Genomic DNA, 72,089 nt, shown 5'->3' with positions numbered 1-72,089 from the left:
TCTCACATATTCCTCATTACCTTGACCCCTTTACTGTCACTTTCTGACAGGGATGCTCTTTCAGTAGCTCTTTTACATAAGGAGTCAGAATTTCCTTTAGTGGGAATGAAAACAGTTTAATTTAAGTTGTCAAAATACAACACAATTCAAAAGATGAATTCTTGTGTTCCTCAACTAACATTCACCTCCTGAGTGCCTTATAATTACATCGGCAGTGAACCCTGGGAAAGGATGAAATTTAATGATATGAAGGGTGTGGGGGAAATGAGCATCAATTTATTAAATACTGCATTTTCTCTCTGGATTTTAACCTTTGGAGAGTACAAAGCACATTTGAAATGTGATTGCAAAGAGAATAGTGAATAGGAAAGCCTATCATAGCTGTATTTAAAATTCCTGAAGCGCTCCAGAGTTCTGGCTGCAGGATGTTTTCCCCAAAGTACCTAATGTAAACATAAGCCTGTTTATATTTCAGTAGGTGTGAATAAACTCAGCCAATACTCAGTGCCAAGAAAATGAAGCACTTTTTTTTTTCCCCATCACAACAATTGATGTAAGTAATCAACTTGCTGTGTGTTGTGAATGAGGCCTTCATTCTGCTGTCTCCAATAAACAGTATTAATGCGCAAGTGTTTGAGAAGCTCGGAGCGGGTAATTTTCTACAAAGAAAAATCGTCATTTCTCGGTGCTTTTGTGGTAAAAGAAACCCAACACAATGTTTTACAAGATCAACTCCCTGATGTTGTGATGACATAGAACAGATTTTAATGGTTAATTCTTAATCGTGCCCATGCTATGAAAAGAGCCATTGTGCCAGAGGTGGCAGGAGGACCAGAGACAGGGGAGTGATGGCTCATAGCAAAGAAAATAGTTTTTAGTAGCCTGTGGAGCCAGTGGCCTTTTCTTTCTCTTGGGACACAGCAGAGACAAGTCAGCCACAAAAACTCGATTGAGCTTTTGATGGCACTGAGGGGAGAAGCCTGAGTGGGGATGCAGGGCAAAGGCAGGGTTTTTCCAATGTGTGAGGAGGCAATAGCATCAGGTGGAACAGAGTTCCCTGGGCTTGCAACAGCTTTTTTTAAATGAGATGTTTCTGGGGAATGGAAACATTTAATCTGTAGCCAAGAGCACAGAAGGGAGGTGGCTTTGTATTTTGTAAAAATAATGAAGCCATAGATCCAGAGCCAAATTTTGAAGAGGATTCTAAATGCTGTTTTGGGGAAAAGATTATGGAAAGAATTACCAGTAGCTGTTGTCACCTCCCAAAGCACCACTCCTGAAAGAAAGTACTGAATAGCTTTTCTAATCTTTTCTCTCATCCCTTTCTTTCGGATGAAGTCAAGCAGAATGTAGTTAAAGGCTCTATTTCCACTGAAATCTTCTGTGATAAATTAGACCTTCTGAATCCAACCTTTCCCAGCAGACACTCTTTTTCTTTCCTTTTCTTTTTTTTTTTTACAGTAAGTAATCAGTGTTTAATTACTTGACTTTTACATGGTGCAACCTTTGAGACCTTCCCAACTTGCTGAGTATTCAAAGTGCACTGTTCAGAGTGTTCACAACTCCGATTGCCTTGTTAACACTTACAATACAGGGGAGGAAAGAGAAAAGGTTCCAGGAGCTGTAAGTCACACAGGTTTGTTACATGTCTTGAAATCAGGGGCTGCACTGAAATCAAACATGAACTGACAAAGGCCTTTATGGTTTTTAGCTCTGATCTAGCTGCGTATGCATACATATTCATGCATACCCGCTTCTACTTTGCATTAGGACTTTGCACAACTTTCTGGCTTTGTGCAAGCAGACAGCTATGTTTCAACCTGTGTGGGCTCACACCCACTTCCCACCCTCAAATTTGACTATGAGGTTTTGAGTTCAAGCAAATTTAAAATTGCAAAGTGAAACACCATCAAAACCAATGAGTTTTCTCTGGCTTGGTGTCAAAAGTGAGAGAAACTGCACATTTTGCACGTTTTTGGAATATGGCTTCATGGGAACATTTAAAAAACATTAATCATCCTTTTAGGAGATTTCAGGGCTCATGTCTTACATTCACTAACACATAAATCATAAATCTAGAACATCAGTTCTGATCTCAATTATACTTGACACAATTCTCTTGTCATCAGTTGGGTTAAATATGTTTTACACTGGGTCCTGATCCTATAAACAGTTTAATGATACAGCTTTAAGCATATACATAAATGCTTGTGAGACCGCAGTCTCAGTTTCAGGCTATGAAACTTCAGTTTTCAGAAGGTAAAATTGTTGTATTATGTGATCATTTTTCCAATTTTCTTCTTATTATCTTCCCCACCTATTTTTAGTTTATAAGAATTTCAGGTAATGTCACACTGAACTTCAGCGGAAGCTTGAAACATTGCATTGTTTAACTAATTAAGACTAAAAAGTTTCTCTTGAACAAAATGTCATTTCCCTCAATTATATCTAATGAGGAAAAACATAATTCTGAATAGGCCTCTTGTAAATTAAATAGCTCCTTTTGAAAATAAGTGAGAAGTGTTAATTATTTGATAGAAACATGAGCTAAAACCTATTGAAATTTATACATTAATAAAAGATTACTTTCTAAGGAAAAATGTAATTGATAATTGCTTAAAAAAAAGGAAAAGTTGTTTCAGTTCAAAAAAGTTAACATTTTTCTGTGGTTCCTTATAGAAACACAGCAATAGAAGATACTGACATAGCACTTTTCTTAAGTATAGAAAAAATTAAAATACTGTGTTGCTGCTGCTTCCCAAAAGAAAGTTTACAAAGCTGTGCAGAGTTTAACCAAAGGCAAGCTGGTTTAGCTATGACATAGGTAACTCTTACTTTACCGACATTATTTGAAACAATCAATGAACTTATCAGAAAAAGTAGTAATTCAGTGCAGTTTTTCATTTCAAATTTGATTTTAACACTAACTCAAGAAATTTTTGCCTGTCTTCTCTTTCTCCTAAGCTACTGGAATTTGCAGAGGTTGTGTAAATGTATTATTATTGTTGTTGTTGTTGCATTTTTTATCTGTATATGCTCACAAAATCTTTGAAATAAAGTCTTTAAGCTGAAGACCTGAATGTCACACTAGAGTATCCATGAAATGTGTTCCACTCATGCTGTTACATAAAAGCTTCTGGGACTGGTCAAAGTTCCCTAAATCTCAAAATAATTTCCTCTGCAATAAGCTGGAAAAAATTTTCAAGAGTTTCTTCATCCACTGAAGAAATTACTTAGTTCTCCTCCCCCTCCCCACCCATAAGCAATACCTTCCAGGTTACTTTGCTATCTGCTCATGATGGATAACAGCAAGAGCAATTTAGCTACTCAAACAAGTCTGATTTGTAGTCTGAAAGTAGAAGTCATTAGCAAAATGCTATTTGGCTAGTGGCAGCTTAAACAGTGATATATGATTTTCACTCATTTTAAGTCTATTCTGCACAATTCTTAGCTCCTATTTAAGTGAATCTAGGAAATTTTCTCTGTGAAATGGAAAGATTTGTGCATGTTAAATGGGAGATTATAAAACATTGTTTTTGCAGCTGTCTGATCTCTTGTTAGTTAACACATTTTTCATTTACTTTCTCTTCTCTGAATTCTGGTGTACTTCAGGCACAAAACTGGAAAAGACTAACACAGTTTCTCAGTTTAGTCTGGTTTGGACCTTGAAATAACTTTTAGGAGTAAACAACTGACCTAATTGCATATACAGTGAAGGCATTAAAATGCAATATGGTCTGCAAAATGCAGTATGGTCAGTAAAACACTACAGTCTTCAAAAAAAGCTGCAAAACTTACTTGTAAAATTTGCTTTACTACAAAAGGACACAGTCAGGTTAGTAATAACAGTGTGGACTTGAAAACTAAAGGCAGCTATGTTTCAATTCAAGATTTTGAAGAAAAAGAGAACGGTAGAAGGAAACCCGTGAAAAATGCACCTTCCCACAAGAGGCAACTTTGTTTTCTGAAGGGACCTTAGTTATAACACCCTGGATGCTGTAGTGAAATGCTTACTAAACAGGAATGAATACTGTACTTTAAAAGTAAATCTAACAAACAATCAGCATATTTTTTTTACGGTCACCCTTTTATAGTCTCCCTAAGAGATTTACAGTCTCTATAGCTGTAAACGGTGTGACTGAGTGATCTCTCAGTGAGAACTGCCATGGTACTGTTGCTTCCCAGCAGGCAGTCCAGTCAGATGATGTAGAGTAGGCGTAGGGAGACAGATCCCATTTGAATGCATGAAAAAAACATGATGCTGAAATTTGATAGCTGTTGTAGAGTATATTCTAGATGCCCGATCCTCCTTTTTTGCATGCTTGGAGCTTCCATTCAAATATAATGCTGGATTCATGCAAAACTGCACTCTGTCACTTGTTTGAATTTATCAGCATTTAATTTATGCCAACTCTGCACTGCAGGGCAGCACAGAAATCACAGGAACTACACGTGGCTGATGACCGTGTTGCTTTTGTTCCTGTATCAGCTGGGGCCGCAAAGCTACGCACCCTGACCTTTTGGAAAGGTGGAGGCAGCAGAGGAAGCGCTCCTGAAATTTCTTACCACAGATGCCTCATCTGTAAATTGGGACTAATAGCACTTCACTATTTTCAGCAGTCCTTAATATAGAGTTCAGACCTTTCTAATAGATTCCACTCTGAGTCTCAAGTGGTTTCTCCTGTGTCCAACAACGGCTTCTGCAAAAGTTGCTGACTAGCTTGATAAGGAGATGGGTTAAGCTATTTGTTATCTGCCTGTATTGTACCCCAGATACTTATCTATCTAAGGTACTTATATCAGCACCTTTACACCTAAGTACTTCCCAGTCTGTAACAGAAACTATTTTCTTTATCATAGTCCTGGAAATAGTATTTTATTCAATTTATAGATGGGGAACCGAAGAAGAGAGAGTAAATGACTTTCCTGCAGTTTTAATGAGAATCCTGAGACAGAGGAAAGACCTGCCCCATGCCTGGCTGTGTGTCAGGCTGCGGCAACAACTGCTGGGCAGGGGAAACCAGTGCAAGTCAGGGGAGAGGGAGGAAAAGATGTTTTAACAAAATGTATTATTTTGGTTATTTGTCAGCTATATATCCAATTCTCTAAATTGCTCTGATCAAGAGGGATGAGAGAAGCTCAAATACTTAAAAGCAAATTATTATTTTTGCTTATTTTATGTTTTGGATCATACAATATCCATAACTGTGTAATTTAAAAATCCTTATGAAGTATGAGAGCATCTTTTAGAAACACCTTTTTGTTGCAACCTCTAAATATCCCCTTGTTGGGGAAAAAAAAAACCAACCAAACAAAACAAACCACACGTCTAACTAAAGTAAGGCTTAACTAATTATTTTTCAATCGTGTTCTTATGAATCCTCATAGAATTACTTTAAGTTCACAATATAGAATTATAGATCATAGAATAGTTTACGTTGGAAGGGACCTTTAAAGGTCATCTAGTCCAACCCGCCTGCAATGAGCAGGGACATCTTCAACTAGACCACGTTGCTCATAGCCCCGTCCAACCTGACCTTGAATGTTTCCAGGGATGGGGCATCTCCCACCTCTCTGGGCAACCTGTGCCAGTGCTTCACCACCCTCATTGTCAAAAATTTCTTCCTTCTATCTAGTCTACATCTCCCCTCTTTTACTTTAAAACTGTTACCCCTTGTCCTGTCACTACAGGCCCTGCTAAAAAGTCTGTCCCCATCTTTCTTATAAGCTCCCTTTAAGTACTGGAAGGCTACAATAAGGTCTCCCTGGAGCCCTCTCTTCTCCAGCCTGAACAACCCCAATTTTCTCAGCCTGTCCTCACAGCAGAGGTGTTCCATCCCTCTGATCATTTTTGTGGCCTCCTCTGGACCCTCTCCAACAGGTCCATGTCTCCATATCCTTCCTGTGCTAAAAGCTATAGTCTTTATTGTTTCTTAAGACAGAATAAATGTACCTGTTAGGGAAATTAACCCTAGAGCAAGAAACCCCATCTCTTCTTACCAGAAACACTCGCAGTTGAAGAGATAAATATTGCTGTTTTGAAATATATTCTGATAGAACAGGATTTTGAATTACAATGAGAATAAAACAAACTATTTTGAAGGAATTGGTCAAAAGCAATTAACAATTAACCAAACATTAATGCCTTTTGTTCTAGCTGGCAATTAGCAATTAGCCACTAGTTAGGACCACATGTCGCATATCTGTTATGGAAATTAAAATGACTGACAAAGGAAATTAGAGTGACTGGGGTCAGTGATTATATTGAGTCAGCTGAGTATGGGCCAGGTTAGTGTATATGTATTGCATATTATGTTTTGTATAAAGTGTGCCTGGAGCTAAGGGAGAAAGGTCTTGTGAGGGATGAGAGGAAAAAAGGAGAAGGCTCCTTCCCTAAAGGCACCAGTTTATGTGCAGAGGGGGCTCTCCTAGAGCGTAGCAGGGAAGCTACTGTATGAGAATCAGGGATAAGATACATGGCCAAGTCTACAAGGTAATAGCAAGGGAGAGATTTTTCTAGGGACTTAGCAAATACTGTGGAGAGTTTGGGCAACCTTTAAAGCCACTGAAAGAGTGAAGGATTGGTCCCATGAGGACAGGCTGACAGGGAAAAGATTGGTTTCCTGTCTGTCTTATTTAGTCTTTCCCTTGTGGCATGTCTGAGATTTCTTTATCTGAAGTGTTTTTCTATTTTATAGTTTTGTTGCCTCTTCTTAGTGGCCTTTTGTTTTATAGCCTGGAAGCCATCTAGGTGTTTTATGTGCTTATTTTAAGGAAAAAGGACAAGCAGTCCCATGTAGAGCTCTGGCACCTGTGTGGTCCTACCACTAAGTTTTTTCTGTATTGGTTCATCTCCTATAGTTAAGCAGTGAGATAGTATTCCATGAGAAGCTACTACCTAATGAACCACGAAGGTGAAAGTTTTTTCTTGGGAGTGGGGCAGTAACTCTCTTCTGAGAGGTGATACTGCAAGGATCAGAAAAAAGGATCCTGATGGTGGTCAGGGAGGCTTAATACACGTAGGTGATTCAGTAAGATGCAAGAATCTCCTAAGAAAAGTAATTCAGTTCTGTTACAAAATACTTATTTTTTTTTTAAAGGATAGAATGGGCTACGAACTGTGAGCCATTCAGCAGAAATTTTAGTTTGATTCCTGCCAAAACTGGTTTTAAATATAGAAAATTGTCAAGTTATTCCTTACTGTAAATAGAAAACACAGTGCAAAAAAAACCCATGGCAAAGTATATTTGTTTCATAACTATTTAAATCATTGGCATAAATTATATACCAGACATTTGTTGTCTGAACTAACAGCAAGTGACTGATCTAAAGAAAAAGGAGTTTCTCTTCTATATCATTTCCGTCACTCCATATTAAATGTCCCTGCCTCGCTATATTGTGGGGGAGAGCACTGGCTAGTGTTACGTTGCTGCATAGTTTATGTAAAAGGACAATTGCAAAAAATGGTATAAAGATAAATCAGCCCTTAGTACAAGGGCTGTTTAGCAGGATTATAAAAGGAAAACTGTTTCTTCAATTACAGTGAACTGTAGTCTATCTTCTGACTTCTCTGGGTGAAGGTGCAAAGAGAAGCATTTGCACAGGCTTTGTTCTACAGAGAGATTCCTCTGAAGGTGACCCTTGCACACAAACCAGTCCCTGGACACTTTCTCACTTATTGCAGTTAATATTAGCTGGAGAGTCTCAGCTTAACGGCTTATTCTTTCGAAAGCGCTCAGGCTCTGTCAAGAGCTAAGGTGCCTGAGAGAAACTTCAGGTAGGAGTAATGATGCTTCCTTGAAGTGAAGCAGCCCCTGAGGAGAGAAGCTCCTTCTCACAGAGGATTACATAGTCCGTGCTCCTCTGTGCATCCAGCCAGCTGCGCTACCTGGTGCTTAAGGTGGCACTAGGCATAACCCAGATTATTTTGGCAAGTACATGGATTGGCTTTGTGTCAACAACCATCTCTGATATCTAGTTGATACACTGAGAGTATCAAAGGTAAGTCTCACAGCTAGACATCTTCAAAAGAACAGTGAGATTACTGTTGGCCTTGATGGTATGTGGAGAGAAAAGCAGGTCAGATGAGCGGGAAGCCCTATGGGGGGGGAAGTCCTCTAAAGAAATGTGCTGGAGAGCTCAGAAAGCTGCCTGGATATGCCAGACCTCATTTGTATGATGGATATGAAGTATTTGTGACATTTTTGTTAAAACACTGCTCTAGGTAACCCTGGAGTGAGCATGATGTTTGTATGCATGTTTGGAAATGTCTGTACAATATTTCTGAGAGAGAGGGGTCATCAGAAGCTCCATCAAACTCTTCAGTGATTGCAGAAATGAAATAGTGAGAAAAGGGCAATGGAAGACTTTTATTTTGGGTCTTCTGTGTTTTATAGTGAGAACTAAGAGTGGGTCTGGAGTGTTGCTGATGTCTCCTTGAAATACCTATAGACTTGATGTATGGATTGTTAAGAGAAAAGGAGGAACAGTTGTGGTGAAGCTCACAGGAGCAAGGAAACCAAAAGTGAGATGGAAAGCAAGTGAGATCCCTTGGGCTGATTTCAGCAGTGGAGAGAAGGAATGCTGGAGGGGTCCCCAGCAGCCCTGCTGAGCTCTGATCACTGCAGCAGCTCCAGGTAGATCCTGATTAACAATTCCAAGTCCTTAACAGACATGAGAACCACAGGCCCAGTCAGCTATATGCAAGTTTAATCAGAGGAGGAAGGCCATATCATCTGATACAGCAGCATCTCTGTCCTGCTGGAATGGCCTGGAGCAGGTAGACATGCTAATCTTAATTATTCATGTTTTCCAAGTTACTCTTTTCTTGTATCTCCCTCTCGTTTGTACACCTTCCTTTTGATTAGTTCTGCTTAATAATCCCCTGGTTTGGGGGGTTGTTTTGTTATTAGTCAGAAGATTAAGAAAGACTGCTCATTCTTGAGCACAAAAATAGTCTAGTCTCATTTTCTTCCTGGAGTGTGGCTTGCTCTGTTATTCAAATTTTGTTAGGAACACAAAATATAAACCCCTTCCCTCTCTATTGTTTCATACAAGGTACCAGTGGATCCAGCATTCTTCCACTGCTGAGGAAGCTGTCTTAGGGCTTATGATTTTTTAATAAAAATGTGTAAATAGTTACTCATGTAAATATCCTACTTCAATTATAGACGGGATTTCCATCCTCCTAATGTTATACCTAAGGCATCTTTCTCAGTTCTTTTGTATTTATCACTCTGTATAATATACAGAGAGAATATACATATTTCTCACTGTCATTTTCCATCTGTATGAAACAACACATCAAGTGTTGGTCAGCAAGGGAATAGAGACAAAAAAGCATTGGTGTCTGTTGGCAAGGTCTTGCTTTCCTAGCAGGAACCTTTGCTTGGTTTATGCTTTATTATTTCAATTAATGGGGCAGCCATATAACCCAAATACTGGTTAGCTTACAATAATGTTGAGTTTGTAAAAGTCCCCAATTTTGACTTAAAAAGTGGAGTATTCTGTCAGTGATTTTACAAGAGTAGACAAGCATGAAATTAATTTTATATATTAGCACCAAGTAAGCTTGCAGCTTGCTAACACTGGTAGGAAATTTTACTAGAACTGTAATATAAGGCTGTGGGGATTTTCCCCCCTTCAGCTAGGTGAATTTCAGCAATTCAAACCTCTAATAGCTTTTTTAAATAGGGTATCTAACTTTCTATACTGGGACTTTCTAATCTAATTCTGCTCTGCTGCCTCGTGTGTGTGTAGCTGTGATATGGCATATATTTTTGTACACATAATATTATTGTGGCACTATACAGTTAGATTGGTGCCATGTTGGGAAGTTTAGACTCACTGAATTAGAGAAAGTTTGTTTTACACATCAGTTTAGACTGTGAACATAGGGTTGAATAAATATGGAGAAGTTTGTCCGCTATCCTACTATATGGGCTCCTGTTTTAAAGCAAACTGCCAAACAGTAGAGCTCAGGATATTCTTCAGAAACAGTTGTTCCCCTCTTGGTCAGGCATTGGAACAGGCTGCCCAGGGAGGTGGTGGAGTCACCATCTCTGGAAGTATTCAAAAACGTGTGGATGTGGCACTGTAGGACATGGTTTAGGGGGCATGGTGGTGGTGGGTTGACAGTTGGACTTGATGATCTTGAAGGTCCTTTCCAACCTTAACAATTCTGTGATTCTGCAATTCCCATGGATACTCAAGGGAGAGGTTTGTAGTCTGTGACTGATTTCTACCCACTGGACGGCTGGGTTCATCCTGACATGTGTGCATCTACACTACACTATCCTACACTACAGGTATAGCTGATCCAGATTCTTGCATAAACTATTCAGTCAGCTGCAGTTGGAAACAGCTCTACCTGAGAAGTACCATGTCTTTATTGTATCCTCCTTCCCCAGTCATTCTTTTTTTATAGGATTGCCTATTTGCATGCATTCCAGCACAACATTCTCGAAATTTGTGCTGGCAGTTGAAAGTCAGATAGTGCTTTTATAACAGTGCATTTCTACAATGAAGTATTTTGATAACTCCCACCTTTCAGCAATAAAGCAAGCAGGCTTAAGTTTAACAGTAGACGTAAGTATCCAGAAAAGTCCGGACCTCTAGCGTTCGGTATGATCACCCCGGTCAATACCAACAAGGTTACATGTCGGCTGAGAAGGCTTCACTGGTGAAGAAAGGAGTGAGAGCAAGAGAGAGGAATAAGATGAGGCAAAGACAGACGTTAAGCAGATGACAGGAACCATCGTGGAGCCAAGCGCCGCCGCGCAGCCTCCCCTCGATGGGGGCGGAATTCCGCCCAGCCCCGGCGATCACCGCCTTTCAGACCTTTCAGTCCCGCCTTTTTACTCCGGTTGCCCGGGGAAACGGCACGTCTCACACGCCCCTCAGGGCCCGCGCGACGGTTGCCGGGTGCTCCGGGTAGCACGCGCCTGGCCCCTCCTGCCACACGGGGATGGCGGCGGGAAGCGCTGGGTGACACAGGAGGTGGGCGAGAACGTGTGTCCCACGGGTGACGTGTGAGACAGCGCGTCCGCACAGGTCTGCCTCAGTCTACCGCAGTAGGTCAAGAAGTGCTTGTAACGTTCTACCACAGTGTGCCTTTGCATATTTAATTACAGCACATCAGGGCTCGTGATAGGACTAGGCATGGTACCAGGTGGCTTCTAATGCAGGTGTACAATCTCATCTTTTTCTTTTCTCTTGACAAGATAAAGTAAAATAAGCTTTTTTCGGCCTTTCATTGTAAATTAGAGTTTTAAATGATGTGGCTGTCATTTGAATATGCTAATTATGCTATATTATTTTACAGACCATTAGACACGCCTATGAAAATGTGTCTTAAGTTCTAAGTCTTTTGATTAACTTGTTGAGACTCACTATTCCCCAGTACTTGCTTAAGACTGGTAATTGGCATTCAGAGAGGTAGCAGAATGCACCTGCCATTCTGACCACTGGTGACCTTCACTATGAATTAACTGCAAAATCCATGTCAGGCAGTTAATTAAATGAAGCTGTGAACTTGTAAGTGGTAATGGTTATGATTAGTGTATAACATGCCATAACAGTAATGATGTAATCTTAGTCTCAAGAGACTTAGGGTTAAAGTCTTGGGGGTTTTATATGCCGAATTAAAGAAGGGATCAATGACAAGTGGGAAGCTTGAAGGGGGAGAGAGGGAAAGGAATCCCTCTTCTTCCCAAAGACTCTAAAGATAAAAATATTTAATTGGATTTGAGAGGTTGGTGAACTTTTTATTCCCATCAAAGTGTTTCATCTGTCTTTAAGGTAGAAAGAACTGTCAGCAGCCCTTTCATCTGGGCTAGGAGAGGTATTTGTCACTTGCGGCTGTATGTGAGGAGTGACATTAAAATGACTGGGTTTTGCCGTTGTTTGCGGGAGCCAGAGAACATCCATGGCTCACTGGGGCACATGCTGTGCATAGTATGTACATGTGGACTGGCTTATATGCGACTGTTTTGTTGGATACTTTCATAGCCATTACAGTAACGAGATTAGTGATGCAAAGCCACTCATGCTTTCTTTAGACTTTACATTTTTGTGTACTGGTGACAAATATGAACTGAGCAGCCAGAAAAAGACATTTGGTAAGGATGATGTGGGTATATCTAAGCACACAGTGCATGCAAGGAAGAAGAGCTTTTGTAAACTGGATGGATCCTGCTGGGCTTTTAGCTTTAGAGCCCACAGATAAAAAGGAACTCGTCTTTCATGAAACTTGCTTCTGACTCCATGCCCTGTTTATATGGTTGTTAGAATATGACATCTTGCAAATACACTCTACAAGGCACGTTGCTGAACCAAAAAATGAGAGAAATGAAGCCTTTCATGGCTGTTGTATCAGGCCAGTAACCAGCCTGCCTGTGAGTTGAAATGGAGCGTATGTCCAGAAATGCAAAGGAAGGCTTTGCAAAGTGCTGCCAGTCTAGTTTAAGCATAACGTTCTCAGTTTAACAATAGTTGTACTATTGAATCACAAAAAGTGTATTTCAGAAATCTGCATACTTACACTAACAGATTATTTATGTAAATTATATTTAATATGAAGGAATGATGGGAACCAAATTTAACTAGAGTTTAGGAAGAGTAATGGAGTAATAATCTAGCTATTAAAATGGTCAAAGATCTGCATTGCAGGAGTTACATTAACCTTACTAGTAATTTAGTGCATTGTAATGGAGTTAGGCTTTCTCTTGTCAGTACCTTTGCGACCTAGCTATAATAAAACTCATATTCTGGCAAGAGAGTCTAAGACAGAAGCATATGCCACCTTTGTGTAGTCCACATGAAAGCTTCGTTGTGGTTGTTTCAATGCGTACAAATGCATGCCTTGAGTAACCTGTATGTTTACACCAAAAATGAAGTACTAACTAACATGATGAATCCACTCTCATGTATTATAGGAACACATACAGGCTATGTTATTTCTACTTCTTATCACCAGAGTGAGGGTGGAACTATGCATCTCTGGGTATGTTACTCTGAGCTTTTTCATTTTGTTGTTTATTGCGCGGTTTTTTTTAAGAATCCATCCTTTACATGTATCATATCATCATTTATATGATTCTGAATACAGTTTTTAGAGGTTTGTAATTTGCCTCCAATCTAGCACGCCAAGCCTAATTGTATCAAATGTTTTCATTTTTTCCCCAAACACCTTTCTTGTCCATTATTTGATACAAAAAGTATAAGGCAGTATGTGGTTTTCTATGCTCCCACACTTAACTCCAGCTTTGTTCCTTTTTGCTGAAGTTATTGCAGTTCCATGAGGTCTTGGTAGATCTTGTAATGCAAGATCCTGAATAAACATTTCAATAAACTCTTTGGTCATGTTTCTGAGTAAAATGAGTTTAGTTCAGTTATACTACATGTCTTTTTGAAACCTTCCTGGCGGATGTGATTGAAACTGACACGTTTTCACAAATTATGGAGGGAAAAAGTCAGTTAATACAAGTCTTGTGATGGTAAGAGGCCAGGTAGGAGAGAGGGTCTATTAACAACTCCATGGAGGGTAGGATCACATGGTGCTTATATTAGACCTCAGAGAGGCCTAATCCATAAAGAGAAGACATGTAGAGATGTCCAGACATGGGCAATGCTTCAGCCAGGTTTCATGTTGTCTTGGACATCCCAATCAACTAACCTGTAGGAATCCAGGCTGCCTTATTCGTAGGTCCCAGAGCACCACTTTCTTCGGTGAGTGTGCACATCCTGTGAGGATTTTGGGGCCTTCAGTCCTAGAAGTGTGAAATTATGGCAAAGCAGAAGCTGAACATGGTAGGAGCTTGGAAAGCTGAGCACTATTCAAGATTGGGGCTAGAAGGCCACAACCAGAGATAAAAAGATATTTAAAAGAAAACGAATGCATCAGGCCAAACCTGAAAGCTTGAAGAAACTTTTTGGCTCTTTAAAGTATGGGATTCTTTCAAAAAAGATTCTGAGACAGAAGTGCAAACCTATGTATCGGTGTCCAGGAGTCCCATCATTTTTGGCCTGTGTAATGCATGCACACATGTAGATGTTCCACTTTTACACTCTAGCGAAATCAAAGTCTGTTACTTTTGTACATTCAGACAAACCTTTTGGCTGCTCTGCTTTGTCAACAGATGTGGTATGGTTAGTTATTATGTGTTTGATAATTGTTCTAATATTTAAATTGGACATCATTTAGGTATCTGTATAATAGCAAATATCATAACTGTCAAATGCAGTGAGCTGAACTCTGGAGAATCTAGATCTCAGTGCTGATTGTACCACTAATGAAAGATTTTTCAGAGCCAATGTCTTTGTCCTTAGGACAAATGTCTGTATTTCACAAAGTTAATTTTTGGTTTAATTTCCAGCTCTGTGCTAGAGTTTGAATCCTGATTCTGCCAAGCGCTGAACTCACCATGGGAAGTTCTGCTGCTGTTGTCATCAGTGAGAGCTGAGGGCACTCAGCACCTGGCAGAAACTGGCACTTCGATGGCAAGCAGGGATATTGCAAAGCAGGATTAAAGTGCACTTGCTGACAGAGCTGTTTGAAGAAGCTTTCAGAGCACCTGCCCATGCTGTGCCTGACTCTAGACTTCGCTATCGGCCCCTCAACCTCATTAGCACCAAATTCGTTCTCAAAATTAAATAAATAAGAGACTGTGACAGCACTATTTATTTCCTGTGGCATGCCTAAGATAGTCCCAAGTAATAAAACATAACATCTTATTGTTCTTTCTCCCATGGGGCAACTTAAGAACATAGTTGTTCTGGACACCCTGCCCCAGAACAAAAAGAGGAAAGGTAAAACAATAAAAATGCCTGAAGTTTCTTTAGTTTTCATTAAAACACAGTTTGCTTTTTTTTTTCCCCCCAAACCAAGAAAGCAGACAGAAAACAAAGTAAAATTCATGGTTTGAGGGTTTTGCTAATCTGAGAGTTTTTTGTTTTCACTACATTTTGGTGGTGACCATTATCATATTAAATCAAAAGGGGCAAGAGAACAATACATCCTGTATAGTTGGAATTGCTCCCTACCCTTTGGACTTATCTTTGAATAAAAAATTATTTCTTTGAACTGATGGGTGAATTCAAATTTCTAGAGGCAAAGAACATTGACGAGGTAATTGGTTTTCTATAAAAACTTTCAAGATGAGAAGAAACCTTGCCATAATAAATGAAAACATTTGGGCCGAAAGGAAAAGAAAAGGGAAGTAAAGAAACATGAAAAACTGAAAACCAAATACTTTGAGAAAGTTGCTACTTTCCTGTAATGATGAATCTGTAGTTTAGGAATTCATTTTTAATGAAAATTTCATATGCACAGTATTTTTTGTAAAAGGCTACTGGAGACATCTATTTTTCTATAGAAATGGGAGTCTGTTCCACTGAGGACACAGAAACAGAGCAGTACCTTGGTATGTTTTAGTGGTCATCATTGACCTTGGGCAAGAAAATAGGTTACTTCCCAAATTAACTTTAATAATCACTAGCAGCTCTTCCATCCTAGCAAGAACGTCACCCTCTTCACCTTAACACATCACACAGCCATTTGCCATAAAACTATCCCATCTGAGACTCCTACCCCAAATTCCAAAGATTTGGTGAATTTATAACCGATTTGCTGCTCTTACCTGAATATCTTCCATGTAACTTTGATACTGTGACAATGGAGAACAGAATAAACTAGATAGATCAGGGAGGGGTGCATGAGGAAAGCTCTGGACTTATATTTAATTAAGTTTCTTACATAAAGGGCCTTAATAGACAGATTTGTTTTTTTTATGGCACCTATAAAGCTATATGTAGAAAGAGGTCATTGTTTGTTTCATGCCATTTGTGAAGTTGCCGGTGCATGTGTGTCCACTGACTGGCTCGACAGCTTCTGCAGCATCACTGGATAACTGCTAGAATCAATTTAAATCAAATTACATGCATAAATCTAATTATCCGCTATTGTTTATAGAAGCGAGCCCTGAGGGATTTAACAGACAGGAAAGCAAAATGTGAAAAAAAGCTTTGAAGTGGGTGGTTCTGTTCCACTGCCCCTCAGCTTTCAGGTGTTCAAAACTACAGGAAATTAAAAAAAAAAAAAAAACACCACTGTGAATCACTCAGTAAATCATTACATCAGGCTTCTGATTGGTTCTTTTTATTTATTTTGTGCTACAATGCCACTCAGACTAAAAGTTACTCATTCTTGACTGGACCATATTTAATATTTGAATCAGAAAAATAACATATAGTTTTAGCCTTCCCCTTCCATCTCTCCTCCACTAAAAATATTAGGAAATAAAAATGAAATTTTAGGTTTTATTTCATTAGTTACTCTTTTAAAGATATTTCTGTCATGATTTTGTCCATTTTGAGCCTTTCACAATGTTATTCTTTTTCTCATTGATGTATATTATTTCAGATTCTTCAATAATTTAAGAACATCTTGGGGATTGTCTTCTAATAGTGTAAATCGGGAGTAAATCAACTGGAGTTAATTTAAAACAGATGCAATGGGCTTGAAAATCAAATCTCTTTCTCTACTGTATTATCTTTTAAACAAAGTTGGTGTTCTTGTTTTTAACTACATATGTTTATTTCATGTTTTCTCTGTGTTGATTAGATCTCTCTGGATGGCTAAGACAAGCCTGTTCAGGTTATAGCAGGAGCAGTGCCTGTGAGCTCAACTGATAGGAAATGCTTTCCAGTCTTGCTGATGATGGCAAGTCTTTTACCAACACTTTGTTGTCTGCTGCAAGACACAACAGTTTTAGACAAAATTGCATTTCCAATTGATAATATCTAATTAATAAATTCAGACCTTAGACTACTAAAAACTTATGCAATTTATATGCTATTCTTTTGTTTTCTCTGAAGTTTTTGTGTTCTGGAACACGTACCATGAATGTTTTCATGAACTTTCCTGTAAATTACGCTGCTTGCTATTCAGAGATTGCTTTGTTCCTTAACAACCTTTGAACTTTTTTCTTCCTCAGCAGGCTGGTGTATGGTGCTATAAATTACAGTTCTTATAAGCTGTGCTATTCATCTTTTTTAGAGAATACTTGACATAGAACTCTAACACATGAATCTTAAAAGGAATATAGTATTTGCATTATTTTCTCTCTTGCTGCTTAGCAGAGTAGGTGTGAAACAACACAGAGTAGACAAGAAAGGTGGTCAGCTGCTCTGGGTATGGTTTCTGATTTTGAGAGTTCTCTGAACTTTGCCATTCACTCTTCCAGGCTATAAACAAACTTTTATTGTTCTTAAATACTTAGGTAGCTGTTAACAAAAATGAAATAAGTCATTGCTCAAAAAATGTCTGTAATGCTTCTAGCAAGGCTTTATCTTTATGACACTAACGATAATCCCTTGTGTAATTAACTGTAGAGTGGTTATGTATGCAGTATGCAGTCCATGACAAGCCTCATAGAAAATACATCAGTATTAGCCACAGGTGAATTCATTTAGAAAGATTAATGACTGCACCTGAATTTTAATGTCTGAAAAGGGATGGAACACTGAATCCTTAATTAAAAAGCTGAATGACTGGAATGGTTTGTTTAACATCACAAATTTCAACGGGAGATTTTTGTATTCAAATGAAGTCTGCAAAGGAAAACTTTCGTTAGAAGGTGGTGAAGTAAGGGTGAAAAGCAAAAATGTTTTATGTGCTTTACTTTATGTAAATCGATACATGGATCAGTAGCTTTGATATGGATCAAATGAAGTATAATTATGGCTTCTCTCTGTTTACAGTGAATATGGGGCAAAGAATCCTTAAGAAATGCAAGGCATTTCTACGCTCCTACCGATACTAAGTTAGATGAGAAGAGCAGTAAAATTGACGAGTGATCTTATTCTTTCCTTAATGAGATGGTTTCCTCTTCATTATTATTTTACAAAGTTTTTAATGAAGAGAAAGTAACCTTGAAAAACACTGTTACAATCCCATTCCCAGAAGATGCTTAACTCACTTTTTTCAAATTCAGCTTTCAATTAGTAAGTTAGTTGAAAGTAATTCAGAGAACCACCATTACCAATGCAAACAGTGTCTTTCAAAAATTTCTTACATTTTAATATTTAATAAAGAGAGAGGCTAGATTTTGAGAGGAATAAATAATTGAAGTAGAACTCTCATACCTGTTCAGAAATGCTAACTTAGGGGACATCTGAACGTACTGTTGCTACACTGCCTAAAATACATCTTTAAAAAACCTCTGCTGACTGCCTTCAGTTAGTCTTAATCATGGGAGAGGTATTCCAAAAACTGGAGCCCTGTTAAAGCTTATTTGAACAGCAAAATGGATCAGTGTTTTCAAAAGCAAGTCTGTGACGTTTATCTACTGACCTGAATAGGTACCGGAGGTCAGTTGTTTTGCTGTCTTATTCCTAACAAAGGAGAGTCACCCAAACTTTATTTTTAAGGAGATCTCCTTCTCTTTAACTGCAATACCAGACGCTAGGAAAACAAGTTTCCAAGCAAAAACAAGAAAACTAGTTCAATCGAAGATTGTCTTCCTAATAACCTAATTATATTTCCCATTGCTCCACTTTTATCCACTCAGAAAAGGAACATAGACTGAAAACTTTGAAACAAGAGAGGGAAGAAAGAAATGGGAAATCAAAAGTCAAGGAAGGAGTGACAGTGATTTATCCTGGAAAGGGCCTGTGACTGCTACTCGCAGCTGTAGTTAAAGCAGATTGTGATGCTCTTTAGCTGCAGCACAGTGCCTGCTGTTCTGCTTTTACTGCCAAGCAGAAGCATGGCTTTATTTTGACCACTTTCCAAGGAAGCATATTTATAATGAAATGTCATTAAAAAAATGTGTATCTTCTTGTAAAGCTTCAAGGAAGGGAGGAGGCATTTGAAAAGCTGCGTGGGAGGTGTGTGTATATGTGTGTGTTTGTGTGCGTGTATAAACACTTTTTCAGTTACTCATGTAAACTACCTGCGATAATTGCCAAGACACAGAAAACTAGAACATTATACATAAATACACATATCGCATATATATGTGTGTGTGTGTATATATATATAAAAATAAAAAAAATGTTTTAGTTTTCAGGTATATCAGCTATTTGAATGCTCAGATGAAGAGGAATGTGTATAATAAACAGCTAACATCTCCAGTTTAGTGTTCAGCTTGTTTATTGCTCTGTATTTCCATAGTTTCTGCTGCAAAACAATCACTGGCATATGAACTGTAAATATTTTTGATACTCAAAGTTTAATTTCCTGGAATTAACCACTGATGTCAGAGGATAAAAATAAAGTTGGAAAGACATGTTGAAACTTCAGGATCTTTGTCATGATGAACTTGATTAATCCACTCGGCAAAAGTCAATCACAGGATACACCTTTGAGGGACTTAAAGCAATGATTTTGTTAATACAAGCTAAAATCAGTTGCAAAATGTGTTATTAAACTTATGACAAGGAAATGCTGACTGACGGAAGCAGGTTAAGTCCTTAGCTATCCAAATATTTTGCATAAAATGTTATCTGGACGAACTTCAAAAATCGCAGCAGTTGTATTGAGCTCAGATGCTTACCTAAATATTATGATTGAATGTGCTTGGGATTTGACCCAAAATCAATAGGATTCCTTCTATTGACTTCAGTGAAATTTGTACCATTATAGTCTAGGTAAATAAGGTTAATAACATCTTCTGAACCAGGTAACTTTAAGTTCCCTATTTTTAGCTGTTCAGTTTTAAGAAGGGTGGTCACTGTAAGAGATGGGAGTAGAATGAGAGCTTGTTTCTTGGTCTGAATTGTAGACCACGCCTTTTCCTTTAATTCTGTGGGCAGTAAATTACTCTGGAAGTCAAAATTCAGGTTGGACAAGAAAATAAAGAAGATGAGAATTGATACGATACTGACAAAATAGAACGTGAAAACTAAAAGTAACAATTTCAAAGTTGTTAGATTTTGCCTTGAATGAGCATTTTGATATTTGTTATTTTATTCAGACAAATTTTTCTTTACTATCTGGGGATTCCATATGCTCAGGAGAAAACAAGCTCTTGGTAAACGTTTACTATACACACTGTATCAATGGTCTCATATGGTTTTTAAGAATTCCATGTGCACTCGCACTCTTAAGGACTTGGGAACACACTTTCACACACATCTCACCTCTGCAAAACCAAACATCTCTGCACCCTAGGGCTCTCGCTTCCCACAGGCGGCAAGGGGCAGCTGTAACACAGGCACCTTGTCTCCCTTTGCTCTTTGAAAACTCTAAGGAATTTGCTCAGAAACTTCCCACAAATCTCAAAGGTTTATAATGTCCTGAAGGTGATCATCCTGCCCACTTAATGGAGGCAAGGGTAAGCATAATCTCCTTCCTAGAAACCATGGGGGAAAGCTCCCCAGTTTTTACAGCAGACTTTCCATTGACTGTAATAATGTTCTGGGTCTGTCTCAAAACCCTGATTCTTCTGTGAAAGTTTCCTTTTATGGGAATAATTTTCCTTAATGTCACCCTTTTAACTCAGCAGACAATATTTTTAAACCAGAAATGCTTTTAAGTTCAAGTTAGTATTCAGTTTAATAGCTGGGTAATTTCAGATTGCCATAGATCACTTTGTCCACTAAAATAATTTCATGTGTGGGTGTTGCATAAATACAACTGAAGTGATACTTTGAGAGAGAAAGAGAAACCATTTTATGCAGCTTATATGCAGTCTGGAAATCTAAAACGTCTTGGACAGTTGATGTCCTTAAAGGAGCAGTGGATAACCTCTTCAGAGTGGACTGCAAGTCCCAAAGTAGACTGTAAATCCTCACATCTGCTGTCATCTTAGCCTATTTATCCGGAAGCCAGACACACAAGTGCATTAGTGGATCAGTTCAGATCTGAACCACTTTCTTTGCTGAAAGAAGGAATATAATGCTTTTCGCCATAAACTGAGCTCAGTAGTATGTTTTGCCATTACCAGTACAATGCAAACTGTTTTTAACACTAGAGTTGTGGCTACAATTGCAGTATCTAAGGGGTGTATCTGAAACAGTAATGTTTCTTGAGGTAACCACTTGAACAATATATAACCTTAGAAAGAGAAGTCCCAGCTAAAAGCTATTTGAAAACAATGTAGCCCACAGGGCAACCGAGATAAGCTGATTCTCCTTTCATTACTTCTTAACCATCCATTAAAAGCTAAGCGCTCTAATCTGCCCCTACTTGCACCCTGCGGATCCTGCAGGTTTGTGCCATGCGAATGAAAGGCACTACCCCAGTCTGTCATTCAAACTACAATTAGACATCCATCTTCAAGAACCCAGGGCATAAAGAAAATACAAAATAGAGGGAAACAAGGGCTTACTTAAGAAAGTAGGAAACAAAGAGCACATGGCCCACATAGGCATGTTATATGTGTTTTCATTTCTGAAATGTTTTCTAGGCTTGGAAAAGAATTGGGTGCATAGGTTAAAGCAGTCCCTAGGCAACTTTAACTTGCACAACCAGCATTTACTGAGCTGATCACCATCCGTTATCACTGACCTTGGCAATACTACAAGAATCCTATATTCACATGAATAAACTCTTCCCCGCAACTTCACCAACTTATTAGGGATAAACAGGCTTTACTTCAGTATCTGGCATGTGTGATTCATATCTATCTTTTTCATTCAGCCTCCTCTTTCCACCTCTCTTCGGACAGTGATTGCTTCTACTCCACTTCTCCTGCTGTGTGCTATGTAAGTTTTCAAGAGATCAGTTTATTCAGGAGAGAAAGCTGACAGTGAATAATATCCAAGAAAGTGCGAGCTTATATTATCCCAATTAGTCATGAAGAAGTATGTAGAAAAATAGGAAATGCAGGGGACCTAACTAAGGATGGAAAAGAATCCTTTAGGTCAGACTAAACTGTACAACACATACTATTACCCATTGTGTATTGTTCTCTACTTCATAATTGTTGAAGAAAAAACCTTTGTGACTGATACAAAACTGCTTTTTAAGCATCTTTCATTACATTTATGTTTTAATTCAGAACCTAAACTTAAAGTCAAGTATGAATTACCTTATTATTATGAAAAAGTGTGAAAAATAGATTCGTGTATGTATAAAAATAATATTAGCTGATTAATATTAAGGATAAATAGCTGTGACTAGCACACTGACATTATATTAAAGACCATCTCAGTATCATTCTTGTGCCAGACTGTATACTCGATAGCAGAGAAGCACATGACTGGGTATTACTGAAAAATAAATTATTCTTATAAATGGTGAGATTGAAGTAAGAATGACAATGCAATTCTTCAAAGATGTTACTCTTTAAGATTATGTACTTTAAGAAGTGTTTAGTTTTTTCTTTTTTAAGAGCTATTGCAGATTTAATATTTCTTCTATAACTGAATGTGGAAAAACCAAGTAGAGCACTTACTGCTAAGCCATTTCTCATATAGTTTCAATGTGTATTCTGTAGCTTTTGTGTACCACTAAAATTCATTGCCATTTTAGTAGAAATTGAGTATTACAGAAAATAAAAAGGCACAGTAAGGCACAAAAAATGTAAAGCATTATGTAAGTATTTATTCTATATGCGTACGTCCTGATTTCAAACATCAAAATAATTTCTTGAACAAAATAGACTGCTGCACAGTCATATGTTTTACGTACCCAGCAAAGCTGAAGGTTTAGAGTTTTCACATTTAGCATTAATACTCTGGGATTAAGCAGCTGAAGAGTTGGACCGATTAACAACAGTGCTTTTGTTTATACGGTGTTAAGGTGAAACAGTCCAGTGACAACTGTATTATTTCTTGCCTTTTCAGCTGTCCACACTTGTGCAATAAGCTCAACGTCCTGTCAGGTTTCATCATGTATCCTCTTTATTATCACATTGTGTGAATCGGATAGTTGTAAATCAGAATGACTTTTTTTTTTTTAAAGTTAAATTCCTCATCACAGCAAAGATGTGATGGTTACCATGTCAGTCAGGCACGGATAATCAAGTCCATAATAAAGGATCTCAGGTATGCTTGGTATCTGGCTGGAAAATTAAAGTTTTAGAAGTTAATGCCAACAGAACCATTGAGGAAAACAGCTGCAATGTAGAACCTAGTAATTTTTTATATTTTTTTTAAGGCTCAAGGGGAATGCATAAGGCAAGGTCTGTTACTTTAAAAATGTTGGTATATTTGATTGTCTCTCACATACACACATTTCTACTTTCCTTCAGAAAATTCCCTTTGAAAACATAATAGCAGGAGCCTGGTGTGGTTGGTTGATCAGGACTATCTAAACATGCCACCAGGTTTAGTGTTGTATACTATGTTTGTCACTGCAATGCGGGACCTGTTATATTTTTCAATGTTCATAGTCTAAATTTTCTTTGAAAAGTACTTAGCAGCACAACACAATCCCAGAGCTTGGCTGGTGTTTGTTTTCATCGATATGCAATAATCCATTCTCATAGGATGGCTGTGTGAGCCAAAAAAGTGTAGATGCCATTCCTGCCTATGTTGTCATACCAGGTGCTGAACCAGCTATTTCTCCTTTGAAAGAGCAATGATCTGCTAGTTGTCAGCAATCTGAGATTTAGATGCTAACTTTTACCCTTGTGTTGCTGTGTATTGATCTCCTTTATCCTAATTTCTGTTTGTTTGTTGTTTGGTTCACTGTCTCTGAGTAGGCTAATCTGTTCAGGCTTTTATGTATACACATGGCTCTGGTTTAGGCTTGTGTTTGCTTTAGGATGGTAGAAGTTCAAGAGTGATCAGGGTGTCTGTTACGTGGGGCAGATTCCCCATTATATGCACACCCCTGGGGATGCTGGAAACCTTTGATAACTGGAGCTTCACCATTTGTTTTTTTTCGTTGATATCCAGATTTGGTAAAGTGCAATTAATTAAAAAAAAAGGGTGGAGGGGGGCAAAAAATTAGTAACTTGGGCATCATAATCAGTTGGATTTCTCCTTATAGGATATCAAAAGACCCCCAAATCATCCAGCTGATCCCCAGTCTGGCTTGATGGATCAACACGCGACTCCTAACTGCTCCAGATCTTTCCTTTGGCCAATGTGCCACTCCTCACTGCTGTTTCTAAGAGCTGTTAAGGTCAATGGGCATTTTCATTCTCTGCCGTCTGTGTCTCTGCTAGTTATCCGAGAGGTATAAAATAAAGAATAGAGAACAAGTAAATAAATAGAATAGATTGAATCCCTCAATCTGATATGGAAAAAAATTGCTAATAATTGCTAGTAAATTGATGGTAATTGCTAAAACTCTTAGCAATTTGTTTGTTCCCATATAAACAAATTACTAAAATATGTTGCTTTGTCTTACATGTCCCCATTTCATCTCATTCACTAAATGGTTATTTCTCCACACTTTAAAACACTGTTTATATACAATTCTGTAACAACCTCACTGTATGACAAACTCATATTAACATCTCTAACTTGGTGTTTGGAGCATTTGCAGTCACAGAAGGTCTGTCTGGAAGGCCCTGAAGATCCATGAGAATTTTTCCATTGCTTTCAATATGCTTACTGTGAATCTCAAAGTGAAAAGTAGCTTGCAGGGAGCCTGGATATTGAGCAGGCTGGTACACACAAGTAGGAAGTGCCAGACTGTAAATTTCTGGGAAATGCATTTGCTTCCGAGCCAGACTGCTGGGTCAGTGTGAAGCTTCTGCTTGTGGTCTCATGCAGCTGGGGCTACCGAGCATTAATCAACAGTGACAATGAAGGCATGACCTCTACTCTGTTGCTTTGGCTGCCACAATATTGCTTCACCCCACGTGAATGAATTTTAAATAAAATAAAATAATGGTTCTTTTACGCACTTCAGTAAGCAATTTTCTTTTAAATGTGTAACATATGCTATGTCTATGTATTCTCTTCTCCTCCACTGCCCTCTCTCTCTTCTCCATTCTGTAAAAGAAGGGAAATTTAAAAAATTTTTTGTCTGCTATGCATGGGAACACCATTCAGACTGGTGCTGTGTCAGTCAAAGCTCACCACTCCATAGTCAGGCATATCAACTTAATCCTGCCACAAAGTTCTGACTTTCTCAAAATCTGAGAACTGAGTTTGTCAGCCAACAAATAGCATCAAATTCCTTGTTCCACATGTTGAATGATGAAATGTGTATACTTTATCTCTTTTTCTGACTTCTAAATTCTCAGCAGTTCATATGATTCTGTGATGGGAGCTTCAAAAAATTCCATTAATTATTAGTAGCCCTGGTCAGAGAAATTTAGCTGGGATTGTGTTCCTCTGGAATATTCAGCTCTGTCAACACAGTACACGGTTAGTTCTAATTTTGTCAGCATTAGCTTTCAAAAAAAAACCCTGGAATACAGTTGTGACTAAGTTACAGCACCCTAATTTTAATTTTTTATTTCAAAGTGTTCTGTTTATAATGACAAATTAAGAAATCAAAATCAAAGTAACTTTTTTATACGTGAATTTCAGAACACTCAGGTCTAATTTCTTGTCTTGTTCTAAATTGAAAGTGCTTTTATAAGACAAAATGTCCACATGTGATACAGGAAACTTCAATATAACACTAGGCAGAGTAGACACTAATATGTGTCTCAATGAAATACCTTGTTGTACAGTCTGCCATACATGTTATTCACGTGTCTAATGTTTCCTATGTGATCTAATAAAAAGGTAGAAATATTCTGGAAATAATGAGCTTGATAGAATTTATAACTGCATTTGCAGTTAGTATTTTGTTTAACGTATGCTATACAGTGTTTTGTGGATCCTAAAAGGAATGCAAATCAAATTAATTCGATTAGTCTAAGTAAAGAACAAAGTCAAATGCCTTTGGCTACAAAACCCAGGTAGCCACCAAGCACATTTAAAGATCCTAAACCATCCCAAAGCTTTCAGCATTTCTCAACCTTACATATTTTGCAGTGTTGATATTTAAATAAATTATTTCAGTACAAAAAGGTACATATACACACAAGCACACATTCACACAATACAATCAGTAAATTTCACACCCAGTGTAGGTTAAATGGCATCTAGCTCTTAAAAAAACATTGTGAAAAAAGATTTCATATCCATCATTAAAAATGCATAAGGAAACAAAATATAGGAGAAATATACAATACTACATTCAAGTAGGGGAAGTTTAATAGATATCAGTTCCTTTCTTTTGAATGCACAGGTAACTTCTCTCATGCCTTTCTCAGCTTGTTTTTTAGTATCCTGTGTGCTGCTCTATCTATATAACTTGCTACGAATTGCTTTTAAACACTAGCTTCTAATATTGACAGGTTTTCCACATTCCCATACTAAGAATTCCTGCAAACGTTAACTACTAGTTCAGTAAGCATGGGCCCTGCAAAACAATGCAAGCCTTAGCTCTAATTTCCTTTACATTCACCCTTCTCTCAAAACCAAACTGCATTCATTTAATCCCACTGCTCCAGATTAAAATTTTAAAATTAAAACCTTGAAAATTGTTGCCCTTTGAGCAATTTTAATGGGCTGTTTTCAAAATCTACGTTCTGTCTTGCTGTTGACTTTACTGGCTTGGGTGAGCCTCCTTGAAAAGCTTTGTGCTGTCCTCTGCTAAATGTCCTTTGGCACATAAAAACAAATGGTGAGAAAGGAAGGTAAAATCTGTTTGCACTATTATTTTAAATGGAGGTAATTATAGCTGTTTGTTAATTCCACTGAGAGGATCAAATTCTGCCCTCCAAAGGCAGCGTAAGTCCACTGAAGCCCTTTGAATTGCTCTGAATTCAACCCAGGTAAATGCCAAAAAGAATTTTTCCCCTTGGACTGCAATGGCACAATGTTAAATGCATTAAACAGGAAATCAGAACTCCAAAAGACAAAGAGTTAATTAGTACACAGCTGAATATATAAATTAAATAAATTATCCAGGACATATTGTGCCCAAAGAAGTGGTGCCAAGCGTAGCTATTTTGAAAAGCTGTCAGATGGAGGCATTCAGTGGTTTGCATAGCAGATACAGACTGCCGAATGTCTCCCTTGAGCCTGACTTCGTTGATGCTGTATAACCTTAACTGAGATCTGATTTCAGACTCTTCTCCCTCTTTTGCTGTTGGCAATCATGTCTACCTGTGAGTGGACAAAATTCCAGATGTAGTAACTCAAAGCTGTAACCTCCCCTTCCCAAACTGATATGTGATAGGAATGCTTAATATTGAGACTGCTTGGAAAGATTAAAATAGCACTTGTCATCTCTTTCCTGAAAAAGAAAATAAATCTGATTTTCTAAACCGAACAAGACCTAGTATAATTATGTGACAAAGTGAATACCAGACACATAGCACCAAAGCAAAACGTCTAAAGCGTAAAAGCCAAACAAAATATCCAAGTCTGTCTACTTTTCTCCTCATTGCTGTTGAAATAATTGACGTGTATGTATAACCAACCATATATAGCCCATCTGCATTCAGAGGCCAACTGTCTCTCTAAATATAATTGTAATACTAATTGTGAGAATGATGAAGTCTGCTAAGACATACATACCAATGACATGAGTCAGCAAAAAATACATCCAGCTGTTCCGTCCTTGAAAGAGTGCTGGGGCTTGGACAATGCAGAAGTCCATCCTTTTTTTCCTTTTTTTCTTTTATTTTCCTCAAGAACCATGGGTCACAGTTTCATTTTGTCCTTCTGATCATTAACTTCAAGGGATGAGCAGAATTATTTCACCAGAATATTTGAAAAAAAAAATGCAGTCTTGGCTTAAGTTTGGTGACTCCTGCTCTTTGTACCTCTCTGAGCTGTGGAATAGACCCTTTTCTGCTTACCTGTGTGCTGCCACACTCTCTCCCTGCTCTACTGGCGCTTCTCGCGCCTTCTGCCCTTTTGCCAGTGCTTTCATGTTGTGTTGCTTAAAATCTGTAGACTATCATCTAGCACTTCCTTAGGATGTATTCAGCATTTTGCTTTGCTTTGAAGAATATGTCAACAGAAGGAGGAAAAAGATAGGGAATGGAGATAGGAGATACTTTTGAAGAATCATTTCAGATATTTTCATATTTTCTCTGATTTACTCTGAATGTTATTAATCAAAAGAACAAAATGAGAAGTTGCCGTTATTCCCTGTAACCACTACATAAATAGCTCTGGAAGTACTTTTTTTCTTTAAATTTCTATTTCATGCTAAAAGAAAATAATAATTATCATGTTTTGTGATGACTTTTAAATATTATTAGAAATCATAGTCAGTAGCCTTTTGTTAACTGCAAACCAGTATACCAGTATATAGTGCAGTATTCCTTCGGTAAATTGGTATTTTGACCATATTACTATGACTACCTCTGTCAGTCATTGAAAGCAAAGTACATCCCCAGATTTTTTATTTAAATCTGATGACACGATGTATACCACTCCTAAGCTATAGGTGGATCCTTAGGCACTGTAAATTGAATTAATTCTCTTGAAGCAGTGGAGCATCAGAACCATTCATTTATTTTAATAAGCATGTAATTAATTTATTTGTTTCCCTATTCATGATCAGTTAGCTATTTCTGTTTTTGAAGTGAATTAGGATTTCACATATAACATGCACACTTTCGGTGTACTTCTTTCCATGTATTTCTTCATGTGTAGAGAGTGTCATTTCTTTGAGGACATGCCTTTTCTGCAAATTCACAGGGATGAAACAGGCCTTTTTACAGTGTTACCAAAATCAAAAGAGTCCAGAAAGAGGAAATGTCCTTTCTCATACTGAGGACCTGACAGAGAGAAAATTGGTGGTTTTCTGTAAGTGAGCTGCTTGATTGAAGTCAGACAGTTACTTAGGTCTCATTATGTGTGGTTAGTTTGGCTAAGAATAGACACGTTCAAAACCAGACATCAGTGTCTTAAAAGCCACTCATGGGATAAACAACAGCTTCTTTCTTTAAGCCACTTAATTTTTGCCATCAAATTAATATTTTATTATTCCTTAGAGCCTCTGACATGGTCTTTATGGTTTTAAGATGTGCAGCACACCATATACACAAATTCTAAACAGGATCTTGTAAGTCCGTTGAGAAAAGGTGGTGGAACTAAATATTTTTGTTTCCAGCAGAAATAATTAACTGTGTATAATGTTGTAATGGTTTATTTTAAGTGAGAATGAGGAAGAGAATAAAAATATAAATAAATACAATTTCTGAATTGCTTATCTATAAGATTGGCTTCTGTTTTCATCTATAAATATCTTGTTTAAAGCTGTTGATTGAGTCTCCTGCTGGTAATCGTGTATTTTCTAGCCTAAACTGTTCCATATTTCACACAACAGACTTCATGAAGGAGATTTATATTTTTTTTCACTATCTCAAAATTATCAACTATTTTGTATAGAACTTTTTGCATCATTTACTGAGAAGGTATTCATGGCTTTATAGACCTTTTCTTTTTTCATCAGTCATTCAGAAGTAAAAGATTTATGAAGTCAAAATTTTTTTATTATGCTCTGCTTCATACAAGCATGTTGGTTAAAACTGGTGATGCTTCAGTCAAAATTAATGTTCACAGTAATAAATTCATACTTTTAATAATGCAGAGTAGGTGAATTAAGAAATAGGATGGCATGAACACATAGACAAAGACAGATTAATGTAGTCCAAAATTTTCAACAGAACTTTAATGAATTAATTGTACTTTCTCATTTGTTTAATTATTGGGTATTTTTTCTGAATTATTTTGACGACTAGGAAAAAAAAACTGTCACATTTTGAGTAGGGATTACATCAGACAGGCAGAAAGGTAATAAATTGTTTGTCAGAAATGGCTAGAAGAGTCATGGCTAGGACATGCAAATAGCAACATGCAAAAGGATATTTAAAATTCTTTCATATTTAATAGAAATCAGGGGCCAAATAATTAGCAACTTGTAAACACTGAATAGGCATGTTCTTAATCTAAGTTTATACACATTTTGGAAAGTTTTCTGCACAGCCCCCAGGGCAGGTGCACTAATATTTATACACTCTATGAAGGATTTAGTCAGGTGGTTTTTAATAACACCAGTGGGATCCCTTTCTGCCTCTGTAATATGTGCATCTGTAATAATAAGCCTTTAACTAGAATTTACATGGGTCCATTTCTGTCTGGCTCCCAAGGACTATTCACAGCTTTGTACTGATATGCTCTTACACAGGTCATTTTATATTAATGTGGAAGTGTATATTTTTTTTTCAGAACATATGACAGATATACAGTATAGCTTTCCTATCAAAAACATGCCAGGAAAAAGCAGCTATCAGTCTTAGTAGTCATTAGCAAATACCTGGATTAAATTCCATACAGAGGGAATCTGATTATCAAGACAGCTTTCTACAAATGATGAGCAGACCGATTATAGAAAAGCACAGAGGATTACTGGAGAATGACCGTATCAGAGAAGAAAAGAGCAGAGTTAGAGAGCTTAATCTGAGCCGAGTGGAACAGGCCTGCTGCAGCCAAGTAGGGTAGGATGGCTCCGTCAGAGCATAACAAAGTAGGCCAGTAGTGCTGGCAGTGGGAAGAGGAGCATGAGCCAACTCTATCAGGAGGAAAAGAAGAGCTAAGAAGAACAGTTCCTTTCATGAAGAGTGGAATGAGCCAGCCTCTTTAAAGAGGGAATCAGACCACGCTCAGCAGAGGAGAGAATTGTACAGCTACAGCATTTAAAAAGCCTGAAATCAATATTACTTGACCGGAAAAAACTGTAAGCATTATGCCAGAAGAGGCTGCTTCAGGTTGGAAACATAGTCAAAACCCATGAAGTAGTCCATGTAAAATAGCTTGACATGCAGTATACCATAGTGAGACAGACTACTGAAGGGTGATGAAGCCATGGCTTACAGAGCTCTTGGAAGTATGTGTTGATCGATGCTACTAACAGCAAGATCAGTGATTCAACAAGCACCTCTCACTGTATTTACTTTCCATCAGTATTTCTGTCCTCTACTCTGTCTTCCAGTGATGCATTGAGGAGACAGGTAATCACAGAACTTTTCAGGAATGGTTTTGAGAGAAATAGAATCTAGTAATCCTTTCCATTCATTCCAAAGTATGATGTAAAAGCAAAGTGAAGTGATTGCAGTAACTGTTCAGTCACAGACAAATGGAATCAATCAGTAAATGTTTAAGGTAATTTTTTGATGTGTGTTAAAGTAAATATTTTCCATTTTGTACCTCAGAAGTTTGCATTGAAGTAGGAGGGAAAGTCTTTCCATTGAATGATGAATTGCAAATCTAGGACAAGCAAATATCTCTGAATAGGTGTTGGGGAGATGCATCATGCTTCCTGTTTCCTGTAAGATAATAACGATTCACGAAACAACAGCAGAATAAACGTCTTTGTACTTTAGTTTAAATATCTTTTCCTTTATCACCATTACTATGATGACCTTCTTCAGGCTAGAAGATTGGCAAGCAGTTCCTAAAGACAGGATGAGGCATGGACACAGAGCTGTCACTGGCTTTCATGTTCCTCGGTGCATGTGTATTGGTCGTTGTGGTCACAAGTCCACAGGAATATCTTATCAAAAGCAAACTAGCAGCTGGGAACTCAGAGGCTAATGTGTTCAAAAAGAACTAATAACCTGGTGTTGTTATCATCTGTTAATTTTTTTTCACTTTGCACTTTATTTTGTGTTGAGTTTCCTCTTGAATCCCTCTAGAATGATAAATGGTGGATGTTTTCCTACTTCTTCCTCTCCCAGAGCTTGATCCACAGTTATGGTAATGATTAAACCCTGAGTATTCATTAGCCTTTCTGCATAATCCTGATCTAGGAATGACAGTAAGGAGGATTCCTTATAATAGAATGAGGTAATACCTGGGAAATTAGTCACTGAGAGTTCTAGTACAATAAAGTTACAAATCACAAGAGAAGAAAGAGTTACAGTGACACAGCACGTCTATGAAAGTTTATGGGTCACGGAATCAAAGTGTTTTCTACAACACCCTGTCCATGTCAAGCTTTAATAACGCCTCTCGTCATGACATTAGACAAATCAGACTGAGTTTGCTTTATGGTAGTAGCTTCAAGACAGAGCTGCAAATCCTGGTTGTGTCCGATAACCTCAGTCAAACAAAACAAAACAAAACAAAACAAAAAAAACAAGAAAAAGAAAGGTCTCTTCTAACTCTTCAGGGACTGTCTATTATAGGCAAATCACTTTCAAGAAATGAGGTACAATTTGTGGTAAATTAACATTCCTGAGAATGAATAGGCTGCATTTCTGCCAGAGAATGAAGCTGCCCTGGAGACTTACATGTGATGCTAAACTTGAGCATCCAGGCAACCATCTGATGAAGTTTCATTTTGGCACATGTCTAAAAATAACGGTGAAGTCATAACAAAAGGCTTAAAAATGTGTCCATGAAAGCCTGTAAGAAAATAAATCTTCCCTCAAGTATGTACAGCAATTAGCAACAAAAAAGACGCAGAAGAACGGAAAGATCACTTTGTATAATGTTTAATAGAAAATAAGCAATAAGGGAGGACTGTGAGTAAAGAAAGAAACATGATAATATGTAGAATGCCCTTACGCTATCTCAATTTAAATCTAGCCTGAGAACTTTTCTATTTGCACTGACTATTCAGGTTTAGCTTCCTCTTTCCCTATTTTATAAAGGACTTTGAACTGACTGCTTGATGTTAAAAGCAGTATATAAATTGAAATTCTATTATGCTTCAGAGCAGATAAAGATATTGGAAATGCAAAGAAAAACTTTCAAATGAGACACACTACAGCTGGAAATGCAAACCACATTAATCCGAGAAGGTTTTGTTTTTTAGTTCTGCCAAAGAAATGGAGAGGTCAAGGGTGAAGTTTTAAAGAATATAGGAAGGGATATGAAACAAAATCATAGAGGATAGTAAAATAGCTGAATAACAAATGAAAGCACACACTGTCAGATGAGTCCAAGAGACCAGGCAGGAAGCCAGCAAATATGGATGCAATATTAAAACAAGGGATGAAAATCATCAAGAAAATTACAGACACATTAAAGGTTTGTATGTGGGGAGGGGGCAAAAGTAAGTGACACAGAGGGAGTTGTTAGACGACTGCACAAGGTTATATTTTACAGCACGTTCAGAACACTTGGGGTTTGTCACAGTTTGTACAGGGCAGCAGTAAGGACAACCCAAATATTAGATAAAATCTGGCCATATTGGAGTCAATGTGGGTTTTGACACTGACTGACAGAGCCAAGATTTCATTCATTAAGGGAGGACTTTAATACCCACCTCAGTGAGGTAGTAAAAAAACTATTACTTTATTTTGCAAAGAGGAAACTTGGACTCCAGTAGAACTAAGGTCATATTCTGTAAAGATTTGTTGCCTCTGTAAGGTCTAAAGGACTTCAAATTTTAGCAGCTATGTGTCTGGCATGTAGAATAAGATCTCAAAACAAGATTTAAGTGTTCAGCTTTTCACTACAATATTCAGGTGGAGTTAGCTGTGTAACTTAAACCAAGAGAGCTATCTTGAGCTAAGCCAACAGGAGTAAGCTTACACTAGACTGACAAAAAGCTTGGGCTTCCCCAGCCATACCTAGCCAAAAAGCCTGTTTCATTAGTTGGGTTTTTTTAGCAAAATCTCTATGAATGACTGGGAAATGTGTCTAATTATCTCAGGCTTGGCATGACACAAACACAGTCACAGCATTGTTTCAGGTCAGGAGGTGCTCATAGCTCACCAGAAGAAATGCCAGAGGACACAGTATATGGAAGAGGAATACCTTAGGAAGTACTAAGTAAAGAAGTCTGTAACCCAGCCCTTCAAATTCAAGGTAGAGGGAAACAACTCCTGGGCATAAACATTTATTTGTATTCCTTGAATGAACTGTGCATGACTTCTTCTCTTTAATGAAATGCTGGAGGACTTGTTGAATACATGTCATATGAAACAATTATTGACAAAAAGCCTTCTGAAATAAAATGTGGGGAGTACAACCTAGAACACTTCCCCTTTTTCATAGTTGAATGCCCTTCTAAAATTAAAAGCCAAGCTCTCTCTTTTATTTTTCCTGCTAGTGAAGCTAGTCTTGCTTTATTTGCTGTTTGCATTATTTCTTATGACATAGTGTTACCGAGATAGGAGATGTATATTAATTCCAGACAATCTGGTGACTCACTCATTGTGGTGGTTATGGCTTATAAGCCTCCTGATGTGGAGAAATGAGCATTGCTCAGGAACTTAAGTGCTTCCTCACCTAGCTTTTGGTTTCTGGTGGTGCTTATAGAGATTTCCAGTTTACCATAGCTGTCCAAAGCATGTGCAAAATGCACATCTGTATATACCTAAAAGATGTTCCAGGTAGGAAAAAAAAAGTGATTTTTTTTTTGGCTTACAAGGCTACAGATCAGAAGGGGTTTTAGGCATTATTGGACCCTCAACCTTACCTAAGTCCCATTTTCCATGTGTAAGGCATATATGGACATTCACTTTGCAACTGGTTGGAACATCAAAGTGCTCCAGCCCCTAGACTGTTTTCAGCCAGCTGGAAACTCAGTCTGCTTTCCCTAAAGCAGGGACTACGTAAGCACTCCACTTCATCCAAAATCACTGAAGCTTTGGCTGCTGAAACCTTAGCTAAAAACTGCATGAGCTCAGTTAACTTTGGCAGAAAATAAAGGAGCAATAACAAGGTCTGTCCCATTACCTGAGCTGCAGCTTCAAGGTTGTAGATGTAGCTGGATGCAGGAAGGACGTCTGCTTGTGCCTCGAGCTTCTTGGACCTATTTCGAAACAATGTGCTTTTGATCTCCCAGATCTCCCAAAGTTTTTGCTTAAGGTACTAACCCTCCATCTTCTTTGCTGCTGGGACTTTCCTCATGATTATCTGTCCTGGAGTCTGGCAGTCTTGCCCTAGTCAGCTTGTGCATGAATTATTACAATGTTCCTACTGCAGGGATCAACAAAACACCCTGTCTTATTAAAAACATGATTTTCAAACTTATTATTTATGTATAGAGTTGCCAGCTAATATGTTTTTTTTCAGTCAGGGTGATTGTTATATTTCATACACTCCATGTTCTGTTTCTGTATCAGCCAGGGACCACTCTTTTGGAAGGACAGATCCTTTGTAAGAAAGAAATTAAACTGGCAAGCAAAACTATTTATTCCAAATAATTTTTCAGTTCTTGACCAGCTACAGGCTTAAAGTTGGCTATCCATAAACCATTGAGCCAGACTAGAGTACATAAATAACTTTTTTTTTTCTTTTCCCATATAGGAAAAAAAAAAAAAAAGCATCTTTCTATTACTGGACTAAGTTTGTGACTTAGATTTATGTAAAATTAAGTTGGATGCATTTTTCCACATTTGTAATTGTTTCTTCATCTTTAACTACTATAATTAGAGCTGTATTACAGATGAGGGAGACAAAAAGGTTAAGTACCAATACATTAAAAATAAAAAAAAAAACCTTCTTCAAAACACTTCTTAAATAAGTAGAATACAGGTTACATGAAAGTAATTGATATAAAAGTTTTATTTATGCTAACATTGGCCAGGCTATATAATGCACCTTAAGCTGAACCATCCAAGTCTTGTACTCTGAGTCTGATAGTGGGTGAGCAAGTGTCAATGTATATATAACGTACAAATAACCAGTCAATCAGCTGTATTCACCAAGTCATTATCTAAGGTATTTCATCAGCTGCTTCCTTATGTCTATGCTTATGAGCTAAGTCTTGGAAGTTGTCCTCACCATCTGTACCACAGCTGCACTAACACAGTGACTAAGGTGTAACCTATCCTGCAAAGGTGAGCTCTCTAGGAGCCAGTCTGGTGGTCTCTCCTTCTAAGACTGTCCCATTTGTTGCTAGAAGAGATGGGGAGAGAGATGCAGAAAACTGAACAGGATGTTATAAGGCTGATGCTCATGACTGATGCTCAGTTCTCTTTGAAATTCAGTAGTTAGATACAGAATTTGCTCATGTTCTCTTGAAGATACTAATACAGTTCCAATGAGATAAAAGTTGGGAGGTGTCACAAAGGAAAATCAGTTAAAGAAAACAACACATTTTATTGTTATAAAATCAAAAGATAATTCGTAAAAGAATAATAACATTTTTAGACATAAGGGTCTGTGAAATACATAAAGTCTCTGAAAGAAATATTTTATTGGTATGTCTTAGTCATTCATTGAGTGGATTATTAGCTTAACACCTCAAAGCAAGGTAGGTCTCCTGAGAACAAGATTTGGGTTTGCTGATCCAAAAGCACCTATGCCAATAGGAAATAAAATCTGAAGTAAAAAAAACCTAGTGATGAGACTGAGTGCCACGGTAGTTTGTATGTAAAATATATTCTAGCATTTCATATACAGGACAAGACACAGGTGCAAATTAGTTACAATAACAGAAAGGAGAAATGTGTATTTAAAAAATAAGAGTAGTAATATTTTATAAACATGAAAGTACAGGTGGGCTATTACATGCTGGATAGACACTGTCAGCAACTAGCAATGCTGTTTATTTTTAATTCTCAGTTGTGTTTTAAAATATTCATAGAATCATAGAATAGGTCAGAGTGGAAGGGACCTTTAGAAGTCACCTAGTTCAACCCTTCTGCAATGAGCAGGGACATCTTCAACTAGACCAGGTTGCTCATAGCCCCGTCCAACCTGACCTTGAATGTTTCCAGGGATGGGGCATCTCCCACCTCTCTGGGCAAGCTGTGCCAGCGTTTCATCACCCTCCTTGTCAAAAATTTCTTCCTTCTATCTAGTCTACATCGCCCCTCTTTTACTTTAAAATCATCACCCCTTGTCCTGTTGCTACAGGCCCTGCTGAAAAGTGTCTCCCCATCTTTCTTACAAGTCCCCTTTAAGTACTAAAAGGCTGCAATAAGGTGTCCTCGGATCCCTCTCTTCTCCAGGCTGAACAACCCCAACTCTCTCAGCCTGTTCTCACAGGAGAGGTGTTCCATCCCTCTGACTATTTTTGTGGCCTCCTCTGGACCCCTTCCAACAGTTCCTTGTCTTCCATCATTCACGTCATTGTTCTTACTAACCCTACTACTGTTTAAAACTCTGCTGATCTGAGTGATGGTAAAGATTCAAGATTTGCAAGGTGTGGGTTTGTTGAGAAACAGATTACTTGCAGCATCTAGTTAAAAGTTGCTTCTCCATTGACTTTATATTTCTATTTTTTTTCTAATAAATGGCTCACTAATGTGGCTATATTAGATGAAAATTCCCGTATTCTAGGAGAATGCATACAACTATGCATTCACAAGTATGTGAATAATTTGAACATTGAGTATACATGTGAGTAATCAGTCCTTCCGAAATTAGGCTATAAATTTGCACAATTAAGAATTTGCCAGTGTCTGAAAACTAGTATTATTCTATAATCGTATTGGGTTTGTGTGGCAAGGTTTTGGTAGCAGGGGGCTGCAGGGGTGGCTTCTGTGAGAAGCTGCTAGAAGTTTCCCGTGTCGGATAGAGCCAATGCCAGCCAATGCCGATGCCAAGGCCGAGCCCATCAGCAACGGTGGTAGTGCCTCTGCGATAACATAGCTAAGAAGGAGAAAAAGAAAGCCCTGCAGAATTGGAGCCAGAGAAGGGAGTGAGAATATGTGAGAGCAAGAACTCTGCAGACACTCAGGTCGGAACACAAGGAGGGGCAGGAGGTGCTCCAGGCGCCGGAGTGGAGATTCCCCTGCAGCCCATGGAGGTGTACAGTGGAGCAGGTGGATGCCCAAAGGAGGCTGTGACCCCATGGGAAGCCCATGCTAGAGCAAGCTACTGGCAGGACCTGTGCAGAGAGGAGCCCAGGCTGGAACAGGTTCGCTGGCAGGACTTGTGACCCCATGGAGGACCCACGCTGGAGTAGTTTGTGAAGAACTGCAGCCTGTGGGAAGGACTCATGTTGGAGAAGTACGTGGAGGACTGTCTCCTATGGGAGGGACCCCACACTGGAAGAGTGTGAGGAGTCCTACCCCTGAGGAGGAAGGAGCGGCAGAGACAACGTGGGATGAACTGACCGCAAGCCCCATTCCCCGTCCCCCTGTGCTGCTGGTGGGGAGGAGGTAGAGGAAGTCAGGAATGAAGTTGAGCCTGGGAAGAAGGGAGGGGTGTGGGGAAGGTGTTTTAAGATTCGGGTTTAGTTCTCATTATCCTACTCTGGTTTGGTTGGCAATAAATTAAATTAATTTCCCCAAGTTGAGTCTGTTTTGCCTGTGACAGTAATTGCTGAATGATCTCTCCCTGTTCTTATCCTGACCCACAAGATTCTCACTATACTTTCTCTCCCCTGTCCAGCTGAGAAGGGGAGTGATAGAGTGGCTTTGGTGGGCACCTGGCATCTAGCCAAGGTCAACCCACAATAGTCTAACAGAAAATGTGCTTTTTCAGTTTTGTCTATAGTTCAGGCTGAAAAGGATATGCTTAATATCATGCATTTGAACAAAAGGGCATTAAGTTAGAGTACTTCATTGAAAAGCAACTTATTACTAGAAAAGAATGCAATAAATCTGAAGCAATTTTCCTCTGAAGAAAAATCAAAAGGAAAACAAAAATCTACAGAGAACTTGGGACTTGATATGCAATGGGAAATACATGTTTTTCACAGACCAAAATAGGTTTTGTCTCCTGTGGAAAGTAAATAGCTGTCCTGTCCTTCAGGCTCTCCATCCCGTGCATAGTGCAGGACTTCTCAGTGTGGCTCTAACATTTGGGAATTCCCAAATTCTCTAGAATTTTATCTATTTCTCCATGCCTCACAATTCCTCCCATTCAGGAAACTGTTGTGGAAGAAGAGAGGACACATAACAGGCTTTAACTAATGAAAATAATTAAATAAAGTATTAACATTTGCACTCCTTTATCAGTAGTTCCAAAAGGAGATAACAAAATAAAGTTGCAGCCTAATTAAACTATATTCATTTTATCTTATCTATTTCTCCCCATGTGTCCTGGGCAGCTGTACCTTACAAAACAGATATCAGAGATGCCTAAAGAGTAAACTCCCATTAGGGAGGAGCTGTTAAGCATGCATCTTTTTGTATGCCATATCTACCTGCAACATGCAGTTTTACAACTCCTTTTGTACTGAAGTACAAATAAGGTACTATAGAATAAAAAGGTAAAACAGAATAAAGACATGTTGCCTGTTCATTGCTGGCATGAGATACCTCTCCAGTGACAAAAAGCAAGGGAATCCCGCATGGAACACTGTTATTTCTGTGTTACCACCTCTCGCTGAGATGCCACAAGTCCCAGCAGATTTGGTGTTTTCCTTTTCATCCCTGCTGTAGTGGTCACGTGCCTATATAAGGATCCCAAATTTCACTTGAAAAAAGAAATGCTCTTGCACTCATTTTGGGGTGAGAATTGATTCATGACTGTTCATGCTTGGGTTGCTGGTACGGTTTCTAACCTACTTTAATGTCATTATCTAATAGCAATAAGGGATTTTGATAGCAAAAGCAACAACTCAGAAGTGTAACTAGCTCACCCTACAGAAATTTAGTAGGAAAAGCTGTATTTCAAGTACTTGCCATGGCTGCTGTTTCAAAAACCTGTGACTAGCACCTTATTTCATCCCCAAACATGTAATTTTGACTCATTCATCAAAAGCACTTACTTCAGTCTCAGCTAGCTGCAAAACCATTTGAGGTTATCTTTCTAGAGAAGGAGCCTTCATATCCTGCTTGACTTGAAAAGCACCTTTGCTCTTTACATACCGGAAGGTAAATACACTATAAAAATGCCAAGGCCTACCACAGTTCAGATATTTGAGAGCCTCATGAAGCAAAGGCACACAGAGAACCTGAATAGATGCTGCCCATGAACTTTTCAAAGAATGCAAGAACATAATTCTTGCCTCTCTGAGGTGAGCAAGTCATCAGCTCACTCCCAATTCATTCCTCTCTTAACAAGCTTATAGAGCAAATCACTGGAGAGAAGAGCGTGCTTTAAAAAGGGATCAACAGCAACCCCACTCCCCAGCTGTGCTGTGAATCTTCTCAGGAGAGAAGAGCTATGCATGGCCTTCCTTATGGTGCAGTGTAGCGTTTAATATTAAAAGAAAGTGGCAGCAACAATATAATTAAAAATTCCTTTCGTTTCTTTTACTTTGCAAAGGATGAACAGATTTGGAAAATGTTCCTAAGAATAGAGCAAATACCTAATCGGGCTCCAGAGATGGCACCTTTATAGTAACAGTTATGTCTATATTGAGCTCTCCCTGCTCATCAGGATAGGGGTTCCTACCAGAAATGATAACAGATGCTTGCATTTACCAGCATTAGCAGATGCCACTTTATTAAAGACAGCATCAGAATGAACTCTGAGTTTGAATTTCATAAAGTTTGTTAAGGAAATATTTTTGAAAGGAGAGGGAGAAACTATGTTTTAATGATGTTCACATGTTTCCCTGAAGAGTGAAAGCTGATCCGTGCAGGCGTCGAAAGCATTACATGCCAATTTCATTAAACTGGGGGAGGGTACCTAGAAAAAGCACAAAAGTAAATGCTGTTGACCTCCCCGGCAAGAGGCCAACAAGGAACCTGCTCTGGGAAGCCAAGACTTTTTGCCTCTGTTACAACCAGGTAGGTGATGGCTGTCTTGGAAAATTTACGGTATCATATTATTTATAGCAGATGTCCCCTAAAAGCAAACAGTTTTGCTTTATGCTACACAAATCTTATGGATAATTGCAAAATGTAACTTGGAGGTTCAGTAATGCTGCAGACATCAACAGTATTTTCTAAAATGGATTATGAATGAAAAGAGGAAAAAATGTCCTGATACTGATCTAAGGCTTGAAGATAAAAGGTTAATCAAAACAAGACTTTTGCTGATGCTTTCTAGAAACTTGTTATTTTAAGGGGAAAAGGTAAAAGTTGAAACTTTGTATGGAGTCCACTAATTAAATTATCATTTGCCCAAAATGAGTCTTGCAGTTCCAATAAAGATGATCAGATGCCAAAATAAGCCTTAAGTAGTATGAGTAGTTATGGTCAGAGACCTATAACCCAAGAGTTCATTTTGGATACGTATCTTTTCTTCAAGCAGGGAAACAGTCTTACTTGGATCTTTTGCTCTACCTAAGTAAAAGAAGTTGAAATCATCAACTCCATTTTCTTACTGAAACCCATATGATTAGGCCTCCTCTTCATTTAAGCTATGGTGATTTTGTTCCTAAGGTGGCATTGCTGAGCTGCATCTTGCAGAAATTTCACCATCTCAAACCAACTAAAAGAATCAAGAGCAACGGAACCAGACATTGTAGTCCCACAGAAAAGTTTTACCAATAGAGAGGCTGATTAAAGAGGAAGCGACACCTTTCTATGTCAAAATTTTAATTTCCTGTGTTAAACTCTTTCCAGTTTCAAATATAAAACTTGATCCTTCAAGCCTTGGATGTGAACAAAATTGCTGTTGATGGGGTGTTTGCTTCCCTAACTTTTTCCCCTAATTAGCGAAGTTCAAGATGGAAATAAATGATTTTTTTTTAAACAAAATACAAATGGACAGAAACAATAAATCTGTGAATTCACTGTTCATTATGCACAGTTTGTAAGAATGCATATTTCAAAAAGCAAGTCATTAAAGTAATTCTGCAATTCTGTTTTGCAGGTCTTCGTGACAGTTTAAGCAATACAATGGTTTAATCTCTCTGGATTGCAAAAGCAGGAACCCCTGACAAGGACAGAAGATTGACAGAATTTGTAATAATATATTTTTACTTATGTCACATATTTGTAATTTCAAGGACATGATTCACAATGACCCTATTGCAGTGTTGTGTAGGCATTGTTCTACACTGATTTGCATTAATATCTACAGAAGAGTTTTTCTCGCTTAGTACTGCTTCAGAGGATACGCTTGTCATTAAAATTCTGGTCACAGATGTGGGTTAAAATATCTCTAACCTTTACAAATGTATTATGTGGCACTACTGACATAGCTTTTATTGCAGATAAAATCTATAACAAATTCTCTGTGTGACAGGAGAGGAACATGATTTTGTATTAAACGCAGATGATAGAGATGCATTTCTTGCTTGTACTTTTAAAAATGTTTTGGATATATAACAATGAGTTAGGTTTTGTACTCCATTGTGGCTTGAAAGCCATTAAATCTATTCATTTCGGTTTAGCTTTGGTATTTTAGTAAATTTTTCTTAAACTGACTTTCAGAACAGGCCATAAAACAGTGGAAAGATTTCAACACATTTCCAGTCTTGGTTGAATCCATCAGAAGTAAACAAGAAATCAGTTTATTAGGACAGACTATCTAACATCTATCGTTGAAAATTTTTTATAACCTACCTTAAGCATAACCCATGACCCTCTGCTTCTGTTTCCTAACTTCCATTGGTATTCTCATGCCTAAAAGGGTCTCACATTAACATATTTATTTTCCAAGTACTTTTTGCACATCCCTCTGTATAAACAGCATCCTGAACATCACTTCAACTTGCTCTTAGGTGCAGCAGGAAGGTAGTACTTTCCCCATTGGTTATAGTCACAGTATTGTCATCCTGGGGGTCTTTACACAACAAATATTCCTTTGAAAAGGAATTCTCAGTCTGGGGTGTATCAAAAATATATGTTGTTCAGCACTGAGCTGGCGTTGAGTGTGTGTTGCTCACCACTGCTGACATGGGACTGGGGTCGTTCCGAGCTAGAAGAATAACCTCCAGTGCACTAGTTGTACACTCAGAACACAACCAGGAAAAGCGAAAGAAACTACTCACTGTCTTTAACTGCTATGCTCTTCTTATTTAACCCTTCCTTCAGTGCAGCGGGAGTTTGCCACGGTAATTGGAGACTGGATATTCAAGCGTAGGCTGGGATATGGGCCACCGCTGGGTTGCCATCTGCACCCCTGCGTTCACTACGAGGTTGCTCTGTGCCAGCACGCTACTGAGCGCTAAGGAACGTGGTAACAGATGCTTTGGGCCCCGTAAGTGGGTGGTCGGTTCCTCCCAGTGCCCTCTCACAGTTAATGTTGGCTTGTAATGTCTTAACTTCTGTTCATAGTGAATCGTACATAAGTGTTTGTATATTTTGACATTCCAATTCAGACAGAGCGGAAGGTATACGTCGTGACTCGTATCCTCATCTGGAAAAGAGTGCATTAAAATCAAGAACTCTCAAATTATTTCAGTGTTTCAAATTATTTAATTAATGGGTTTTCAATCCCTCTGAAGGCAGACCAATAAGCTAGCCAGAGAGATGTAAAGCAAAATCTTTGTAGAATAAAGTATTTGACCAGTGATAGCAATGAAATGTTTCCTTTGAGAATTGCAAGAATGTGAGGGGCTTCTCGATGGAAAGAGGATTATGTAGATCAAAGGTCCCCAACCCTGCTGCTGAATTTTCTCTGCAATTCCCTTACATAATAAGATTATGGGAACAGGTACCAATTTTTTTCTTGTTTTAAACTTGGTTAATTTAGTCATGATGCTAAATAATTTCCAGAATCCTACATGGAGTATATAGTTATGTGAGATGTGCAGAGAATACTAGGTGAGGCCTCCTCTAAATACCAAATTTCCCTACCTGTAGAATGGGGATAATTAGGTTAGAGCCACTTTTTTTTGAAATTCTAAAGTCTGAGAAATTCTAAAGAAAAGTGTTATATGAATATATATGCATACATAAATTTTGCATTACAACACATATCCAAACAATGTGTTTATATAAATATAAATAATATTAACAATAATTTTCCTGATATTATGGCATTTTAAGTTACACATTATTAACTATATTATTAATATACTTTTTAAAATCAACACCAAAAATCTGATGAAAAAAGCTCTTAAGATTCCCATTTACTGTTACTTAGTGTCGAGTTCTAACACCACTGACAGCAATTTCATAAAGACGTTAATGAATTTTACATGATATTCATGAGAATGAATGTATTTCTCATCAAATGAGATGTACAAGATTCTGGCCAGAAAAGAGTAACTGAGTTTGCAAAAATGTTAAAATGTAGTGCATTTCTGTGAGAACAATTGGCAGTATGCATGGGAGAAAGCTGATAGCATTTGTTCATACTGTAAATTATATAATTCTTCTCCATGTAGTATACTTCTACTGAAAGAGAAGGAGAGGGAGTTTGCCTTCCTTTAAATGCCTTTTTCAGGGGTGCCGAACACAGATGGATGCATTTGTATCCGTCTAAAATTATGTGGCAAAGAAGATAGAAATCCACTATAAATAAAATCCCAAGCCTCTTCTGTCATTAAATGCTGGATGAAAAAATCATTTAATGTTTTTTCATCATAAACAACTGCAATAAAAACTGGTTTTATTTCATTTTGCTTTTGTAGAAGGAAATGCATAAAATATTGCTGAATTTCTTTCTAATTTCAGTAAAATAATTTTATTTCTTAATTATAAAAAATATTTTTCTTCCATTTTCTACTTGATTTTCAGTAGTCAGTTTCCTTTAAATACAGTCTATCTTTATAGCTACAAGAACAAGTTCAACCTGATTCAGATGTGTGACATACCGTTGAAGTCAAGCAAGCTGTCTCTGTACGACATGGATTTTTCTTTCCATCTCTCCATCTGTCATATGTGGTCATGTCCGTGTGATCCAGGGTGAATAAGCTCTCAGCACAGGCCGGATCCTGTGAGGTGCTGAGTGCCCTAAACTCAAACCAGCTTCAAAGGAAGCACTCATTACCTCCTAGCATATCTGGCTCTAAATACGGTATTTCCTTGTATTTCTCTGTAATTACCGTAGCAAATACTTTGAATAGTACTAACGTTGAGTTTAGCCAACTGCCGGAGCCAGCCATCGTGTTTTTGGATAGATCTGTGAAAAGTTGCATTTGGCTCATTTTTTTCTTGTTTTACGCCCTTTTTCTGCCCACGCCCATCTCCCCCGTGCACACCTAACAATTTTTGTCCGTGCGATCGTGCCTGCTAGACACCAAGTGGGCCTTAGATGTCTTTTGGAGGGCAGGATATAGACTTGGGCTACGCGCAAAGGCTGAACGTATGCGGCGTGCGTGTGCACGCCTCTGTCTCTCAGTGTTTGTTTTGGGGCAGGCGATATTTATATTCCCCACAACGCTTTCTTTTTGCAAAAGCGGAACCCACATGCCTCTAACTGTCATCAGCTTGAAGTAGTCCCTGTCATCATAGAGGAAAAAGCCAGCAATAAACTTACTTCCCTTCGCCATGAATTGAAACGTTCCTCATTTCCCAGCCGTTCCACATCAGGCGGTGGTCACAGCTGCCATGCCTCCCAGAGCAGATTTTTAAAAACTTGCCAGGTTCAACCAATAGGACAGATCTTTATAAATCAGTATTATTCCCACATGGTGAATTTTGGAGCTAAACCCACTGAAGTGGCAAAGACTTGCTTTCGGATAGGGACAAGGGAAAGAGGCAGAGCTGAGTTACTCCAGCCTGAGCCCGGGCTGGCGGAGGGGAGCGCTCGCTCGGCAGCCCACTCCCTCCCGCCGCGTCTCGGAACGGCGCCTGGATGTGGCACGACTGAACCCGCCCTCAGCTTCTTCCAGCTGCTCGGTACGGTCCTAAGGGACAGCACCTTTGGCGGTCCGGCCCAAAATAATCCAAAAAAATATTCTCACTGATAAATGTATCTAAGGGTTCTAGATGAGAACAAATGAACCTAACCCTGCTCACCCCTTCCCAGGGTTTTGCCAGGAGATGAGATGTCTGCATAAATCGGATCTGCTGAATAAAGTGCCAGTACTGTAATAAAAACGTGAATATGAATAACAGGACAAAGCATACAACAGAGACTCGCGAGAGAGTGACACGGTAGCGAAAAGGTGGATAAGCTTTACACTCTTCATGGAGTAATTTCTTGGCATTACATAACCCAATGGAAAAGGCTGAAGTGGTTGCTTAAATTCAATCTTCAATATTGCTTCTCTGCAAAAATAAATGTGGTGAATTAAAAAGTAAGACTTGCATGAAGAATAGGACTGCCTGAATTCCTGAGCAAACAGAAAACTAACCCAGAAGGATTCCTTTAAAAAACGATTTACTGATTTGTTTGACCTTATTAGCTCTTCTTCAGCAATTTCGTTGATTTTTGCCCATCAGCCCTGTGTTTCAAATCAGCTTCAAGACTTACAGGGAACACAGTTTGGGAGTATGCAAATCACTTCTAATGAAAAAGAGCTTCCTGAAGGCAGCCAGAGAACTGAAAGATTTAATTCATCCAGGTGCTAAAATTCATGTCTGCCTAAACTGTTTTCACTCACTTCTGAAAGGGAGAAGAGGATTTGGATTGCTAAAAGAAGTGGTGAAAGGAAGTAATAAAAACAATTTAGGAAACAGGACTCCCTGCTCAAAAAAAAAAAAAAAAATTAGCTATATTTTCCATTCAAAACTTCTGGGATGATATTTTCAAAACAATGTCAGCGTAGACACCAAATTGCCACTAATTGTAATGGTAAATGGGTATCAACATCCATTAGCTGCTTGTGAAAATGATCTCAAAATAAACGTGTTCATCTTTGACATTGCAATCCCAACCCCGCTCCCGATACTCGCCTGGAATAAAAGACCACAGATCCATTTAATTAATCCACCTCCTGTGGAAATTTGCTGTTGCTGCTTCAAAAGTGGGACCTCCATTTAAAAGCAAAATGGAGGGTTGGGGGCCCTGCCTCCCTTAGGGGACCTGGGTTGCTCTTTGGAGGAATGGCTCTTTCTCTCCCTTTTGAATATAGGTATAGTCAGAAAGACAAGGCTCCAAGGTTTGTATTTAAATTTAATGCTGGGTTTTATTAATATGCAACAAGCAACTTAAAATTCCTAGTCTTTAAAGACAGATTTCTGTATTCAGATCTTTGGCCTTAGTCCCATGAAATAAATACGTATGTTGATGTGTTGTGTGCAGTTACACTGAAATTGCTAGAAATACAAAACAGGAAACTAAGGAATAGCCTAAACCGTTCAGGAACCGGGGTATGGTTCAGGGAACATCCTCTGTTGAGTGTTACTTAATAAACTTGAATACGATATTCTTCGACACAAACACGACTGTCTTCACCCCACCCATCCCCTGTTGCACTGCGTGGACCCAAACCACCAGCTGCTGGGGGTCTCGCAGGGGAAGAAAGGCCGTGCTCCGACGCCGGGAAAACGCCGGGAGCCTCCCGGTGGATCAGTCGCCGCAACTGCCTGTCTGTCGTGTTAACGGGCCTCCGCTTTCAGCTGCGAAGACGAAGGTCGGGCACGGGTGAAGGCGTTGCCCAGGCCTAAGCCGCAGCTGGGGGAAGGGCGGCGAGCGGCCCCGCGAGCGGCCCCGCAGCTGCGGGCGGGCGGAGCCGGGCGCCGGCGGTGGGGCGGGGTTACAGGGGCTCCCGGCGGAGCGGGGGAGGCCCCGGCGCAGAGGAGGAGGCACAGGCCCGGGGAGGGCGATTCAGGCTTCGCTGCCGCTCAAAGAGGCTGCGAGCGAACGGTCGGATTCCCGGCGCACCCCTTGAGCCGTTCCAGCAGTTAAAGGAGGAAACACTAACGCTGTATTTACAGAGAGAAGAGACACCTGATCTTTTACAATGACGACAGACCGACTCTTTTGTCGTTTTTGATGACATTGCACTCATAAGCCACGAGTGGAAGAAGCCCCGAGTAGCTTTGAAAATGCAGCTACGCCGACGTGTGTGCCCACACACATCCCATTCTTTCCTGCAGTTCAGCAGACGTGGTCTGTTTCAGTTGGTCTCCCAAAAAACAGACGTGCTAAAGCTGCACCAAACGCCATACTGTAATATCAAGCCATGTAATCAGATGTGATGACTGCGGTTTTAAAGAACTCACTGTGAATTCTGATACGTAATCTTGAATACTAGTAGGTAACGCTTCTAAAATAGAGGGTTTCTGAAATTTGTGCAAACCTTGATAAAACAGAACCCCACATTAAACAAATCAAACGTCTTAGATATTTTATTTATTCATCAATGCACATACTGCTTTTTTAATCCTTTCTTGCTGAACTCACTTATATACATACAAGTTTTCACTGATATATTTACAAGAGCAGAATTTCAGGCGCTTCAGCAATTTAACATAATTGTTGTGGCAAGGAATAGCTGGCCCTCTGAGGTAGATAATAAAGACAGAATAGTTTTATGAAAAGAAAATCAAAATGAAAATTATTTGTTTCAAACAATTAAAAAAATATGCATGTTTAGTTTCCATGGATTTTGTAATATTTGTTTTTAATTTTCCTTAAAAAATTACTGGAAAGTGGGTAAGAATGCAACTATTAACAGGATAAACTTTCCCATATTGCCTTTTTTGCCTCTATGACGTTTATGTGTGGAGCTGTTACAAACTGACATTTGGAAGTCTACGGTATTCTACCTTATTCTGTCACCTGGTATTTATGGTGGGTTTTGTTTCCCTGTGTGGTGTTTCTCAGTGTCCTTTTTGATGCTTAGAGCCTCACAAGATATAAAACTGTTTCTCATTATGAATTCAGAGGGTATATATGCATAACGTGGTATCTATGTGAAGGCATTCTGTCTTTAATATGGAGGTATATTGTGTTATTTTATTCCTTCTCTTTTCCTTTCTTTTCTTGCCTTCTCTCTTCCATACCCTCGCTTCAACTATTTCTTAATTTTACTAGACTACATTAAAAAAGCTGTTAATACTATTATTCCTGTTCTTTAACTAATGAAACCAAATGCATCTCCTGTGTGACCATCTCTTGCCTTGGTCTGTTTTAAAGATGGGTTTTGTTTCCCTCGGAGCAGGGTGACAGATTGGCACTGAGAAATGTGTTGAGGCCATTTATATGCAGATGATCTGTGTCCTGCTTCTTTCAGTAGGTGTCATAAATTAGCATTCAAATTTTGCTAAAATTTTGTCAGAGTTTTTTTAATTCATTTCATATGTATTTAATCCCACATCAGTCTCAGTTGTTCTGCAGTGTGCCATACTGTAGAAGCTTTTTAGTTGTCAGTGATGATTTTTCACATTCCTTTAGTGTGTTTTAATTCTACTAACACTTTTGTTAATGAAATACATTTCACTTAATGGATGTATATGCATAGCCTGTCCATTGGCCATTACACCATACAGTCTTAGAGTTTGGATTTAAATTTCACGCTTCTTCTATAAAGATTATCCTCCATATTTTGGCCTAACAGGCACTCTATGTTTTGTATAAAGTGTGGGAAAGCTGTCATTACAAGTAAAATGCCAGTAATAGTTTCTATGTTCTCTGGAATGTTCTATTTTATTTCTTTTTCTTCGGTTACTAAATATGTTTAAAATGCGTCTTCTACCATTTCTTTATGTGGGGTTTGAAAGTCTGAACTAGCAATTTGATCACCGACAGACATAATAGGTACATCTCAAACTATTCAGAGCATTCTTCCATTTTTTATACAAATTATGAAAGTACTTCAGAGATTCTCTCCAAATTACAAAAAAACTCATACATATCTGCAAGCATACAGAAGAATTAAAGTCATACAGGAATTTACCAGTGAAATAGTTTCTCAGCAGGCACCAACTTACCTTTTTTTCATAGATTGCACATTTTGTGAAAAATCTATGGAACAATATTTTCAGTTAAATTTTTGTTGGGATGTGGATTCTTAGCGTCTGAGTGGATTAGTTTGGGGGTGAACTCCACATGCATGGTCAAATATCTTCTTGGCAGGTTAGAGCTGTTTCCAGGTTGGAAAGTCAAGACTCGTTGCTGTTCACAGGTTGTTTCTGAGGTGGCTCGTTTTGTCTTTTGTGAAGATTTTGGTACAATTTGGGGTAAAAACCAGAAAAATCTTTGGAAATTGCAGGTTTAGTTGCAGGATTCTTTTCTAGCTTTTTCCTGGACCTACAGATGTTGGAATAGGCCCTTTGGACATGTCACAGGTAGTTGAGAAGCAGGGTATCTTCCTCACAGGATTAAGAGGGGATTATTTGTTTAAATTAATAGAAGGACTTCTTTTTTTTTCTATATAGTTTCCCAAGCCTATAGCTTCTCAATGAAAATTATGTTCTTGTCAACATCTTTGCTATTAACCGTGAGTTTTTCCGAAGCAGAACAGTGAACATGTTGCCCATAGTTACATACCTGAGACGGGGAAAACAGGGTCCAAAATTCACAGCCAGCGGCACCACTGCTGCATCACATTTCTTCACCTCTGCAAAAAGACCTACAAGGGATCAAAAGTCTCCTCAGAGCCTTTTTTTAGAATCTATAATGCTGTCAACAGTTCTCCAGTTCAACAAAGCAGCCTTTCTCAATGAAATTTCTTCAGCCAGAAAATCTCTGACTGGCTCAGCCTCCTTCAAAAGTTTCATTTAGAGGGTCACCAAGGATCTGGTTTCTTCTACTCCTCTCCTTAGGAAACCAGATCATAGGCTCTTCTTTCTGGAGTTAATCAGCTCTGACTCTGCCGGAAGTACTTCAGGTAGGAACCTTTTGATATTGATTATTTTGGATATTTGGGGTTTAGTTACAGTTTGTATAGGCATTTATGATAAGTTATGAGAAATCCAGGAACTCTTCTTTTATCTGAATGTTTTCGGTTATTGTTAATGTTCGCATCTGCCCATATTGGAAATGGGAATAAACAAAAAGGGCACCAACAGCAAGCCCATTCCTGCTTTTGGGTATTAATCTGCCTTGGCAGGTTCTGAGTTGTGTCTGCTGGACTTTCCTTTCCGGCATGTGGCAATGCCCTATCAATGTGATAGCCAGTTGTTAGAACGTATTTGGCTTTTCTGCTGTTACAACCATGATTGGTTCTTTTCTGCTTTTCCATTGTCTAATCAACAGAGAATTGTTAACAGGTTGTACAATTGCAGAGCAAGGATGTTCACGTGAATTTAAATAAATCAAAGGGCCCTCTTTTATAAGTGAATCAAAATCAAGCCTCTTGTAACGTTAAAAAATGTTTTTGAATTTCTTTGTCCATTTTCTCTAACCTTTCCTGCATCCAGCACTCCGACTCCGCCTGACTTGCTCTGTGATCTCAGTCATGCTAAAAGATGATATACTTTTCTCATTCCTTTTGCTCCAGTAATATTTTCCTTGTAAACTGCACTCTTGTCTTTTTCTGCTAGATTATCTCGTTCCTTTCAATGTTCCCTTTCTTTTTCTTAGTTATCTTGGATAGAATGCCTAACAGGTTCTATACCGGATGCTAAAATAATTGTCGTATCTATGACATAATCTTTCCTTATCAGACGTGTTTCAAAATGAAGGGTAGAAGTGGGAAGAATGCACAGTGCTTCTACGGACAGCTTATTCTGAAGCGTGACAGATACACCATTGAGTCTGCTCGATTTTTCAGCAATGTCAAAGACACTGATTGGCACTAAGAAAGGGGGAGGGAGAACACACTGACAGGTCACCAAGTTCAATGGAATATATTATAGAAACTGGGAACAAAAGCCAAGGAATCTCTCGAGTCTAGTCTTCTAATTGCATAGGCAACCAGGTGAGATGATTTCCTTAATAAAAGAATCATTCTCCGTTAAAAATGCAGTTAATTTTTTTTTTTTTACCCCTACTACAGCTATTGGGAGTCTGGAAAATTCACTCTTCTGATGGTTGGAATCATCTCTGCATTTCTTATCTAAGCGTGAGCTGCTTTTCCATTTGTCAGCCTTGTCCTATAGTTTTACATGGCTGGTTTTCAGCCTGGTGTCTACTAAATACATTTATAGACATCAGCCGTATCACCTTTCAGCTTTTTGCTTAGCCAGACAAAAGCAGCAAAGCATTTCACTCTCCTCCCTGAGTGGTGGCTCTCCAGTCTGCCAGCAGTTGCAGTTGCACCTTTCCGCAGTTTTTCCAGTTTTAGCATATTTTCCTGCCTCCAAGTGACAAAGACTGTGCACAGAATGTCAGAAGAGGCCACGCTCTCAGTCTGTGGATGGCATGAATATTTCTTTTTTTACTGTAGAAAAATATAATACCGTATTTTATGTTTGCATATAAAATAATTGGGTACACGGATTTTATGTAATAAAAACCCCCAGCGATCCTTTTTTGTAATGACTTTGTTTCCTAGCTTAACGGAAACTATAGATTTCATTCTTCTTCTCGCTATGCCTGGATCTTAAAAAACAAACTGATCCCAAGACTGATTTTTGAGGATTCCTGATAGTGAATTTCCTGCAGTTTGGATGCTGCTTCTTTCAATACCACCTGTTGCCATCTCTCTGTTAGACAATCTCTGATCCACTTTACAGCTCTTCTCCTAATCCCCTGTTTCCTATGTGATGCTGTATCATATGCAGCGCAGATATAGATAAGATGTATCACAAATCCTTTGTCTAGAAAATCAGTTATCTTATTAAAGAGAGATGACAAATTCACTTGGCATGATCTATCTTTAGTAAATCCTTTTTGTGTGTTATCCCATTTTCCATTTACCTCCCTGTCTTCAATTATTTTTTCCTTCAAATATTCTTCTGAAGCAACTGAGGTCAAACTAATGGGTTTGTAGCTGCATAGGTCTCCCTTTTAGAAATGGATAATATATTTGCTATTCTCCAGCCAGCCAGTATCATGTCTGAGCTGCTTCCTACCAGATTTGGGATTTCACGTTCCCTTTCTTGTCAGAATTGTGGAACGGAGTTTATTTGATCTCTCTCCCTGGCCGGAGTGCATTACGCTTGTAGCTTTGCTTCCAGTTTGGTAATTTCTATCATCATAACTTTTTTCGCATTATTTATCCTGTTTCTTCTCTGGTCAATATTACACAAAGTAGTCAGTTTTTAATTGTAGCTAGATTTTCTTTATTTCCATTGAGTCCACCTTGTATTGAAGTCCCATGTTTTATTTGGTCTCATTTTATCTGCATGAAGATTGTTTTGCTGTTTGTTTCAATATCCCTTCAAAACTGTAGTTCAGTTTGAATATTGACAATTTTCACTTTACCTTATATTTTGAACCTGTAAAACACATCTGTCTCTGCTGATACGTCTTTTTTGTTTCCTCCTGTGCCCTGCATATCTCTAATAATCTTCTTGAAGGAGTTCTTCCTTTGCGTGGAATAGCTTGTCCACTTTCCCACGCGTTCTCTCCCCTCCATCAGCTACACATTCCACATAGCTTTAACACCTTTGATTTAAAGTAATTCCAAGGCTCTTCCGCATTCAAGGTCTTGAATAGATCAGTCTATTTAATTTCACTAACAAGACCTTTTAGGTTATCAAAATTTGCCCTTTGAGCTATAAAGCCTTATTTTTACTGATTGTTCCATTTCATTTAAATGAGCTTAACTCACGAGCAGTGTTTGGACCAGTTTTGTTATAGTATATGTCTTTCTTATTAGAACAAAGACAGTAATAGTTTCATCTCTTACTGGCTGTTGTCTGCTTGGTAAACATATGCATTAATTTGGCCCAAATGTATTCTGTGTGATGCATGCCATTCTTTCTTATTTCTTTTTAACTGATCAGATTATTAGAAGGCAATTACACAAGGTTACTTATGCTTTCTTCATATCTTTCCTGGGTAGCTTGTACACTTCAAAATATAATTTTACCTTCTCTTCCGGATCATCCACTGGTATTTCCTCAACCAATGCTCAATTTTCATTGATCAAATTTTCTTCTTGTTGTGTACAGCAAGAAGGCATGAAGATGCCATGAACTTCTGCTAAGATTTCCTTGTATTTCTGAAGGTTCTTTTTTTAACAATGTCGATTCCAGTCCCAGTAGTTTCCGTGGATATTCAGCCAGATACCACTCCCAAGAGTCTTCACTTTTTAGGCATTTTTCCCCTACCTAAAATGAAATGATTTAGAGTAATCATCTTTGATTTATTCCAGTGGGAATTTCATAGCGTCATTTTCCCACTGTGAAGAAAATTAAATTAAGGAAAAAAAAAAAAAGATTCTTCTCTGTTCCTAGCAGAATCCTTTTTTCTTTTTCCACCCACATCCCACATCCTCCTTCTTGGGAAATGACCTCGCATCCTGTTTTGCGGAATTGATCTAGTGACAACTTAGTTGTTTCTCTGTAACGCAGGCTCCCAGTTCATGTAGACGCTATTTTTTCGCTTAGTCCATTTTACTTTCTATTCACAGCTGATCCTGCCTTTTGTTCTTCCCCCCACCAAACTTCTCTACCATTCGCACTCCTCTTTGGATCCTAGTCTTCTACAATTTTTGCCGGAATTAACTTTTCCACTTTCCTTCTACCTTTTGTTTTGGTTTTGTCTGTTGTACTTTTTCAGTCTCCCAAATGGCAAGCATATTCTTTAGCTTTCCTGTTTCCCAGACTGCTCCACTTGTTTTTGTTGCAGGCTTCCCTGACTCACCAGTCTTCTCCGAACCCTCTCTTACACGACCTCTCACTCAACAAGTGTCTGTAAATCCCCAGTTCCCCATTCAGTCTGCTTTTTCTTACACTATTTCCTCAAATCCACATCTTCATTCAACATTGCCTCCAGGCACAGCTCCGTTAAGGTCTTCTCTTCATGAACTTCAGCAGGTGACACTTCAGGCACACATAACTTTCCAGAGAGTAAGATACATTCCACAGCTTCTTCATCTAGTTCATATTGTCCCTGCAATTTGCCTTACACCCTCCACAGCTGTCTCGATTCCTTACACAGTCATTTCCTCTGCCCTGTACTTTTCGGGTGAAAATGCCTCTCGTTGCTGGCCATTTCATTCTTTTTGGGGCTTTGCTGGTGCTGGCGACACACAGGTTGGTGGGACTGGATTGTTACGCCGTTATCAGCTTGGCAGGGACCGAGGAGTGTATGGCAGGGTGCAGAATAATAGGAGTAAATTTGGTTCACCGTCCATCTTTCTCAAAGCCACCTATCAGCCAGGAGGCTGCTTTCCATGGCTATCATACGCAGTTTGATATTGAGACCAGACTTCTGAGTGCCCTGCTGGAGTTAAATTCATCTGTTATTACCTACTGGGTTGTTACTGGAGAAAGAAAAAATATGAAAACAAGAAATAAAATTTGGGGTCCAACATACAAGTAAGATATGACCAAAGAACAGCGTTGAGAAGTTCTGGAGATTGCACAGGGAGAGGTGAGGGTTAAATATTATCTGGTAAATATTCAGATATGCGGAGCCTAGTTGAAGGCTCCTCCCCCTCTCATGCTAAAACTTTCAAACTCCCAAACCTTCTCCAGTGACCCAAGAGCACTTCTCAGAGGAAGCACTTTATGGGGCTCGGGCAGGCACTGTGAATGTGTCACATAGCACTTATCAGAAAATCCAAATATATTCTCCACTACTTTAACCAATATCCATGTGATCATTTATCTGCAGAAAATTTTACTGTAAATGTGATTATTTCCAAAAGCAATTTCTCATGACTAGATTAAGCGTAATACTTACCATATATTCTGTTCAGATAGAGGCACCATTCTGAAATATGTGTTACAAGTAAGTGTTGGGATCCTGCAAAGAGAACGCCTAGGGCTTTATTCCAGGAATGTGGTTCAGGAACAGGAACACAACAGACTCGTGTTGGACTCAGCTTGGTCGGCAAACGAGCCGGAGACAGAATTTAGCCCTGATTGTCTTTGCAGACAGTTTCATTCAACTGATCTCTGAACAAGCAGTATTTTACAGTAAGACATGCTTCTTACAAGACAAAGTTCAACTGTTTTAACTGCTAATATAGATATTTTGTCCTACCTAATCTCACCAAGTAATAGTTCTCAAAGAACGTTAATTGCATCCATTCCCATTTTCAGCTGGTGAAGAAAGGACATGTGACCAGCCATTCTACTTTCTTGTCACAAATTTCGGTCTGATTTCTGAGCAGAATGAAAACATTTAGAGGTTCACAAAATTCTATACCGTGGTGTAAAAATAACTTATTTGATGTACTCTAAACAAAAGCAACAAAGTTTAGTTCAGTTTCCTCTTGGATTGGAAGCAGGTTCAAGAGGGTTGAACATATTCTCACATTTCTCTAATCAGCTTAAGTACTGCATTTAAATCAGGAATGTGCAACAGGTAATGTTTGTGATATTTATGGTAATTCGGGAAAAATTCTGAAGCGGTTGAATGCAAATTTTTTGTCTTCTCTTTTGTCTTGATAGATTTTAAATAACATTGAAAATACTGGCTGGAGCACACACCATCATCCTGTTAGTGATCCTCCTGCACAGAAGCGTTTTGAATGCTGCCTTCCCTTAACTATTTTAAAGACACCTGCACACTCACAAATAATAAATCTCTCAAGGCACAATTGGAAATATCCCATCTCCATTTGTACAAGTTATTCTGTTCAAAATATTTCTGTGTTTAAAATCATTTAGGGGGGTTTACCAGATTTATAATCATTTGAGGCTCGCAGTGTAAAACCCTTGCTGCATGACAGACTGAGTTATTAAGTGTTTATAGAAAGCTGATCAAAGGGACCATCAGAAGCTGGAGGGGGGGTGGGAGGTGGGAATCTGTTTTAAACTCGACCGTGACAGCTTTCCTCATCTTACAACTGTGACATGAAGAGGGAGCTGTAGCTCTTCTGAGGCACAGCTCTGCCTCAAGCAGCGTATCCAGCCAAGCGCCCCATCTCCTCTCTCCTCCCTCGCTCTCCTCCGTTCCCCTCTCTCCTTCTCTCACTCACTTACTCTTCCTTTTTTTTTTTTCCTTTTTTATCCCTGTGCCAGTTAATGTAAATGTATCTGTTCAAGTGGAGATAATCCATGCAAATCGGAGGCACCGGCTCCGGGTGCTCGATTCACAAAGAGAACTCCGCTTCAGGAGGTCACTCGTTCACAGCTGCTCCTCCCATTATATTTTTCCCTTATTGCAGAACTGCTGCATGTATACAGTGACTGAAAGGACTCAATTTACTGCAACTGCTGCCTGGTTTTACTTACAACTTTCTTTAAAGGGGGACTTACCTTCTATCAGTCTTGCCAAGGTAGGAAGTCTGATTCTTCTAAAGACGTGTAATGCCTCCAGTGCTTGCTCATTATCGGATCCCACTATAATGATGCATATTGTTGCCAGAATTAGGTCCTAACAGAATCGCGCCAGGTGCCTGATGCTTTTGTTACTTGTGTGTATAGGTGCCAGTGTTTAAACCGCTGTTTTACTGTTTATTTAGCCGGCTGTGACACCCCCCCCGCCCCGTTTCCTTTCCATAACGCAGGTGGGACCGTAGCACCGCTTCGACTCTGCAGATGTAACCCTCAGTCAAGTTTGTATTTGCTTTTAAAAATGTTTTCTAATGTCTACCTAAGTTAATGCAGTGCTCTGTACCCCCTCCCAAAGGAAAACGGTATCAAGAGAGCTTTCTGGCCTGAAACCCTATTCAGCTGCTATCTTTGAGCAGAACAAACTGTTGAAAGGTTTTAAACAAAAATAAAAAAGGTCACCTTTTCCTTTGCAGTGTTGTAAACAAGGGAGCTCCAGGCCTCACTGCAAATGGGCCTGTCATAAATTTAGACCGCAAGATAAACATATAGTTAATAGAATTGCCAGCAGAAGTGGTGAAATGGAATCCTCACGGTTTTCTGTTAATATCTGTTGTTTAGAAAGGTTGGACGAGCAGCGCTTGCTTTGCAAACAAAGTGCAACTCAGAAACAACTATTCGGGTAAGATTCTTAAAAAACTCCTTAAGAAAAGGAACGCCAGGCACGGCTTCATTAGTTACGTTCTAACTTTGAGCATACATCCCATGAAATATTGAACTAATGCCTCTGAGAGCACACACTGGTTTTATGAAAGCAGACAGTAAATCTTGCATTTATTTATGTATATCTCTTTGCATTTGCTGGCAGAATTTAGGGATGCAAATGATTAAAATAACTATAAAAACAACTTTGGGTATGTTAAATCACAGATAACAGATTTGAAGAGAATAATTGAATAATATTTCAATATTTCTAATATTGAAAAAATTAGAATTATTCTGACTGACACTTGTCCCACAGTAAAGTTCTTGTTTGTTGTCTTGCGCAGCTGGAGTTAAGAAATGATAATGATTAGATTTGGAGCCACCCTGCTTTTGTATAGACTTACTGTCTAACACACCCAAGTTAATCAAATAACAGTTCTGTGAAGCTTTAGATAGAGTTTAAAATGAAAATTTAGTTGACCAAACAAGATAGAGAGAGGCATAGGTGTTCCCAAACATACCCTGTCTAATTTGTTCAAGAACACTTGAGGCATACATTTTCCATTTTACCTTTCTGGATTAGATATATTTAGTTATTAGGAAAGAGTACTTGCTCACTATATTAATTATTTCGGTGCCTAAAATGGGTATCTTTTCTCTTTGATATACGGTCTGCTTTTTGGAAAAACTGCATTCTGATTTTGGAGTACAGTACGAACCTTGTCATTGTTGGCATAAAGAAGACATCTACACAAGTATTACTGTGCAGAGGGTAATCTTTCTTTCTCTGGCATTTGTTAGGTTACTGTACATAGAATTTAGCAGATAAATATCTTTTGCTTCATGGCATTTTGGAGATCCTATTGGTATGCAGGTTACCCTGTGAGGATGGCAACTGAAAAAAGAAATATGTTTTATAGCAGTGTGTAATAAAAGCCCTTCACAATGATGTAAGTGGAGCCTGACCTTTCTTTCTTATCCTGTAATTAGAATTTTTATTAACTCTTTCAAGTGCAGAGTTTTTTGAGTAAATTAATGTTCCTTAGGGAGAACAGGCATCTATTATTGATCTATGAGTTTAAAACGTAAAATTTTAGAATCCTGTATAGAGAGGGAAATACAGATTCTTCCCAGCAACTTGCTCCATGCAAAGCAATTTTGGTTTAAAGGAAAGAGAGATTTGATACAGGCATCTTGCCTCCCCCAGAAGAAAGAAAAGGAAAAAAAAGAAAGGGGGGGGAAGCATTTCTAAAAAAGACTTCTTTCCTTTTGTGAAAGAGGAAGGGAAAGGATTTTAGAGAAGAGACCTGAACTTCAGGAAAGACATTAAGGATCTTTTGTCTGACTGAATCTCCGGCCAAGATAAAGTTGGGAAGTAAAGGTGATCCCTGTGGCGTTTAGCAATATACAGAGATGAGATGAGATGAGACGAGACGAGACGAGATGAGATGAGATGAGATGACTCACCACTGGAGATATGAAAAAGGGAGAAAAAGACCTTTCCGAGGAAGATTTTTTGTAAGTGGATTAAAATATTGTTGCAGCAGACAGTTATTTCCTGATTCCTTTCCACCTTTTACCCAATGACCAATGTCTCACAGGGACAGAAGTGTTCCCTGGTGAGTCATCAGCAGCATTTCATACAGTTACTTCCAAATTATGTAGTCGATTCTCTTTGTAGGTTCACCAGGTTTACCTGGCATAACTCAGTTTAATTCCTTCATACGCTGAAATAAATTAGAAGAAATCAGGGGTTTATATTGTTGAAGTTTGTGAATGTATTTTCAGCAAACTCTCAAAGGAGTGCGCTTTTGTGTTTCATTTCAGGCTAGTTTATCCTTTACAGTTTCTTAAACAAGACTGTCGGTGTCCTTCGAGGGCCAGTTCCTTTTTTCTGTTGCTGTGGTTTCTTCCTCTGCAAACTTGCCATTACAGAATCACAGAATCACAGAATCACTAGGTTGGAAAGGACCTTTAAGATCATCAAGTCCAACCATTAATCCAGTGCCACCATGTCCCCTAAACCATGTCCTGAAGCGCCACATCCACATGTTTTTTGAACACTTACTTACTTTTAACACTTACGATAGATACTCAGTCAAATACCTCTCCCAGCTAAGTTACCTGATCCTCTGCTGTAGTGTGCCTTGCAGCGCAATCTATAGGACGCAGTAAACCCTGTAGCTGTATATAACGCAGGGCTCCAACTCCCATCAGGCTCTTTTCCGCTGGTTTTACAGAAGACACTTAAAAAAATAAATCATCACCTTGAAAGGATGCTATAAAGGTTGTTAATAAGTTCCATACAACTTTTTAAAGGCTTTAGTTGTTTTTAGCTCTAAGCAGGTATGTTTGCTGAACTATACCTTAAAAATACTCTAGAGAAGGAAGAAAATTGGGACTCCTCCAAGTAAGTGGTAGAGCCTTTGAGAAAATGTACAGTTATAAATGGGAAATCTAATTGCCGACGAAGTCTTCGGTCAGTGATTTGTCATTACTATTTTCTATAATTACGTAGAAGGAATATGTTCCCCACAGCTTCTCATCAAATTACGTACACAATTATATCATATTGTCCTTTTTTATCATTGCCTTGTACTCTAGAGTAGATTATTAAAATGTAACATTGCGGAGTACGGACCTTACATTTCTTTTGCAGATAAAGCATGCGTGTACCTCAAGGGGTTAAAAGCTGAATCAGATCCGTAACTTGCCTACTGACAGCCTTTGAAGTTGCTCCTTATTTATTTATTTATTTATTTATTTTGGTCTTAAGGTTTAGATTGACAGCCTTTTATATGTTTGGAATTCTTCAGCAGATGTAAACTGCTTAGTAATGACTGAAATTAACCTGAGGCTTTATATATCCATCTTCCCCAGGAACTGCACTGAAACTTTAATAACAGTTGAGAATTTTATGCAAACAACTGTTCTCCTGAGAACGTTTTCATTTTTCTGTCCTATCGTACTCCCTTTAATTTCTAGAGGTGTTTTAAGTTAAGTTGGACCCTTTTGCTTCCCTCTCTCCTCAATACCTGTTCTGCGGAGTCTACGTGAAAATTTTCACAGATTAAATACACCAGAAAAGGGGCAGATAAAAAGAAAATAAGTGGAGTGGAAATGAATCTTTAAATGGCAAGTCTGTGAAACATTGAACATGGTTATCTGACGTTATGTCAGAGAGCGTTATCTCTTGAGGAGAAATGAGCAAGAGCAGTCCACACCGGAAAAGTAATTGTTGCTTTACTTCTGTCTGTTTATTTGGGATAGCTTGAAATGTCTCCCACTTCTTTATTTCTCAGTGTGAAAAGATTAACTATTAGAAATGCAGCCAGTAGGCATCTGACTCAAAAGCAATGCTCATTTGACCTTTGGACACAAAATATCTAATGCAAACGAAAATCTAAGCAACCTCAAACATCACTGAGTACAAGAAATATGCAGAATGTGGGTCACTAGAAATTCAACACTTTCAGAGATGGAAATAAAAAAACCCTCTGGAATCGGTTGGTTAGATTAACATTTATTTCTCCATTACACAGTAGAGTATCAGATGCTGAGGTTTTGTCCAGTGTACATGAGGCAAAAGATCTGTGGCAAAATTCTGCATTAGTTTTAACAACTCAACTGAAATGTTAGGGAGAGGAATAAAGGGAAAAAGGAGGGTAAGAGATGTTTAACCAATACATACATATTTCTTAAAGGTTAGGCTTTATAAGAGACAAAGGGTACCTAAGAATTAATATGTCTTTAAATTCTGTGTGTTGCGGCCACTTATTTATTTAAAGGTTACATTTGTCATGTGTACATTTGACTTCATCCCTCCCACTGTTTCAGTTCTGCTGGTTGGAGCTGGTGGGGGGGCAACCTTAGGGGGAACGTTCAGTGAAAATGCACGAGGGTGAATGGACAAAAATTAATCCCTCAGGAACTGCCGCTAATTCTTGCCTCTCTTCCTACCAAGTTACGACGGAGGAAGTCAGAGGAAAATGCGTCCCATGTGAGACAAAAGACCGAAGGAGGGATGCAGGTTCTATCTGTGGAGAAATAAAGCTCGTCACAACAGGCCACTGCAGCCAGGACTTTGATATGTGACTTGCCCCTACAGAATAGTCTAAGGTGTAGAAACCGCACTCTAAGGAAGAGGATTAAATACTTGTTAAAGTCAAGTAACAGCCCCCCTGAAATTTTTGTTACCCAGTCTTCACACTAGCCACATTGGTTGAGTTCATAGAACAGTCATAGTATAATGTTAATTGACAACCTAAAATTTAAGAAAGGAAAGAAATTCCAGAATTTGCTCCAGCAAACCTCAGGGTGTATCATTCCCGTCCCCTTTACAACTGAGGCAAGAATGGTTTACTTGGTGGCTATAGGGGAGGTGTAGTAATCCTTGATATAAATAATATTCTTATTAAAATTTCGTTGTCCGTGCCGAGTCCAAACCCGATCACCGCACAAAGAGCCCATGCGCAAGTGATGTTGTTCCGCACCTCCGGCAGGTCTCAAACTTTTCCATAGCTTCAGTAGCTTCTGCGATTCCTGTCCAGAGTTGTGTGTAACCTGGTGTCTCCTTTTTCAGGGGAGGGAGGGATGGTCCACAGAGAAGTGCCTGAAAGTTAGAGAAGATAAGTGTTGAGCTTGCCAGAAAATTATGCGGCGATGCTTGGTAGGATTGTTCTCCGAAGCCCACCAGCCAGCCTCAAAAGTCTGTCTATAAATGGCAAGATCAGAAGTGTTTCACAGATGTGTGTTATGTGGCTACTTTTGACGTGGAGCAGGCAGGAGGACAGACAGACAGACACAGAAGAGTATTGAGGTAATATGAGGGACAGCCAGGGACGTTACAAAAGGCTGCTTAAAAGTGCAAGACATGGCTTACGGTCAGAACATTTGGTTTTAATTTATTTAGAAATTACATTAATAGGTTGTGAAAAACTAAATACAGCATGGCATTTCTGGGGATCTTCCCTGGCTTGCTTGGCATGTATCTTTTCCCTAACGTTCCAGCCTCTCCCCCGGGCTTCCCTATGTCCCCCCCAAAAATCCACCAAAAGTATATCATAAAACTTGCGTAATTTCCTACAAAAGATTATACTAAGTGTGCTTTTAATGTAATGATGTCAGTGGTGGATGATAACATGTATTAGGTAGTGCAAACTGCTGATTATCTGTCAGGATAAATCTGTTTATTGCAGAAATAGCAGTCTGACAACCCCCAGTTGTTAATCATGAAAGTACATGCTAATGCCAGGTACTGTTTGGTTGGAGTCTCTCAGAGGAACGTGTTTGTTAGATTTTTGCTTTGACAGTCTTTACACCGAATTTTGCAAATTTTCTATGTATATGTGTGTGTGTATATATATTTTAATGCACTTTTTTTTTTTTTTTTTAAGAGAGAGGCTAGAGCAAAGCCACTGATCTACAACTTGGGTTCACAGCAATTCAGAGGAAGGAATGACTTGTGAAAAGAGAGAGTGGATTACAGGATGACACAGTGGTTCAGACTGTGCCCATGCCTGGGTTCATCTTTAGTGATTTCAATGCAGGCCCATTAGTGATGAACAGAAAAAAGAAAAGGAAATTAGGGAGTTCTTTTCCCCAGGAGTCGCTCCTCATATTTGCTTATTTATTTTTCAGCATTTACAGCAGTTCCTAATTATATCCTGGACTAAAAAGACCATCTCCAGATGATGCTCATACCATTCCTCTTTAACGAGATAAATGGCAAAGTGAACCAGCCAGTTTTTATAATGTTGTGAATTTGACCCAGCTTTTGTGTTGTAGAAAATGAATATTATGTATTTTGAGTGAAACATAAATGGAATACTGAGGTACAGTTTGCCAGATCTTAGGTAAAGAGGTATTTCGTCTGACTTTATTGCATTTTGATCATTTCATGAATGCCATAAAATGCTGAATAGCATAATAAAAATTGATATTTATATTGACATTTCAGGATTCTAACTAGAAGCTGAGAAAATCTAAACAGACTTCAGTATCTCTGCAGCTGTTCCTCCAAACCCATCTAAGTTCTGGCTAATCCACTTTTTCTCCCCACATACCCTCAATTGGTCCTAATATAAACATCCCTCTCTAAAGCAATTTCTCCCCAGAAGATTATGCACAGCTTCATCTTAATTCAGAATTTACATGTGTACTTTGCATATTTTTGCATCAGTATGTGTGTTTTAAATTAGATAAAGGTCACTGTCATTCATAATCAAGAAGAAGGTGTATAAAAGGTCAGGATTCAATAAAAAAACTGATTAGATGTAGAGGTATGTTCATATGATTCAGTATATCATTGGATAAGTGGAAATCATGAGTCAACAAATTAACCTTGGTATAATGGGTTACTTGCTTCATTAGGATCAGAAATGAGATTCACAATTTTTTTCCAGTGTACTCCTTGTTTGTCTCTGTAATAAGAAGAAATACTGTGGTGTTGATAGTTACACAACTGAGTATTTTTAGAATTTAATTTGGCTTAAAATGCAACACAAATGACAATTCTGGTGTTAAAAAAAGGAACTGAGGCACCAAATACATTTTCTATGAGTACAAATATCAATTAAATGAAAATTATCCACTGTAAAAATAGATAAGTTAATTTAAAATAATCACCTGTATGTTTCACGTAGGCTTTAGCTTAAGCGTATTAAAGAACCTGTGTTGAGTCAGGCTTTCAAGATCTAGTGTCAGGAGATCTGGATGCAAGTGACCATGAGCTAAGAGCAAGGATAAACTTGCCCTTCGCATATTGCTTCTGCCACAAACTCTCCACACGTTTTTGGGTAAACCACCTACATTGACTGTGCCTCCACTTCCATCTGAAAAAAAGGAAAAATAGTAACAGTGCTTATATTGCAGCAATGTTTCTGTTGCAGACATGGATTCACCTGGAGGGCTAAAGAGATTTTAGGATTTCCAGCTCTGCCCTGTTCAATACACCATATTCCTGGTCACATGTTGTAGTCGAAATAGCAGGGCTGTGGATCTCTGCACTTGAAAACATCTCAGCATTATTCAGTAATATTCTTCAGATATATGAGAAATATTAGAAGTGGAAGGAGTCCATAATTACAAAATAATCTGGCCTAGGAAAGACAGCATCATTTATACAAAATGATAATACCGTGTTCTCAACTTCAGCTTGTACAAGCTTGCCGCAGTTTTTAGGATGCCACCATAAGCTTTTCAAAGGAGACTTTCTGTGGGGTTTTTGTGGGATTTGGGGTGGGTTTTTGGCTGGAAAATGTTGCAACTATTTCAGCCTGTACCATAACAGAAAAGTCTATAAGAAAAGCAACATTAAAATTAAAATAGTTATACATGTCAATGTTTCAGACATTGTGTATTTCTTTAAGCTTTCTTTGCGTCTGTGTAGAATAAATATCAGGTTACTACTTGTTCATTTTTTTCCCCTTGGGCAGCATTCTCTACCTATTAAATCCCAAGTATGAAAGAAAATTAGACTTGCTTGTTACCACTATAAACTTACACCCAATGGTTTTCAAATAACATGTAGGTAATCTCTGTTCTGTAAACAGAGACTTGGGGTTGCTCATAATTAAAGCTGCAAACATCACAATTTAAGCTGACTCTTTTCTGATGTTCATGTGCCTCATTCTGTACCAAAATGTAATGGAAAGAAAATACACTGAACCATGGTAAACTTTCCTTACTTACAATGTTGTTTGGTTTTTACTCAATTTTAGTACAGCTATGACATTAGTCCCTTATTTCATTCTTTCAAGGTCAGTTGAGTATGAGCAGAACTTTCAGGTAGGGCTTTAGCACTAAAAGGATTAAACAACTTTTTGTAATAACCGGGCTTAGATTACTGTAACTCTCAGCTTCTACCTCTCCTCTAATTCACGGGCTTATAGGCCTGAGGTTTTTTGACTATTGCCCACCTTGCTGAGTTATGCTGTAGGCAAAATTCTAAAATAGCCTTGCTCCTTCTGGAAGTCACGAAGCTAGAGCCTGTGTTTCAGGAGTGCCTCTGATGCAGTTTGAGCAGCTGTGGGCATTCAGACCACAGGACCAACTTAGAACTAACCCAAATTAAAATACCGTGAAATATGCATGACATGTATGTTGGGTCCCCATTCGCACTACAAAGTCACTTCTATTGGGTGGCAGTACCGAGTTAGACATATTCTGAGACATATCTACATAGAGAGTTGGCACTAGCCAGAATTCACCAGCTCTAACTCTTATTTCAATTCTAGGGAGTCGTAGTGTGTCCAAGTCATCACTGCTGCAGACATAACATAGTAAGGAACTTTGGCCACCTCATCAAAGCTGGGAAGTCATACAAACCAAGGACCACTCTCGCTGTATTGTGGCCACCTCCTGTGACTGTCAGCTCATGAGGAAGATGCTCCTCATAGTCCCTTTTCTCTCGGTAATACCTGCACGGTAACAACCAGAATTGGGTCCTATGCACATAAGAAAGAAAAATTCCTCATGCTCCACTGCAGCTGAGAAGGTGACCTTAGGACACTGGACAGGACAATCTGGTGCATAACTTCTGAGAAGTGTAAAGCAAGCTGAACAACAGGAGTTTTGGAGATGATAACACAGCTATTCCAGTCAGTTTTATGAGGGCTTTCTCTGCAACATGGTAGGAGGTAACATGCAAGTGGGTGAGAGGAGGAGTTTATGTAAAGTGACCAGACTTCTTCAGAGTCCTCTCCCTGAAGCAGTGTTGTGTCGGCTAGTTTTGCAATTAGGCTGCTCTGAAGGAAGGGACGTTTCTCTTGTTCTTGCAGGATCATCTCATACAAATCTTTGGACTATGGTAGCGCGATAGTCTCTGCCCACACCAACGTACTTTAGCTGCGTAGCGCGTCTATCGTAGTGTGTGTACGTGATTCGTTTAGCCCATAGTGTCTGTGCTGCAATCTCTGCAAAGACGAGGTGTTGGAACTTAAGAATCTGCTAGTTCTGACACTGGTTTGTAAGGTACCTTTGGAAGAGTCACCTAGGCGAATTTTTCCAAACTTGAAGTTGTGAATATAAATTTTGAGTTTAAGCATCTAAATTAGTGGTCTGATTTTAATGTGTGCTGACATTCACATTTTCAATCGACTTCAAAGGGAATTGTGAGCACTCAGAAGTCTAAACCTATGAAAATCAAGCCAGTTAGACACTCAAACTTGAAAGGTTTCTCCCGTACCATTATTGTTATTTGCATTACTTTAGTAGCTTGAAACTACGCACTGTATTTTATATATCTTTTTTTTTCCTCATTTCTTTATGTGTAAAACCTGGCACAGAAGGATGTTGTGATGTTTGTTTGGTGAATATTTGTATATAGCTTTGAAAAATAAACGTTCTATAAACACAGAATATAATAATTAATGGAAGAGAATTGTATTCCTGTTATCCATTAATTTTTTAAATAGAATCACAGAATTATAGAATCACAGAATACATCAGTTCCTTGGATTTTGAACCTATCCTTAAGAACCAGAGCTGATACTGCATGCAGAATACATACAATAAATATAGGGGCCAAATTCATAAACTGCTGTTAAAGCATATGTTATACCTGTAGGAGTTTGAACAGTAAAGAGAAATTAAATAGTCATATACTGTGTTTAATTTGAACAGAAATCTACAACGTTTAACAACTCTTACGTAATCCTCAGAGAAATTAAGCAGGATGATGAACCACAAAGCTTTCCTTACAAACTTTTGACTTATCCATACCTCTTTATTTTAGTTATGCTGATCCCTGACTAGCAAACAGTAGGCTCTTTGTAACTGGGACCTACGTAAAGCTTGCTCTTTTCCCTGTGGATTTAATAACTAAGCTGCTTGCAACAGCTTTGATGAAACCATCTTCTTTCATAGAATGCAGTTCCGGCAGTGCTGATAAATTCCACAAAATGGTGTCAAGTTAACCGGTTTTCTTTGGAAACAAAACCAGGGGGGAAACTGGTAACATATCGGTGTTTTCAGAACAAATCTTTATACAGACATTATTTTTGTTTACATGTTTTTGATAACACAAAATCAAAATGAAACATTTTCACATTGTCAAAAAGTTATGCTTAAAAAAAATTAGCTTTACGTGCACAAATAATTAGGAAATAGTTCAAAGATCATTTTTAGTTTAGAACTTTTTAAATACTGAAGTGTTCTGTGCATCAGTTTCCAACCTCTGAAAAGCTAATGAGGCCAGTAGCAGTGCTCCCGTTGGCTTCAGTAACACAGCACAATTGCTGCATCTGAGGCAATGCAGTCATGATCCGCTTGAGTTTTTCTGTGCCTAAATGCAATATGCATATGTATAATCCATCAGATCCCTAGTCTTAGATTAAAACAATGTGTAAGCATTTCTCAAGGAAAATTTTTTTTTTTTTTAATATCAGAGCTTTTACTGTTTGTTGATGGTATGCCCCATGGCTATGACACCTTGACATAGGCACTTCCCAGCGCTATCAAATCGGGAGTGCAATTTTAATATATCTAAAAGTTGTTTTTGTTGTGTGGGGTTTTTTTTTCTTGTTTTTTGTTTTTTAAATAAGACAGGTGGTTTCAAACCAGGCACTAACTGATTAATAAGATTGTTCATGCAGACCTGCATTCAGGAAGAAGTGCTCTGTCTGCTTGATAAATATCCAGGCTAATCACAAATGTTGTTATTTGTCAAATAGTAATTGTTTTAATGGGCAATTCTTCATGATCTTTAACAGCTATAAATTGATCTCCAGAACTCAGATGTCACAGCATAAGTCCCAGTATTTCTAAGAATCCAACTTTAAGGAAACTACAGTACAAAAGAAGGAAATGCTTTAATTTACTCCAGGGACAGAGTATATCAGGCATAGCGATCAGGATTTTAGCAACCATCAGCAAGTTAAGGATATTATTTTTCTACAAAGCAGATAATATAGTAATCAATCTAGACAGCCATTGTATATCTTCCAATACTTAGGTTTTTAATAAAAGTAATCATCAGGAATTCTATTTAGACTTTCAGACCTTTACATCTTGAACCATTAAAAATAATGATACATGATTTTAATCTGTTTGGTGTAAACTGATTGATTTCTTGCTTGTAAACTGCACACTCTTCAGATAGATCAATTTTCACATTTACCATATCTAATTATTTTCTGTTTCCTTCTTGCTTTAAAAGGCATAGATCATTTGGGGCTCCCTTTTCTTAACTGACAGTTTCTTGACAGCTAATACAAATAACAAAATAAAGCCTGTAGAAGAAATAAGTTGTATTTTATAAAATGTTTAGCACAAACATTTATGTCCTCCGAGTACAAAGGGCTATGCATGCTTCCTTTATCTTGCAGTTTCAGGTGGCAGCATTAACAAACCAACATTTTCTGCATTTCATACATAATGTTCCATGTGATTACAAACCTGAGCCTGGATGGCTGAATGATGTTTGCCCAAAAATGAAAAGGAAGACATACGCTCTTGAGGAAAAGGACCCAGACCCATACCTTCCATGAGATCTGGTAAAGTCACTCTCTCAGAAACTTTGTAGATCAAATGTGATAATAAAGGCTCACAATTCTAGCAGGTTTCCCCAGAATAGTACTTCAGAAATGTGAGGTGTGAAAGAAAGGCAATCTGTGCCAGATACTGATTAAATTTCCGTCATCTATCCAAAGCAGTCCCTAGTTGCTTGTAAAATGCTCCATGTAATTACAGTAACTACAGTTTTTAAAGCAATTTACAGATTAGCCTTTATCTTGGGTCTCTCTTTGTGGGTGCATTTCTTCTTTGGAATCAATATCCTTAAAATATGTGTTAATAACCTATAGGAATTTGTAGCCATATAGATTCCTTAAAAATTCCATCTCTAGTAGTTTCCTCATGGATTCCTCTTGGCTTTTGGAAAAGCTTAACTGTAATCAAATATCACACTCTGGATGTTTAGCTAACATTGTTCAGTGACCCCAGCGGTAAGTCACAACCATGTTTAAAACTGTTAAGGAGTTAGGAGTTGATGCAGAATCAAACGAGGATATATTAAAATGCTGCCAGGATAAAATAATATTAAGGGCTAAACTTTGTCCTTTGCTAGTTACACAGGTGCAAATGTCAAACTTGGCAAATCCTTTCAAAACTTTGTGTGTCCTAATCTTTCAAATCTTCTTCCAGTCATTGGGCACGGAAGATTTTGCTAATGCAGGAGCCACTTATGTAGTTACAGGATGAACACCGGCCAATTTTATTTGGGGTCTGGCTCATTGCTGTGATATTCCAATTTTAAACTAATGTAAGTGTGAATTTTGGAAGGAAATGAAACTGGTTATTTCATTAAAGTTGTACTGGCTAAAAACAGAAGAAATGCAAGGAGTGATTCAGACTCCCCATTCAGTAAAACTGTTCCCACCAGAGTTGCACAGTGCAGCTGCAGGTAGATTTAAACATTTTTTGTTGTTTTTTTCTGTTTGTTCAAGGTGCCTTTTGTAACTGTCAAGCACAGTAAAGCTCCGTCGTTTTTCTGCATCTCATTGTTACCAAGGCTATTATCCTAACTGGGGCTAATAACATGAAACACATTTATGTTTGTGTAGGAAAACTAGGGTCACTAGAGATAATCCAAAAAGTTGTTCCACAAGGGATTATCTAGGATGCTGTTTTCCAAAACTGTCACATATCAGAAAAAGGGCAAAGCACTTGTAACTCTTGTGATTGATCCTCTGTCAAGTCATGATTGCTGTCACCAGCAGGTTACATTTCTTCAACAAAGCAGTAGGCACTGCTGCATTTTAAGCTAAACCAGTTAGCTTCCAGTGTCATATTCCTTTCCTTACCTTTTTCCGTACTTCATCCTCTCACATTAAAAGAGATAAATTTGCAAATGAAAAGAGAAGATGACGTGCAAATTTCTTGTGTAGTACATATCACTATATCTTAAAATTAGTGCCCCTTACATGCTGCCGTTAGGTTTGTTGTTCTTAGCTGTTATGTCTGGCTAAGGACCTGGTTCCGCACACGCTAGCTATTATGTGTGACACCAAATACTGTATTTGGGCCCGAGGAGATTTCATATTTGGTCTTATAGGCCCTGAAATCCCAAGACTAAAGCACTTAATTTACTTGAGCTGTGAGGGTATGGAATGATACATCTGTTAAAGGTTAAATACAGGCTTTAGTGGCCTATTGGACAAAACTGTACGTTTAAGATTCTCTAGCAATAACAGATGGGTTTCAACCTGATTTTGAAATTAAATAATCGTATAGGGTTCTATCCAAAGACTTGAAGCCTCTCTTGTACCATCAAACACCATTGGTTTGTTAGGCTGTGGTCTAACAAAGGGCTTTTTGTCTTTTTCTATCCAGAGCACTCTCTGGTTTTCTTATTCCTTGTTGTCTTTCAGTCTTTGAAAGTGTTCAGTGGATAGGCCCATAGTTCTCAGATATCTCCATTTTTTTAAAGCATGTCAGAGATTTTGTTGAATTTTCCAGTGAATCCTGGCATTTGTGATTTATTTACATTGATTAATTTACTGTAATTAAATACCTAGGTTTTTTCAAAGGCATTTACTTCCAAAGATATCTGCCAGTAAATCTAGTAGCTTTCCTGCTTTCCATATATAAAGGTGCAAGTAAGATTTGAATTAAACATTCACTTTCTGTTTTTAAAGTTAACAGTATTTCTGTGATAAACTCGTGTTTAAAACTGTTTGTTGTCAGTTAACTGTTGACTTTTGTGAAAGATTCTCCACTGAGTGCCAGTCTTTACAAAATCGTCTCAAGTAGCCTTATCGGGCTGGATTTTAGCTTGTCTTGCATAAAAGGTAGTGCTCTGTCTGCTTTGACTTACGTGGAAAAGCATTCCTGAGCAAGCAATGGAAAATGGCTCTTCCCTCAGTGGTCCGTCCCCTTCCTCTGCCAGGAGTTGCCATCCTTCCATCTCTGCTTGTGGAGGAGTTTGTGTACACATTCCTTTGCACTGCAGGCAAAATGAGCTGGGAAAGCTTAATGGACTGTTGAAGGTGAGTATGAGCTAACCCAGCTCGTTTAGTCTGAAATGGATTGAAAGCACTCACATGACCTCCTTCTTCTGTCAGAGCTCTAGGGTAGTAGCCTCCCATGATGGAAAACAGCACCAGCCAATTCAGTGAGATCTTGAAGAAGACTTTTGTCCGTGTCCTGAAAAGCAGGTTCATAAGTCACATTACCTTTTCTCCAGCCTTTACAGAAAGACTTATATCAACTGCAAATGAGGAGTTGACTTTTAAGGGAAGCTAAGCAACCAGCAATGAATTACAAGTAGGCAGCACAGGTTTTTTCAAAGCTGTGGCTGTAGCCTCTATTGGTCGTTTCAATTACAGAATGTCTGGGGGCAAAATGTCCAGGCCAAATTTAGCAAAGTCTGTAACAGCAGTAGTAAAATGCTGTCTCTGGCAAATTCTCTCTTCTCTAGATGGTGGTTCATTTTTAAAAATTACTGTCTAGGTGGTTGAGTCTTCTATCATCTTGAGCAAAGAGACTTCTGCGGGTGAAAGGCCCTTTCAAACAGCCGTATCCTGACTCCCAGTTTTTAACCCATCTTTCTTATAAATAACATGCAGAAAGCTGGAGAACCTAAAATGTCCACAT

Source organism: Phaethon aethereus (assembly GCF_964289735.1).
Source record: "Phaethon aethereus genome assembly, chromosome: 8".
Taxonomy (NCBI): Eukaryota; Metazoa; Chordata; class Aves; order Phaethontiformes; family Phaethontidae; genus Phaethon; species Phaethon aethereus.
The sequence above is the reverse complement of the archived record's forward strand: the minus strand, read 5'-3'. Positions refer to the sequence as shown.